Source organism: Puma concolor, chromosome B1 (genome assembly GCF_028749965.1).
Source record: "Puma concolor isolate L17-30 chromosome B1, mPumCon1.1.hap2, whole genome shotgun sequence".
NCBI lineage: Eukaryota > Metazoa > Chordata > Mammalia > Carnivora > Felidae > Puma > Puma concolor.
Window position 1 is genome coordinate 187,359,199 of NC_141670.1, and position 71,790 is coordinate 187,430,988.

Genomic DNA, 71,790 nt, shown 5'->3' on the forward strand with positions numbered 1-71,790 from the left:
GAGGCCACTGGAAGACAAGGACAGGAAGGATTTACTAGGAAATGAGTCTAGTTTCTTGTTGCCTAAGTTTGTCAAATTGCTCACGAGCTTTGGTCAAAGAATGTTTAAGTGAAATAAATTTTGAACCAGAATTTCTTTGGGAGGCTTCTGCACACGAGTTAAAAACTGCAGTCCATTGACCTGAGAAATCTTAATTCCCCTTCTTTCCTAGGTTGCCTGTCAACACCAAATTTATCCAAGTCAAATGTCCCACAGCGTGGCCACGGAAGGCCCAGATCCTCATTGCTGAAGTTATGCCACTAAGAGAGACAGCCACCAGAAGTAGGATTGTAATGACACCACATATAAGAAGCAGCAGTTTTTCCTGGCGGGGAAGTGGATTTAGGCTTAGACAAACCCAGGAGAGCTGGCAATGGTTGGTTGAAAGTGATGCTTATGCTCTTTGTGTCTCAGGCCTCCCACCTGAGGGTTGGCCGCTCCAAACACAGACCTGACAATCTGTGCCCCCCCCCAGCAGGTAGAAAATTAGAGTTAGCCCCCTCTCTAAATTAAAGGCAAATTCTCAAGACCAAAAATCAAGATGGAAGGAGTGCCTCACTCAGTTTTATTGGTGACCCACAGTGATGTTTGTTCAAATGGATGGCCATCTGGTGAGAACTTCAAACTCACTGGTCTCTGAGGCTGGTTTGAACAACAGGCTTCTAGGGCCTATCGCTGTGTTCTACCCTATGATTCTCCTTTTTATGACAAACAGCATTTTCAGGTAGCACAATACAAAATAAAAATATAAAAGACAGCCAAAAAAGAATGAAAAGGAATGGCCTGATTCCACCAAGGATAGAATAAGTACAATAAATAGCTGAGGAACTCCATGCAAAGATAGCAGAGTTCAGACCCAGCACTGACTTACGACGATGGCACAGACTTGACAGGCCACAAGCAGCAAGGCACAAGGGTCGTCTGCGTGTACCACATCTGGTCAAAGGCTGGGGGCCACAGTGATGGACAGTGCAGACCGTGTCTCAGTGGAGTCTCCAGAAAAACTGTGGCAAGGAACAAAGACCACCCAAATAATAAACAGAGACTATTCATTCAGAGCTTCCTATAGCAAGGGAATTAGTCACCATCACTCACATTTGGAGACTCAATGGCAGGCAGAAGGGTGGAAAAGCTTTATGGTGAAAAAAATGGGAAGGGTTCAGGTATGCTCTGATTGGGAGTTGTTAGCAAGGGGAAGATGGAGGTAGGCTAATTAGAAAAGGGCATCTTATGTCATTGGTTTAGGGAGCATACTTGGCTTTCTCTGGTTAGTCCTGCGTTGGAAGCAAGTGAAAAAATTGGGAAGCTGGAAGTCATTGACTGAGTCCTAACTGTTCTGGCGAGATTGCTGCAGGGGTTTTGGTTTGGCTTCCTGGGCTACTTACTGCAGAGATTATGGGTTGGGGTTCTTAGGACATCAGACAAGGTCTAGTCCTTGTCCATTTGTACAACCAGTCCATCAAGGCAAAGATGGCATTGAGAGATTACATCTCATTTAATCAAGACAATGGTCTCCTCCATGTTCCTATTTTACAAATGGGGAAAGTAAAGCTCAGGGAGTACGAGTAATGTGCCCGAAGTCAAACAACTAGTGACACAAGCAAAATTCAGATTATGAATGTTGGATCTATTTTTAACTATGTTACATCTTGTAAAGACAACTAAATTATTCTGATGTTGTGCTATTAAAAATATTAGATGCCTGGGCACCTGGGTGGCTCAGTCAGTTGAGCATCCAACTCTTGATTTCAGCTCAGGTCATGATCTCAGGGTTGTGGGATCGGGGCCCACGTTTGGCTCTGCACCGAGTATGGAGCCTGCTTGGGATTCTCTCTCTCTCCCTCTCTCCCCCACTTGCACAGGCGCTTTCTCTCTAAAGAAAAAAAAAAAAGAAAGAAAGAAAGAAAGAAAAAATTTAAAAAATGTTAGATGTTCAATACTCATTGGGTGTGTGAATGGATGAAGATAATATTGGAATACCTCTCTTGAAATTGCTTCCACAGCCTGCAGTTTTTGAATAATTTCTATGAAGGCATACCTTGATGATGGATTTAGTTTCTGGAAACAAACATTTTTCCAAATTAAGACTGGTAAGTAAGGTGAGAGAAACTGCTGGCTCAAAAACCTAGAGTGTCCACTCAATAATGAGATGGGTCTTGCACTTATATGTGATTGACAAGATAGCTCTGAAGGCTTTTCCAAAGAAGTTGCAAAAATAGTTGTATTTTGGGAATAAGAACTGAACTCTTCAAAAGTTTGAAGGCTGATGTTTACTTTAAAAAATGAGCTAAATTCTCATTATTTTTGTGGCTTATATTTCTGTGTAATTTTACAAAGTTTTTAAACCGCCTATCATTCAGATAAATTTGAATTTGTGGCCCATCTATTTTGTGTTTAGTTCTGTGCTTTGAACACAGATATCCCATATAGCTTTCGTCAAACCGGAGTTCACAATCTAGTTGAGGAAAACATAAAATTAACAATGGAAATGCAGCTTGACAAGTACCAGGCTGACAAATGGTAGGATGCCCTGGGAACATGTAGTAGGAACAGTGGTGAGTTGGTACATACTAAACAATTAATTCCTGGACAGCAGCAGGGAGGTCAGGGCCTGATGTGTAGAAGTTGTTGATTTCCATGGTGATTTCCACTCTACCATGGCCAATTCCAAACTCCCATTATGATGCCCCTCAACAAGGAGTTGGAAAGAGATGTGCGGTGGTACACCATTATGTTGTGATTCCACCACACGGATATAATAGAGGTAAATAATCTCAGAAGAGCACTTTAAACAATAGAATGTAGTAAAAATAAGTAGGAAGTGATAAAGTTTGTGTATTCATCACTTTTGCTTTTAATATAATTTAAAGTGGCTGTATTTAAAAACCAGCTCACAAAATTACGGCACAGTTAACAATCAGCTTTTGCAAGCGAGTATGAACCAACTCAAGTGGACTCGAGGGATGTCAGGAATTACTGTAGGCTCACCTAAGGAGAAGAGTGCAAGGAAGTTGAAAGCGGGGATCCTATCTTTTCATTCCTATATATCCCATGCCTAGCCCTGGGTTGTTTAATGGTCAAAGCAACTCATTAAATCAACATGAAAATTTTTGTAGTCCCTACTATATATTCTGGGCACTGTTCTAGGCGCTTCGGGAGGTATGGCAGCGAAAACCAAGTCCCTAGACTTTAGGAAGTTTATATCCATAGGTATGTGGGCGTGGGTGTGGGGTATACAAAAAAAAAAAAAAAAAAAAGTAAAATCAGTTGGTGGGTGACAAGTATTGGGGCTTTCTGTAGTACAAAGGACAGAAGGAGCGGGACACGGTTATTTCGTAGCGGGCTGTCAAGGCAATAATAGGAAATGTTGGGACGTGCAAAAAGGATGAAAGGTTCTGCAATATGAGAAACACTGTGTAAGGCTGAAGCACAGACTGCGCAACTCTCACCATTCAACGGAGTTGGAACACATAAGACCCGAAAGTTTTTCTGCAGAGAAGTTCACATAGCTCCCCTGTACTTTCCTCGGCCCCTCTGCACAAGGGCAAACTCTTCCTTTAAGCCCGTCTCAGGAGCCAGCCACACGCGCAGACGTCTGCGCATGCTCAAGTCCACGCTTGCTAGTGTCCCATCTATGCGGATTGCGCATGTGCGAAAGCGAGACGCGCTTTTTGTCCCAAGGCCTTGCCGTACCGTCCAGGCGGCGAGTTGCGTCCCGGTTCAGTAGTGGGTGCAGGGTGTGTCGAGTGTTCTCTTGCTGCGGTAGCCACCGCCGAAATGAACCGCGAGAGCTTCGCGGCGGGCGAGCGGCTGGTGTCGCCGGCTTACGTGCGGCAGGGTTGTGAGGCCCGCCGCTCGCATGAGCACCTCGTACGGCTGCTTCTGGAGAAGGTACCGAGCTGTCGGGCCCCTCTCCAGCCGCAGCGCCCCCCTTCCCCCCCCCAGCCTCCGGTTCGGCCCAGCGCCCCGGTGGTGCTGCGTCCTGCCCACCCGCTCTTCTTTGCTGGTTGAGACCTGTCCGCGGCAGTCTGTCGCAGCTTGGCAAGCATTGTGCGGAGTTGCTGCGCTCAGCTCCTTCTCAGCCTCACCAGAGTCAGCAAAACCCAGAGAGTGTTGTGAAGGGAGCGTGCGGGAGTCGGGATTTTTGAGTCTGGTTGTTTTCTAACTTCGGGATGTGGAAGTCCCAGTTGCTACTGTTTTGTTGGCGAAAGGGGCAAGGTTCGCATCTTCCGTCTTCCACTACTCCCAAGGACTCACGGAACACTTTGTTTCTAAACCACGACATACTAACTCGAGCCAAGAGCTGCCCCCGAACTTCACAGGTCTCGTTCCTACCGGTATCCCGAATTTTAATTTCACCGACGTTTGACAATCCCTAGTTTCAGCAGCCTGGTTGGAACAGTCCTCGTTGAAGATAAGGTTTATTGGTTTTCAGTTACTTTAACTCATTGAAACATCAAACCTGAGTAAACCTCATCGTATTCATTTATTATCGCTTCTGGCAATCTGTAGAGAATTGTAATGCAGTGTAACGAATGTTTTGCCTATTTGAGGTTTCCTCATAGTGCGAAATTTATGTCTGAAGTTTAGAAAGCAAGGAGTATGGCAAAATACACATTACAAAGTTTAAAAAATGTATTGAAGTAAGGTCCTGGGGGATGGTTTTCTTCAATATACATGTTTTGTTTTGTTTTGTTTTGTTTTGTTTTGTTTAAAGGGCAAGTGTCCAGAGGATGGTTGGGATGAAAGTACACTTGAACTCTTTTTGCATGAACTTGCAATCATGGACAGCAACAACTTCCTGGGTAATTGTGGTGTTGGTGAAAGAGAAGGGAGAGTGGCATCTGCATTAGTTGCTCGGCGTCATTACAGGTATATTTTTAAAGTAGAAGACATTCCCCCCCCCTTTTTTTTTGTTAAAAACAATGGTGGTAATAGTAACATATTAAATTATACAATGTCCATTGGTAACCTACTTCTTCCCTATTCAAATGGACATAGAAACTAGATGCAACAGGGAGATGGAAACAATTTGAGTATGTGTTTTTCAGGACAGTAGGATGACAGTGGTGGCTATTCTATCAGGTTCTGGGTGGTGAACAATACTGCCTATACGTTCTGTTAATAACGTTTAATGTAATAAGCCTGTTTGGTTGTAAGAGTTTAAATATGTTAAGGTTGTTTATAGTTTGCTGGGTTTTTTTTTTTTTTAATTTCTTTAATGTTTATTTTTGAGAGAGAGAGAGACCATGAGCAGGGGAGGGGCAGAGAAAGAGGGAGACACAAAATCTGAAGCAGGCTCCAAGTTCCGAGCTGTCAGCAAGAGCCCAACACAGGGCTTGATCTCATGGACCGTGAGATCATGACCTGAGCTGAAGTCGGCTGCCCAACCGACTGAGCCATCCAGGTGCCCCAGTTTGCTGTTTCTTTTCTAACATTGCAAGTTGTTGTTTTTTTTTTAAGAGAATGATATGTAGGTAGAACTTTAAAATGTTGTTCATCTGTATCTAAAATGAGTTATTTTATAAATACCTTGTTTTGTTGCAGTAGATGCAGGAAAGATACCTTAAATTTGATTTTAGATTATTAAGTCACCTTTTTCTTTTGCAATATTTTAGAGAGCTTTTTATCAATTCTGTTAACCATTTAATTGGTAGTATTTCCAAATATGATCATTTCTCTGTTCTTCAAAGTTTCCATGAAATATAGGTAAACTAGTAAACACTCCTGTCTTGAAATTTGCAGTGATGAAACTCTTCTGCAGATAGTAGAATTTTATTTCAATCAAAACCATTGCAGTCGGAACTAATAATAATAATGAATCTATAACTTGGATGAAAAATTCATGGTTAAAATGGGCTGATAACATGATTTATAATATTTGTAAAAAAATGCTTTCTACATTAGGTTTCCGGGATAATGAAGTATAACACTAGTGTTCTGTGATAATCCCAGTGTGAAGGATTTCTGATCTAACTATAAAGTACAAACAGACTTTTGATTCTGAAGAATATTCAGAAGTGTCTCTCACGTGTATGACATCATCTAATCAAAATGAGTAGATTTGCGCACTATTTTAAGGAGTATACACAGTTGACCCTTGACCAATATAGGTTTGAAATGTGCAGGTCCACTCACATGTGGATTTGTTTTTGATGAATATAGTACAGTACTTGTAAATGCATTTGCTCTTCCTTATGATATTCTTAATAACATGATATTTTCTCTAATTTACCTTATTGGAAAACAGTATATAATACACATACAAGATATGTGTCAATTGACACATATGTTATTGGTAGGGCTTCCAGTCAACAGTAGGCTATTAGTAATTAAGTTTTGGGGGAGTCAAAGTTATTTGTGAATTTTTGACTGTGTGCCCCCCCCCCAAACTCCTGCCTTCAGGGGTCAGCTGTAGTATTTTTAAAATTAAGGTGATATTTGAAATAGCAGCTCATGCCCATGGGAACTTAGTCCACTGCTTTGGTTAAGGAAATGGAAAGAAAGAAGAGAATCTGATGTTACATATATTCTGGTTTTCTATTGCTGCTAACATACACCTCGAAACTTAGTGGCTGAAAACAATCATTTATTATTATTTCTCACAGTTCTGGGGGTTAACTGGGCTCAGCAGGATGATTATTGCTTTCTGTCTCTCATACAGTTGTAGTCGGATGTTGGCTGAGAGTTTAGTCATTAGGTTCAACTGGACAGTTTAAGTTGACTCACTTAGATGGCTGAGAGATCAGATGGCCTCTCCAGGTGGCATGGGCCTCTCCCAGCATGGCAGCTGGATTATGAGAGGGAATTCCCACAAAAGCAAGCCCTTCAAGAGGTCAGGTGAAGCTTTAAGGCTTCTTTGACCCAGATCAGAAATTCCAGACCATCACTTCTTGCTAGATTCTTCCTGGCCAACCAGTTCACTAAGGCCAGTGCAGATTCAATGCAGGGGAATTTGATTCTCTCTCTTGGTGTTGACAATAGTGTGTAGCATAGGGAGAAAAGGAATTGATGGTGGCCATCTTGGGAGACTAGCTACCACAGTATAAATGATGAATTTGTTTCAACTTAACTAGGATATTTTTACATTGTTAATAGTTTATGAAAAATATCTACAATAGTCAAGTGTTGCCTGTTGTTTTGATTATTCTGTCTATATACTTATACAGTGGATTACTTAGAACACTGAATATTTTTGTCCAGTTGTTGGCCCATTTTTTGCTTAGGTTCATTCATGGAATTGGACGATCGGGTGATATTTCTGCTGTGCAACCAAAAGCTGCAGGTTCTAGCCTTTTGAACAAAATTACCAATTCTTTGGTCCTGGACATCATAAAGTTGGCTGGTATGTACTATGTTAATCATAATACTTTTGGCTGACCAGCCATACACACTTTTGCCTAATATCTTTTATTAATGCCTCTTTCCAAATAGGTTATAAATGGCTTTTGAAAAGATACATATATATATTTTAAAACCCTTTAGAAAAAGATGGAAAATCAGAACCATAAGCCAGGAGGATGAATTTGGCAGTGAGCCTCCTGAGACCAAGGACAGAAGAAGCACTAAGTCTATAACTCTTACTATTTAATTGAAGAAGTATATCATTTCTTCAAGAAGGGTGCTGGTTTTTCAGTGGAATAACTAATTTCTCTTTTACTTCTTATTTTTAGGTGTCCATACAGTGACCAACTGCTTTGTAGTTCCTATGGCAACTGGTATGAGTCTAACCTTGTGTTTCTTAACATTACGACACAGAAGACCAACGGCAAAATATATTATATGGCCGAGAATAGACCAGAAGTCCTGCTTTAAATCCATGATCACTGCAGGTAAAGGAAGAGGAGTGGCATATATAATGCAGAAGATTCAGACTGTTTATATAGAAATAGATGAATGAAAAAGAAACTAAGCATGTTCCTATTCCTTCCTTTTATTGTCATAAAATACACATAACAAGATTTACCATTTTAATCATTTTTAAAGGTATAGTTCTCTGACATTAAATACATTCACATTGTTGTGCAACCATTGCGTAACACCAGCTCCAGAACTTTTTCATCCTCTTAAACTGAGTCTCTACCCATTAAACAATAACTGCTCCCTCCACACTACCCCCAGTTCCTAACAATCACCTTTCTACGTTCTGTCTCTATGAATCTGACTACTCTGGGTCCTTCATATAAGTGGAATCAGAGTATTCGTCCTTTTGAGACTGGCTTGTTTCACATAGCATAGTATCTTTAAAGTTCATCCATGTTGTAGCACGTATCAGAATTTCTTTCCTTTTTTAAGGCTAATATTCCACTGTGTATATATACATATATATATATATATATATATATATATATATATATATATATACACATATATATATATATGCATAGATATATGTATATATATTTCACATTTCGTTTGTTCATTCATTCATTCATTCATTGATGGACACTTGGGTTGCTTTCACTTTTTGTTTCTTGTGAATAATGCTGCTATGAATATGGGTGCTTAAGTACCTGTTTGAGTCTCTGCTTTGAATTCTTTGGGGTGTATACTCAGAAGTGGAATTGCTGTATCATATGTCCCCATTTTAAAGAATATGATTACCCGTCTCACAAGATTGTTTTGAGTATTAAATAGGATGGCATATGAAATGCCCAACAGCAATCCTTGGAGCATAGACCGTGCTTCAGGAATGGTTGTTGCATATACATAAGTGGAATACACATAAATTATTAGCATGAATCAAAGTGTAAGGATACAGGGGTACCTGGGTGGCTCAGTTGGTTGAATGTCTGACTCTTGATTTTGGCTCAGGTCATGATCTCATGGTTCAGTTCATGGGATTGAGCGTCAGACTCCACACAGCCTGCTTGGGATTCTCTCTCCCCCTTACTCTCTGCCCCTTCCCTGCTTGCACTCACATGCACACGTGCACACACTTTCTTTCTTTCTGTCTCTAAGTTAAGGAAGAAAGAAAGAAAGAAAAAGTGTAAGGATATAGACATTATTAAGTATAAATGAGGCAGAAACTCTACTTTGGTATTTTAGTATTTGGCTTGATTAATTCAAGTCGAATTTGAGAATTTGAGGTTAATTTTGAATGGCCTCAGTGTGTTGTATGAAATGAACTGTATTAGGCTATAATTAAACTGTATAAGTAATCCTAAAGAAACTCATGTAAAGGGATTCATAGTAAGGACATATAGCAGAAACTGATAGACTTTTAAAAAATATACTGATTTATTTTAAGTGGTGTCAAGTTGTTAAGTCTGTTTATTTATATCATGTTAACCAAAGAACTAATAACCAAACTTCTGGGAAAGATTGCCATGTTGAAAAACTGGAAACTTTTCCAAAAGATGTTAGGATTTGTACTACAATTTATAGTTTATCCTTTCTTAGGATAGCCTAATTCTTAGTAAATAAGATAGTTGTATCCTCAAAAAAAATTTGCATTTTAAAAAGTTTTAAAAGCAAAAATAAGATTGTGTCTAGAGAATTTGAGAAATAATAGAAAATCAGCTGTAATTAGGAAGCTACTTATTTAAGTAAAGTTTTGTGTGTTTGTTTTGATAGCTGTGAAAATACAGGTAGAAAACCTGGACATCTCTGTACCAACATAATTGAATTGATTTTATAGTGGCCAGGTTTTTATATTTCTGTAGATAGAATGCAGACAACTTGATATGGATTTTAGAACACAAAACTACTTGCTCATAACTGTGCTTTAATTTGTTGTGTGGTCTTGTGAAAGCCACTCAATTTTCCTAAACTTCAGCACCCTTATCTTTGACACGAGTGAGGTCAGCTAAATGGTTTCTAAATCTCTTACAGCCCCTAAATCCATGAATCTAGTCTGCTGTGGATTTGCTATTTGGGAAGACTCAAGATGTAACTGCATAATAACTTTATGTGTAAAATTTCCCAAGTTTAGTTTCTATCCAGTTTGTAAGATTTAAGCACTTAGATTTTACTTTTACCCTAAGTACTTACTAATATTACAAAATAATTTAGTTATCTAAATGCTTTACATGTTGGGATGAGCACTGGGTGTTGTATGGAAACCAATTTGACAATAAATTTCATATGAAAAAAATAAATGCTACGTACATTATTCAGTGTATGTATTGCACATACAACTCTTAATGTTCATGGATCTCTAAATATTCACCGTACAAGATTACATAGTTATTATTTGGGTAGACCTTTGAGCATATGCTAGTTAAGTGTACTAATTCAATTGACAATTGGGAAAGTTTTTGTATCTAAGTTATAGAAGACCCTTGTAAACTATGAGATGGGTCAGTGATCATTAGGCTACTAAAATGCATTACTTTTTCCTTAGTAAAATACTAAGTTGATTGTGATTTGTTTTGGTACTTGAATTGTATTATTTTTTTGTTCATTCCTGACATAAGGTGAACTTAGAATGAAATGTTGCCAGAGAATGAGTAGATTTACTTTTCTGTGGTCTGAAATTGTACGTACTAAGTGATCCTTTTATCAATGACTGTGTAATTACTTTTATAGGTGTCTGTTTGACATTTGTTTTCCTTCTCAGAAATAGGCATATCTTTCTGGGCATATCTGAATGTTAAATAGTTTTGTGGTCCTAATTGTGGTCTAGGGGTCCTTCACATTATTTTGACCTGCCTTTGACTCATACCAGTATTGAGCCAGGTCTTTATCACTAGGGGAGGGTTCACTGACCAAATCAAATATTTAGAGTTCTTATACAGAATGGCACTGTTTCCTAGAGTTCCAGGATTTTTCTTACTTTCGCTTACCTAACACTTTGATTTCGGATTGGCTTGGTTAGGTTTTGAACCTGTGGTGATAGAGAACGTGTTAGAAGGTGACGAGCTGCGCACAGACCTGGAAGCAGTGGAGGCTAAAGTCCGGGAACTTGGGCCTGATCACATTCTGTGCGTTCATTCTACTACGTCCTGTTTTGCTCCAAGGGTGCCTGATAGGTAAATAATTTGTAAATACTGTCCTGTAGATGTTGATTGGTCTTTTAAGTGAAATGCAGACATACTAATTGTCAAACATGCTTAAGTAACACGTGGCAGTAAATAGGTGAATGGACCGGTGGAGAAACGACAGTGGTTTGGGAAAATGAAAATTTGGATAGAGAAGTTGGGAAGACAACTAGTAGCAAGTGGACCTGAGCAGACAAAAAACATCTCTGTTTTCTTGTTTGTTCCTGTTTCTAATCTCTGTGTATCTTTTCCTCATTGTTTTGTAGAAGTTTCTAAGCATAATGTTGGATTTACTTGTTTTCATTGCTATCTCCATTTCTTTGATCTTACAGCAAGTTTGCCTATGTAAGAACTATCCATAGTAACAGATTTTTAAATAGAAAATTTTAGGATTATTTATTGCCCTTTGAATTCTTTTAATTGGAAGATTAACTCACATGTACACTCAAGTGTTCACAGTGGATGTCTTTGCATTTTGGGAAAAATGCATACATTTAAGAAAAGCAAGGACACTTAGGTCACTCTGTTGTTAAGCATCTGGCTTCCGCTCAGGTCATGATCTCACAGTTTGTGATTTCGAGTCCCACATCCCCACATCGGCTGAGCTGGAGCCTCGCTTCAGGAGAGCATTGCTGCTCTCTTTCTCTCTTCTCTCCCCCTCCCTCTCCCTCTCCCCCTTGCTCACTTGCACCTTTCTTCTCTCAAGAGAAAAGGGAAGAAAAGAATAAAGAAAAGCAGAAAGGGAAAAAGCAAATGTTTACTCTTTAAAGGGTGTCCACACATTTTTATTCTGGAAATGTAATAGGCCTGAGTATAGTAATACAGATTCCTAGTTTTGACAGCAACTGTTTCATTTGAACATTTTGAACTGATGTGCTAATAATTTGTGAAAACTGTATTGACTTGGACTGTTTTTTTTAGGTTGAGTTGTATATACTTTAGTTTTAATTCATGGAATCACATACTTCGGCAGTAATGAATGTATGTTAATTTTTATCATTTTACTATTATTATTACTACTTATTATAGGCATGTTTTAAGAGACAATTTTAAGAGCATGCTTTTGAAAATTTACCTTGTTATGTTACTCTGTGGATTCTATTTTAAGATTATGTTACATATGCTTTTGTTGTTTATTCATTACTTACCAATCAGATTTTAAATCTGTATTGAAATATTAAATAAACATCCCTATTGTTCTTCATTGATGATATTGCTATCTAGAAGAATTTTAATGTGATAGAAATAAATCCCACTTCTAAAAACAGCACATGGATATTTGTGATAGATTTTTTTAATGTTTATTTTTGAGAGAGAGAGAGACAGAGTGCGAGCAGGGGAGGGCAGAGAGAGAGAGGGAGACACAGAATCCAAAGCAGGCTCCAGGCTCTGAGCTGTTAGCACAGAGCCCAACGGCGGGGCTTGAACTCACGAACTGTGAGATCATGCCCTGAGCCGAAGTCAGATGCTGAACCAACTGAGCCACCTAGGGGCCCCTATGTTAGATTATTTATGCTTGAGGATAGTTTTGTTTCATTTTGACTTTTTTTTGATGTTTACAGTATGCTTGGTGTAGGGTTAAGTATTTTACATGTATTATCTCTTTTGGAAACAAATCACAAAAGTTTTTTATCAGTGAGCAAAATTCTCATGTGCCATTTTTTTTAGTTGTGTTATATAATGACTGTTTCTGGTATGGGTGAACTTTAGGAAAATGGTAATACACAGTTGTAGTAATATGTTTGAACTTCTGATTTTATTAAATTTAAAATATGATTTTATTTCATTGCATTAAGCTTAATTCCTTTATAGTCTTAATTTGAATAGTTGAATATATATGTTGTCTTTATTAATTAATTTGACAGAGTATTGTGGGGCAAAATCAGTCAAAGGAAATGTAATAAAAAAGGATATCATTTTTTCTATTTGACAAGCTGATCTTCAGTTGGCTGCTAAGTTAGAATACAATTTGATTCACATGTAAGATTTTTTGTCTCTCCTTGCCTTTCATTAAATACCTTTATATACGCTCTAAACATGAGCAAACTTCCTCAATTCTGGGTATTTAAAACTACTCACAAGTGATTCTTTTTTCTTTTTAAAATAGTACTTTATGTTGTTATAGTATCTTACTGTCAAGGAACTTTGTTATTAAGGAATGCTTTCATTAGAACACAAACACATCAAAGTGCATTTTATGAAGAAAATACTTGGGTGTATCCCAGAAGGTCTAGTTTGTTAAAAACGACATCTGATTAATTTAAGTAGTAGAAAGGTTCCTGTGTCAATTTGTGAGCTTTATGAAAATGAATGGTAAAATGACTCTTTAATTCATAATACTTTAAGGAAGTAAACTGAAAACTTCGGACGAATGAACAGAATAATGTCAGTCCTATCTGTACTTTAAAAACATTTTAGCGCGTATCTACTAAAAAAGAAAACGTATTTGGCAAAAGTAAGTAATAAAACTATGTAATAGATATTTGAAATACATCCGTGTGGGAAAGAACTTTTACTGAATAAAAGTGCTTTGCTTCTAGATTCTTTATATTGTAGAAAGAACATTTTTTAAAAATTTAACTTTATTAAATCATAGGATTTAGTCTTAGCTTCACAGCACGTGAAGACATTTCTATTAAGAGATCACCTCCGTCACAAGTAGTAGTTAGTTTCTCAGAGGAACATCATTTATTACATTCTAATTGAAATTTATTACTTTACATAGAGTTAGACTCTCAAATTGTTTTAATATAAGGAGTGTCAAATGAAAAAGTAAGAGTGAATTTAAAACTGGCAGCTATTTAAAAGATTCTTTAGTTTCCAAGTTGTTGGAAAATGTTATTTTGGTACTGAAACGTTTTAATGTTCTGTATTTTTTAATACATTAAAGTCTACTTGAAAATGTATTTTTTACTTTATGAGATGTTAAATGTGAGATTTCTTAAGATTTCGAGATATGCTAATTATTTTGCAGATATTAGCTTTAGTATAATAAGCAACCAAAAGCATTTAAAAATGAGCATACCACCTTGTAAGGGGTCATTATCATCTGCTTCTTGCTTTATATATATATAGGAAATTTTAAAGCGATTTAAAAGCTACCATCTATGTAAGTTTTTATAAATACCCGTTTTCTCATTTATTGGTAACATTATTTTAAAAGCTTTTTTAGATTTATCCTAAAGTGCCTGCTGCTGAATTTTATGCTAAAATTCTGATATAGAAATTTCAATTTTCCCTTTTTTTCCTAGTGTACATTAAGAATAACTATTAAATTAGAAAAGTTTTCACACTGTAATTTATAAAAGCACAGTAAAAATATGTCTTTCTGTTGAATATTTATGTCTGTAGATTAGAAGAACTGGCTGTGATTTGTGCTGATTACGGCATTCCGCACGTAGTCAACAATGCGTACGGGGTGCAGTCTTCCAAATGTATGCACCTCATCCAGCAGGTAAGAGAGTTTAGAAAGATGCGTCAAGAAACAATGATTTTAACGTATTACAGGATTATTACTTTGTTTTTCTTACAGCTTAATGTAGTAAAGTCAACTCTGTAGCATCTTCAACTTCATGGCGGGTTAGAAATTAGCATTTTATAGCCACACAGTAAAAATCGTTCTTCTTTAATGGTAATTGGACTACTAGCTTTGGTCAAGACCAACACAGAAATACTTCAGTAGCTTATTTTTTGTAACTTTCTGAGAACGTTTCATTACCAGTATTCTCATTTTTCTAATCTACTGGATTATTGTCTTTTTTAAGCTATATTGATGATTGATTCCATATTTAACATTTAAGGAACCACTGTACCTCATTCTCCTAGGCTGGAAATGGCCTCACTTATAAACATTTTAGTGTATGGCTATGGAATTGGCAGGGTTTAAAACACGTGATGATTTTGTTTTTACAAGCATCAACTAGATCCTGGTCATCTGTTTTAGATTCATGTTTTGAAAATGTGTCTGGGCATCCCATCCCGCTCAGAATAAGAATCTCGCCATGACCTGCAAGGCTTTGTGTCTTCAGGCCTCTGCACCTTCTCCAGTTTCATTTACTTGTGCTCTCCCTCCCATCCGCTGTCTCTGGGCCTAATTGCCTTTTTTTCTGTGCCTCCCGTGTGCCACACATGTGTGCACTGCCCTGTTTTTACTCTTGCTCCTTCCTCTCACTGGATTCCTCTTCCAGAGAGTTACTTGGTGTCTTACCTCTCTTGAAGTCAGTGAGACTCTAGACTCTCTCTCTAAAATAACAGGGTCCTGTGTCTTGCCTGCATTTTCTGTCTCCTTTTTTGTATTTTTACCAGAAACGTTGATTTTAAGGTACACATTTTTCCACATTATAACATCCCTGAAATTGGGGTGTCTTAGAACCAGTGGTGTCTGATTAACATCGTAATGTTAATTGGTAATGTTTTTTCTTACCTAGTAGCGTGGAAAATTTGGATGCTTCTTAAAATTGATGACCTCTTGCTCTGTTTTTCATAGCACTTCTCACCATTTGCTAAGATATTTATTTTTTTATTGTCTAGTTATTGGTAGTAACTAGAATTAAGGTTCTGTTAGGGAAGAGATTTTGTGACTTTGTTTTGTTCGCTGTTATGTCTTCAGTATTTAAGACGGTCTCTGGTACATAGTTGATACTCAATAACTGGTTACTGAAAAAATTGGATGAGTAAATGAAGTATTATATCTACTACAACGATTATTTATACTGTATGAGGATGTGGATAGGCGTTATCCATGTATGGTGTAAGTTACATAATTTGTATGCATAATGTTGTGAATCACATACTCAGTTTTGGCACATGTGGTTTGTGTTACGTGGGCAAGACTTTAACTCACAAATTACCTGTGGTCTTCTCCAGTGTGGTGGTGAATGCTTCTTAGCCAAGTAGATCCTATCTGGAAAAAAAATTTTTCTTGGAGCATGCTAGTATCATCTCTCATATAAATGTGGTTTATATGATGGTATTAGCTGATCTGCTTACTTTTTTTTTTAATTTTTAATGTTTATTTATTTTTGAGAGATACAGTCCGAGTGCAAGGGGGATGGGGGTAGGGCAGAGAGAGGGAGACACAGAATCCAAAGCAGGCTCCAGGCTCCGAGCTGTCAGCACACAGCCTGATATGGGGCTTGAACTCACAAACCAGGAGATCGTGACCTGAGCCGAAGTCGGATGCCACTGACTGAGCCAGCCAGGCGCCCCTGCTTAATTTTTTTACTCAAAGGTTGTACCAGTTAGGATGCAGTTGGCTGCAGGTAAAAGAAACCCAACTCAAATTAGCCTAACCAGTGAGGAAATCCAGAAGTTTACATAACGTCAGAAGTCCAGAGCTGGAGTGGGTGGTAGGCACGTTATGTCAAGGAAGACCATTCACCATTTCTTCCATATCTTTTTGCATTATTCCTGAACTTTTAAAGAACATTTTCATCACAATTCTAAGCTAGATTATCTCCAATGTGAATGGTAGCGGAGAAAAGCTGTATAATTCTCTACACTGGAAATCTTGAAAAACATTTTATTTCAGTGATTTGTTTTTATGTCTCCTCTCCCTTTCCCCATTTCCTCTTTGAGTTTTATCAGCCTCAATTCTTTTGAAAGGTAAGCACATCAGCATTACTAAAAGTTCAGAAGAGTGAGGAAGGAGTAGACTATCACTCATAAACCTGTACACTAACAAATACCCTTAATAGTTTGTGGTCCACTTTCTTCTCATTTTTATATGTATATTCCTTTTTTACAATAGTGACAGTCGTTGTGTACATTTAGTGTTAACTTTTTTAAACTTGGTGCAAAAAATATTTAATTTTTATAGATCACATTTCTGTATTCTCCACATGCCTGTGAAATCTTCATGAAGACCATTTCAGTGATTCCAAAACATTCACTCAGATATTATATATTTAACCCAGAAGTGCTTAGTGTTGTGGGGCCCATGGTATAATTTTGACTACTGGAAAATTTGGCAGCATAACTGGAGAGATTAAGACAAAGACAGTGCGTTCCAGGATGTGATGTAGAAGGTGCCAGTGGAAGTGTGCCTCATGAATGCCTGCCTTTGTCGTCCCCTCTCTTCATCGGTGAGGTGAAAATCTTAACCAGAAAATAACACTTTAAGATGGGTGGGTGAGTGGTTTTTAAACACAGCTGCTGTATTGTCGCAGATACTGTATTACCTTCTAAAATTAGCATTTCTTAAAAAAAAACAAACAGTACTTAAACATTTGAATTTTCCCAAATTGGCCCTCACAAAGAGAGGTGTTGGTACTGTTGCTTTAAACTAAATAAATATTTGGGTCTTTTTGAGTGCCACTGCTGTTTCATGATGTTCTAGAAAATTAAAGTTAGCTTTCATTCATCTCAGTAGTTCTTAGTGATATATATACCATTTACTGAGTACCCACCATGCGTCAGGCATGCTCCTGGACTTTTAAAGTTTATTAGCTCAAGCCTAACAACTTAAGGTGTACTTATTATTTCTGTTCTATAAATGAAGAAGCAAACTTAGAAGGATTAAGTGACTTGCCCAAGGTCCAGTAGCTACAAAATGGCCCATGTAGTTCAGTGAGGCTTCAAAGCCCCATGTTTTCCTTTAAAAAACAGCGTGCTGAAACTGTAAACACTTCCTTGAGAAGACAGCAGTGTAGTAATCAAACCGTCAGTGAAGAAAGAGCTATAGCTACAGCGTGTCAGCTTATTTATTTATTTTTATTTTAAAGATGCTGCCCCAGGGTGACTTAATCCTCAGTACAGAAAGCATTCTGGCATGCACGTGTCATTGAAGTCAGCTCTGAACAACCTGTGCTTCTGTTTCTGTGCTAAACTGACTCATTTAGAAGACTGATGGAATATGGATAGTAGGACGGATTAATGGAGAAGGATGTGGTGGAGTCACAAAAATACATAGGATTAATCTTTTTAGAGTCAGAATGGATTGTAAGGCTCCCGAAGCGTGGGAAGCAGTGGCTTCGCTTATTAAGAATTTGAGAAACGCCTTGGATCCTCTGTCTCCTTCTCTCTCTGCCCTTTTGCCCTGCTTTCAACAATAAGTAAACATTAAAAAACAAAAGAACTTGGGAAAAGTAGGTATTATACTACTTATTCACAGACCTAATTCTCAGTTCATTCAACAAGCATTTACAGGGTTTCCCTCTGTGTGCCAGGCATCAGGTTAGGCACTGGGGATACAGGGGCGAATACAGCAAAATCCTTATCTTCACGGAGCAGAAGCAGACAGTAAACAGTAAGTACGACAGGCCTTGATAAATGCTCTGGATCGGGAAGGGGGTATCAGATTAGATGGAGCGATCCAGAAAGTCCTCCCCAGGAAGTGACGTGAGCAGAGCCCCGAGTGATAGGAAGGAGTAGGCCACGCAGCTCTTTAGGGTCCAGACAGGAGATAACAGCAAGTGCCAGGACTCTGAGGCAGGAGTGTGCTTGGGGTATGCAAAGAACAAGGAGGCCAGTATGGCTGGACCAGGGCAAATGAGGGCGGCAGTGGTAGTAAAGAGAAGGGAGGTGTGTCAGCATTTGGGATTTTATCCTTGGTATGGTCGTCAGCCATGGGAGGGTTTTGAGCAGGAGAGTGACGTGTGATTTATGTTTTTTGACCATCGTTGTGGCTACTCACATTGTGGCTACTGTGTGAGTAATAGACTGTAGGAAGGCAAGAGTGGAGGGCTGTTGCAGAGCTCACAGAGCTTGAAATAAGTTGGTGGCTCAGGCCAGGAGAGTAGCCATTAAGGTGTTAAGAAATGGTTAGATTCACATGTATTTTGAGAGTGGCTCTTACAGGGTGTACTGATGAATCAGATGTGAGGTGTGAGGAAATGAGAATTCAGAGCCCAAGGCTTTAGCTTGGGCAGTTGGAAGAATGGAAATGCCATGGGAATAAGAGTTTATTTTATAAACCTGGGCTCTTCCTCCAGATTACCTAGGTTTTAGTCCCTGTTGTATCTTGGATTACCTTGGTGACTTCTAGTGAGGTGCTTTAACTGCCTGGATTTGAATCCCAGCTGTGCTGTTAATATTAAGTACACTCCTGACCTTGGGCAGGTCGCTTTAGTTTTATTGTCCCTTAATTTTCTCGTCTGTAAAATAGCAATTATAATAGCATCTACCTCATATGGTTATTACAAGGGTTAAGTATGTGAAGTGCTTAGAACAGTACCTGATGCACAGTAGGTTCTCAATAAATACTGGCAGAAATTATTATATGAACAAGTATCTGTTTTATTTGCTATCGTTGTCCCTAGAACCTTGGACAATGTTTGGCAGCTGATATTTCTTTTGTGAATAAACAAGGAAATGAATGAGCTGGTAATTGACAACCCTTTCCTTCATAGAACATGCTCGTATGATTCCTGTTTTATTTAAAAACCCTTTCAGCCTTCTGGTATTTTTTTCCTCCTCATTGATATCCTCTGACTTCAGTGAGTGGGTCTAGCTTGCTTTTTTATCTTTTTTGCTAAGCAATTTATCAAACCATACTTGATGGATATTAACTAAACTTACTATGGTAATCACTTCATAATGTATGCATATATCAAATCATCGTGTCGTATACCTCAAACTTCTACATGCTGTGTCAATTATATCTCACTAAAGCTGGCATTTTTTCACTTAAAAATTTGAAAAAAAAACATACTTCACTTCCACATTTTTTTGCAAAGTTTCATCTTTTAAAAATACTTAGATATACACTGAATATTTAGATATTCTGTTTCTTTGATAAAACCATTTGTTTTTTGGGAGCCTGTTTGTCTTCTTGCCATGGAGTGTGGTAGTGCCTTTTATGCTGCCTGGGTTTTAGCGGCGAGGGGATTCTAGCAAAGTCCAATGCAGTGGTGGTTCTCTTACACTCCTGTACCTGATTTAGGCTCACGTTTCTCTCAGGAAGCCTTGGACAGTACTGAAGTGTTAATAAAAGACAACTCTTAACTGTTCCTCTTTATTTTCACCTTCTACTGCTTTGTGTGCTGTTCAGTTATTCTATTAGTCTTTATATGCTTCTCTCTGTTTTCCTGTGATACAGTGAGATTTTCTTTGATCACAGTTTATGAGGAAATTAGAAGAGTAGTAGGGAAAGTTTGAGATTGAAACAGTCATGCAGTAGCTTCCGAAGTAGTCTGCTTCCCTTTCCTGCTTTTGTGTTTCTACTGATTGCCTGGATCTGGTCTCTTAGATTAGGCCAGCTATCTGCTCCTTCTATTCTCCCTGAGATATGGATGTGGAGGGAAAGTGTGAAGATGAAGGTCAAATGTGGTTATATTAATAAGAATGTAGATTGTGAATACAGATTGAAAATCTGTCACTACAGATAAAGAAAAAAAACTATCTTAGTTGAAATTTAGATAGTATCTCTATTTTTAAGAGGAGAAAATTGAAGCACATTAGATAGAAGGTCACAGACTATGTTGGATGGGGACTAGAACTTAGTTTTTACATTTCTAGTAGGTAAGTATTCATTTTTTTCACTAGAATATTAGATTTTCACTTGAAGTTCATTTGCAGTGGAATAAGATCACCTAAGATTATGACATTAGGAAACACGAGTTCTTTAGAAACATTGCCAAGAATATACAAAAAGATTCCATTAGTTGATATTAAAAATAAATTTTCTCTCCTGTTGTCTGAATGGTGGTAGGAGCACAGATTGTCGCTTAAAGTGGTCATGCAGGTAGTAGATTATCCAAGCATCAAAGAGAAGTACAGTACTTAAATGTATAGCTAATTGATTGGCAACATGGGTGGCTAACGTCTATTAGATTACGGTGGCCACTCTTGTTTAAAGTTAGTTAATAGTTGCAGGACCCACTGTTGGCATTTATTGTCAAATGGAAGATCACAGATGAGAGACAAGGGAAGAATCGACCGTCTTATCCAACATTAAGGTGAAAAGCTGAGTTCTCACCTGAACTGCTACGGAAATGCTGCCTTCCTCCCCAGGGTGTTGTGAGGATTTAATGATTTGTTTGTATGAAAGCAGGTTGTAAACTATAAAGTGCTCTTTCACATAAAAGGAGCAGCATTTAAAAACTCATTTAATACTTAAAAATCCTTTATTGGCACTGTTACAAAGAAAATTAGAATATTTGATCTGATATTTCATGCATTGTTTAATGGTGTTTACTTGTTAATAGCAGTTGTCGTCTCTTTTTCTAGAAGCCAATCTGTAATACTACATGTTACTTCATTCTAGGGGGCTCGAGTTGGTAGAATAGATGCTTTCGTACAGAGCTTGGACAAAAATTTCATGGTTCCAGTAGGTGGCGCTATAATTGCTGGCTTTAATGATTCCTTCATTCAGGAAATCAGCAAGATGTATCCAGGTAAATAAATCAGTTGCTCTTCAGAAAAAGTAACTAACAAACAAAAATTCCATTTGTACCTAGGCCACTATAATAAATTTTAATTTCCCTGCCCTGAATGTGACTTGTTCATCTTATTTCAGGAAGAGCTTCTGCTTCACCTTCTTTAGATGTCCTTATTACTTTATTATCACTTGGATCAAATGGCTATAAGAAGCTATTAAAAGAAAGAAAGGTAAGTTTTCCGTTTCGGTACACAATCATACCCTTGACTAAAATCCATCCATATTACTGGTGTTTTTGCCTTTTGGTCTGCCACTTGGAAGGCATAGCTAGCTAGTGTGGTCCTAGAGCATTTACTTTGATCTGGAATCACCCCAGGGGGTTTTCAGTGAATCGTTCTCTCCTGTCTGTCCAGATATGGTGAGAGATCTTGGACAAGTGAGTTTGCTTTTGTGTTTTTTGAGAAACTCCTACATCAGAGATTCTTATTAGTTCAGTAAAAATCAGTTCATTTATCACTTAAAGATAGAGGCCCTTGAAAAACAAACATACAGGTTTGTTTCCTCTTAGTTTCTGGAAGTCTGAAGACTTGTATAGGTGTGAGATGTCAGTCACAGGAGAAAGAACCAGGTCAGAAGTTAGCTAGCTTCTCATTCTAAAATAATAAATTCATCCCTTGTCATGACTGCAATGCTGAACTCATTGGTTATGTTGGCTGTGAAAAGAAAAGTGACATTTGTGCTTGAAAACTAGACTTTGTCTCCAACACTAAAAACTAGCTTTAATTAATTCAGGACAACTCCAGAACTGTAGACAGAGACAGTGTTGGCAGGGCGGGTCAGACTAAAATGTTTTATTCATCTCCCATCTGGGAGAGCTAGCGGCCCCTGGGACAGTTTTTGTATCTGTGTAACTTCCCAACCATCAGTAGCAGTTGTAGTCCCTTAGATTATTAATAGCACTTCACGTATTTTAAGAGACTTTATGTATGTTTTGTGGTAGATCCTCTCAACAGCCTTATGAATATGCAACAGAAGTTGAAAAATTTTGTTCCCTGTTTTACTCTAGTCCTCGCACCGCCCCCCCACCCCCCAAAAAAACAGTCCATAGGAAAGTAATTGTTTATATTGTGAGGACCTCTCTTAATACTTACGTGATATGGAAAAAGATGCTCAACATCACACGTATGAAAACCACGGTGAGGTACCACTGCACACCTCGCAGAAGGAAGCTGGCAGTACTAGATGCTGGCAAACCTCTCAAGCAAGTAGATCGCTCAGACATTGCTGATAGGAACACAAATGGTACAGCAACTTTGGAAAACACTTTCGCAGTTTTTTATAAAGTTAAACATATGCTACCATATAAACTAGCCAGCCCACTCCTAGTTCTTTACTCAAGGGAAATGAAAATTTATGTCTGTACAAAAACCTATACGTGAATGTCTGTAGTGATTCTATTCAGTATTGCCAGACCCTGGAAACAACCCAAATGTCTGTCATCTGGTGTATAAACAAACTGTGGTATATAATACTCAGCAATAAAAAGGAACAAATTACTGATATGTGCAACAAAATAATGGCTCTCAAAATAATGGCCTTATATTAAATGAGATAAGCCATGCTCAAAAGATACATATTAAATGGTTTCATTTGTATGCCATCCTGGAAAAGGCAAAAAACATATCAGGACGGAGAAGAGATCAGTGGTTGTCAGAGTCTTGGGTTGAGCGAGGGGACTCATGGGGTAGTAAACTGTTCTGTATCTTGAGAGTGGGAGTGTTTTCATAACTGTATATGTTTGTCCAAACTCATAGACGTGAACCCCTGAAAACTGGGCCTCCTCCGAAACTTTATATAAATGATGCCTCAATAAACCTAACAAACATTTCCAAATGATTTGACTAAAACTCCAGTTTGATCAACTCCCCGAAGTGATCATCACAGTAATAGATTGTTGTAGTTAAGAGAAGACCTCAACAAATCTTCCAAGGAGCCTTTTCCATATGACAGATGAGACCTGTTTATAGATGAGCAAAACTATCACCTGTTTGTATTGTTCATATGAGAGTTTAGTTGTATTAAGTGCCTGTGAGTCTTAGCTCTCCTACAACTGGTTGTTTTACTATGGAAAAGGCATTTGAACTTGCAGATTTTTTGTGAGGTGTTTCTGTCATCCTCATTTTTATGGGAGATGGAAGGATAAATAATGTGTCTGAGGTAAATTGTGGGCCATGGGTTTAACGCTAGGCAATTGGGCCTCTGATCCTCTATCTTAACCTCTAAACTCTGCTGCTTTTTTCCTATATGGATAAATAATCTAATCTAAATAAATAAATCTAAATAAATAAATCTAAATTTATAGATAAATCTAATAATTTATCTATATGGATAAATAAATAAGATAGCTACCAGCTGTGTAGTTATCTTACATAGCTATAAATCTGAAGACTTATGTCTACCAATACGCAAAGGAGGCAAAGGCAATGAATGAATTTAGCAACCCTGGCCAAAAAAGCTCAGTTGTATTTTAGAAAGAATATGAGGTATTTGTTTGTACAGAATCGCTGTTGATGGGGAGCTGCCCCTCCCTGACTCCAGGTGATCCCAGTGGGACGGTCAGTTACAGTGTTCTTTCCTCCTTTTGTCGGAGCGGTGGGCATATGACCCGGCTAGCTTGGTTCACAGGTGGGCATGTGGAGGTCGATTCCTTCCAGCAGACTTGATAGAGTCTTGAGAGAGAGGGGGTTTGCTGCTTTGCAGATAGTAAACTGTAAGCATATGATCTTATTACTCACCTGCCATACTTCTCGCCTCACCAAGAAAGCCTTCTTGGGACTAGAAAATCTAAGAGGGAAAACAGAACTAAGAATCATCTGAGTTTCTGGATCCAGCCATGCCTCCTTGTAGACTTGGCTGTAGATGAACCAACAAATTCCCTTTTTTGTTTTAAACTGCATTTCTGACACTGATACTTGTGATTCCTCTTATGCCCTTGAGTCCTTCCTAATGTTTCCCAACATTCATTTCCTCCTTTTCCCTTCCACTGCTACCGCTCCCTAGCTCAGGCCCTTACCATATCACCCCTGGATGGCTACAGGAATTTACTAATTCTCCTTCTAATCTGTAGCCTACTCTCATTTGCTGTGTTGTAAATGAGTGTGCCAGGTCAATACTTTAAAGTTTTTCAAGTTATTCTGCTTTGAGTTCTGGTTGCCTGCAAGACAAAGCTTACCCTGCCATCATGATCCTTTATAGTCTCCCCCCACATTATGTTGGCAGTATTGGACCTTGCTTGTTCATTTATTCAGGCAAAGAAATGTTTATGCTTAGGCCCTAAGGTTAAATTCACCAGTGAGACTCACGTAGTCTCTACCCTCATGGAAGTTATAGTCGGGGGAAATCTAGATGTTAAATAAATAATTACAAATCTGTTTGGCTTTATGTAAGGACAAGCAGAAGATATGAGAGCATGTTTCACCCAACCCAGCTGGGGCACCTAACCCAGTTTTGAGAGGGTTGGGGAAAGCCTCCCTGACGAAGTGGCATCCGTTCTATGAAGGTACAACTTGTGCATTTATTAGACTCTTGTGGTGTCATCATAAACTAGACTGGATGGCTAAAATACCTGTACAACTCTTACAGGGTATTTTTTTTTAAGTTTTTATTTACTTATTTTGAGAGAGAGAGTGCAAGCAGGGAAGAGACAGAAAGAAGGGGAGAGAGAGAGAGATAGGGAGGGAGGGAGAGAGAGAGAGAAAGAGAGAGAGAGAGAGAGAGAGAGAGAGAGAGAGAGAGAATCCCAAGCAGGCTTCACACTGTCAGCGCCTGATGTGGGACTTGATCTCAGGGACCTGTGAGATCATGACCTGAGCCAAAAATCAAGAGTCAGGCACTCAACCAACTGAGCCACCTAAGTGCCCTACTTAACAGGATATTCTAGACTGAGTCTGGAAAGCAAAGTCCTATGCAGTTCCAAGAGAGTTTGTTCTAGATCACTTCATAAAATTAACTTTCCTTTATGATAAATTCAGATTCAGTAAGTCTGGAGTGGGGCTAAGACAACTGCATTTTTACACTTGATCTTAGCCAAAAGGCCAAGAAGCGATAGGACAACTGCATTTTTAAGAAACTTCCCTGATAAATCTGATGCGCATCCTAGTTTGAAACACATTATTTTGGAGGCACACAGGTCACTTGTATCTGTAACAGAAACTTGGAGAAGAAACATAACTTTTTAGCATTTTAGTACATAGGTAGATAATATTTTACAGAGTTTGAGATGGACTATATAAATATCCCAAAATACCAAAGGTTTAAAAATATAACTTGTTAGTTATCTGTTTCTGATCTCTTTAGTTGTCCTAGTTATAGTCCTTTCTTGTATTGTTGTTACTCTTTGCCTTCTAATGGTCCCTCTGCAGATTTGGCTAAAAATTCATTTTTGGAAATATAAGATCTCTGAGACTATTACATCAAGTTTTAAGTTAGACATTTAAAGATTATTGTTTATCATATAGATAGAAACTTTTAAAAAATTTTTTAAAATTTATGTTTATTTATTTTTGAGAGAGAGAGAGAGAGAGAGAGTGGGAGAGGGGCAGAAAGAGAGAGGGAGGCACAGAATCTGAAGCAGGCTCCAAGCTCTGAGCTGTCAGCACAGAGCCCGACACAGGGCTTGAACCCATGAACCATGAGATCAGGACCTGAGCTGAAGTCAGATGCTTAACCAACTGAGCCAGCCAGACGCCCTGAAACCTTAAAAATTTTTATATGCTGTTATAGTATCAAATAAGTGTACTGTTCAGCATTTCCTATTTCTGTTCTTCAATTGAAACTATATATGATAATAGCTAATAAAATTATGTATTTGCTGTAATAAACTAATATCAGTCTTGAGTGATTTTGTAGTTAAGTTTATTTAGCTAGCATATTAAACTGATTATCTGAGTGCATACCCCCCAGAAATCACCATCAGGGGTGTGAAATGAGACTTGGTCCTTCTGGACGGGGAGTCTGGGAGACTAGTGTCCAGCCTGGAGCTTGCATTCATCCCTCTGGGCTTAGCATCCTTTGCTAGGCGCTAGATGCTCTTCAGATGTTGGTTGAATGAACTAATGGGAGGTATTAGGGAACACCTAGGTTTACTTTGGCGTGGTCATCTCTTGTTTTACGCAGAATAAGTATCTTCCAGTTAGAGAGCAAATAATTTTTGATACTGACGTTATGAACTAGATGTTCTCATAGGAATATTTCTCAGTATTTCTCAATACTCACCGTAACTTGTGAAAAGGAACGAGTTAAAATGGTGATAACCTGTTGTGTGTAACAGGTGCTATATCAGGCTACTCCTCTTCCAAATTTATTTCCTTACCGTAGGATTTTGGAATTGTTGATCTTACAGGGGCTCTGTCATCTTTTTGGAATCTAAGAATTTCTGTGATGCCATGGTTCTTCTGACTTCTGACATTTAGGGTTTGACTTTAAATTTTTCACTTACATTTAGATGATTCCAAACACCCATGCGTGTGTACAGTTTGCTCAGCATAGAAAATCCACCTGCCTTGAGAGTGACCTGTAGGAATATGTAGCTTAGCAAGTGAATAGATCCAGCAGGTAGCCCCGCTCTGCTTCTCATTGGGACTTTGTTCTTTGTTAATCATCGAACAGCTATTTTATGAGACTAATTTTATGTCTAGTGATATTTACAAGTTGGATGGCTCCATCTCAGATGTCAAGAAGTACTTGTCTTTGTAACATCCAGAACTTTTTTCTTTTCCTTTTATCTGGATGGAATAGAGTGGAATGCACAGGACGACAAGAATAGGATTATAGCTATGGGGTGTTGGCAATGTGTCTGTGAGAGTCCTGCCAGCTAATGTTAGTTATTTTAACCAGAAAACTCTTTTAGGAGGGAAAAGTAGGTGGGTGGAAAGTTGGCATTTTTATGAATGTTTGCTGTATGTCAGGAGCTCTGCTAGGTTTATTATATTCATTATTTCATGTACGACTTAAAGCAAGTTTATGAGGTAGGTATTATCCCCATCTTACAGATAAAGTTGAGGCTCAAAGAAGTTAGGTACTTATCCAGAGAGCACAAGAAATGCCAAAACTGCCACTGAAACCCAGGTCTGTGTGATTCTAACGCCTCTGCGTTTTATGTCTTAACCACTCTCTTCCCACTGCTTCCAGTCGCTCGTCCAGCACTGGGGGCATGGTTTCCTGCTCTGTGCTAGGCATCAGAGCCATAAAAATGATGATCTCGCGACCCTCTCTTCTTCGCTACTGGAGGTATGTAAAAACCTCAAAGACTAATGTTTAAAATTCTTTGTGTAGAATTTCTTAGAGACTACCTGTAGTAGTAATCTTCAAAGTATTAAAGTACTCCTTTGAGAACCCTGTCATTGTGAGTGAATAAAAGTTTACTCTTTAACAACTTCATTCAACAGGCAGGGCTCTTCACTGAAAAATCTGGATGTCCTCCATGAGCCCTAATTGCATGTATGTGGCATAAATATTGTTTTTTTATTGGATTTGTTGCAGAAGTAAGGGCCTCTTTTATTTAAATGGACTTGCTTTTGAACTGTGAAAATTTAATCGTGATAGTTTATCGGTTCGGCTCTGGAGAAGCTGAGGCAAAGTTATTTTGCTTCAGCCGGAGCTATTTATATACCATCACTGAGAGCTCCTTTTTATATTATCGGTGTTATTGCGTACTAAAAAAGGAGTGTTAAAAGAAAACTTAGGATTTTTTTTTTCATTCTGTGCCCTTCTTCACCACAATGATATTTTTAGAGGTTATTTCATCTAGTATATCTCTTCAGAAAGCGCTTTATCTTTTCACAGTAGAGGCAGACAAGAACTCAGCTTGAAGCCATTCCTTGTCAAGCCTTCTTTTTTGAAGTGTGAAAGGATCAGAGAGAGTGGCACTCGGGCGGCGTGTGAATTGAACCTGTGCCCTTAGCCCCTTCCTGATCAACATTCTGCTTCACTGAGGGGAGAGATGGCCATGAATTTAACTGAAGAACCCTTTGAGAAAGGGGTTAAAATTTAAGGCACCATTCCTATGGGTTTCTCTCTGCAAAAAGAAGGATCAGTCTTAGAAGTTTCTCCTGACTTCTCTTTGCTTCCAGAGAAGGCCAGCATTCTGCTTAGCTTTCCTTCTAGAAGAGTGCTTTGCTGAACAGGGCACGTGCATAATCATTCGTCGTTGCAAGTATGTGCTGAGTGGGCCACGGGTGAATGAGGAGTGACAGCGGAAGGGCCGCTCCAGTGGCCAGCGCTTGCTAGCTGGGCTTGGAAGACCAGCTAAGTTCTGAAAGAACATCAGACATACAGCTTCAGATGCTGTTCTCTAACAGAGCTAAGCTTGGAAACCTGAGTAGATTTGCAGCCCTAGAAGTGGAGTAGTTGAGTACCAGAGCGTACCAGATCTGTAGTGGAGTACCGGAGCGTCAGATCTCAGGCCTGGTTATGGAGCCTCCACAGAGGAGTTTGAAAGCAGGGCGTTAGCCTGAGATGTAGGGCCTGCTGAGGGCACCCAGGTCCTTGCCGCTGGCCACGGCCAGAGCAGCATGTTGCATTCCGTGCTGGCATGTGCACACGGGGACCTCCGTGTGCATGGGTCTGTACGTGCGGTCTGTTGTCGCCTATCCTTTCAGGGTACCATGGATGTGTTAGACCACTTGTTACGTTTCCCTTTCGATCTATTACCTACTTTGTAAGACATATTATAATAATTTCTGAAGCTCTGTTTTCATCTTACCTTGTAACAAGAAACGGTATGTTTTGAAAACATTACATAAGACATTTTCCCTTAAAATTTAGTGAATTATGCACATTTGAGGGTTATGGGGAGGGATAGGCTAAACGTTGGGCTTTACAGCTACAAATCAATTTACAAAAAGCCATGTGAAAGATAATGCTTAATATAATTCAGCTTCCCTTCCATTAACATCTTGAACTATGGTGTAAAGTTTTGTATTTTTATTCTAGAAATATAGCTGACATTAGCATTCAGGTATGCAGTTCAGTTTATCTCTAGTGAAGAGTCTTTTAAAATTAAGTTAAATACAGCACAAAAGACATAGAAAATCAATAATATTTCATTTCTTTTAAGTAAGATCTTTCTATATACATTTGCTTTGGGTACTTATAAATTTCTCCCTTTACAGAAGTATTTTATAATAAATGTCAGTTATAGATTTAACTGTGGCAAAAAAATAGTGCAGGTTTTGTAGTACCTTTAATATATCAGGAAAAAACTGCTTAGCTAAGTAGTAGTGTAGGAAATAGTGGTACAGTCTTCCAAATGATATTTTTTAAATGTAGTGATATTAATGGGAGAACATTGAGGACCTTAACCTGTCAGATATTGTAGGACTCAGTATATTGCACGTTAAGATATTTAAGCTTCTTTGCTTATTGGCTTACCTATCATAACCCTTTACACAAAATATTTGCAGATGGATGTGAACTTGACTCACAGATGTTTTCTTTTTTGTGTAATTACTCCCATACTCGTTATATGTAAGATTTAGTTACCTTAGCATTATGTTTGTAGTCTAAAGATGTACCTTAGCATTATGTTTGTAGTCTAAAGTTTTAGGTAAAACTGATTTCTAGTGATATTAGCAATCAGTAGAACTGGTTAAAAGTGATTTGTTAAAGTATTAGAAATTGAGTATTAGGAGAATCTCAGTTTTTTAATAGCCATGTATGCATCAGTAAGTTTAAAAGCACCCTCTAGGGGTGTTACTAGGGAAACATTTCCTCTTTTTTTTGGAAATAGCTAAGTACAAATAAATACATATTAATTACTCATCAGGCTTCTTAGTTTACGAGTGTGTTCACATTGGTGATTCTTGTGGTAGCCATACTGGATAGAATAATATTTTACATTTGTCCTCACCACTGAAGTAAGTATTTTGCTGTTACTCTTAGGGTGGAAAATGTAGGAGGCTAATAAAAGGCATTTCCTAGCTATCAGATTTGTTTCTGCTTACGAGAAGTTGAATTTGAGACTAAGAGAGTTAGACAGCCAGTTGCAAATTAAGACTTCGGTGTATAATATAGATGATGAAAAATCAGCAGTTAACATCTAAATTAAAATGTGACTGCTTTTTTCTTTTTTAAGCAATACAGAGCATTTGGATTAGTGACCTAGTTACTTTATAGTAAGATGAAAATATATAAATGAAATCCAGAAATTCTACTGTTCATTAATACTGGTATAGTACTAAAAGATTAGGAATTGTTCCAGTTGTCAGAAAAACTCTTGATCTTTGGATTCCATTTGATTCTCTTACTGTTTCACCTTCTGAAATGAATATCAGAACAGTAGTTTAAGAAGGAGGGGCCAAGAAATCTTTATATATCTAAGAAAAGTTGCCTAAACAGCTCTTTACAGTTTGCAAGTGGTGATGACATTTGCCTCCTTAATTACTTCTCTACATTATTTTTTTTGTTGTTTATTTTTGAGAGACAGAGAGAGAGACAGAGAGAGAGCACAAGTGGGTGAGGGACAAAGAGAGAGGAAGACGCAGAATCCAAAGCAGGCTCCAGGCTCTGAGCTGTCAGCACAGAGCCTGACGTGGGGCCCAAACTCATGAACTGCTAGATCATGACCTGAGCTGAAGTTGGACACTTAACCGACTGAGCCACCCAGGCGTCCCTACTCTATTTTTTAATGAAAGAGAAAGGTTTATTACATCTAACAGTAACATTTCCTCATAACTTCATTAGATATGACCAATATGGATGTTAAGTTTTCTAATATAAAAAAGCCAGTTTATTTTAGTGATCTAAGATTTCACAATTCTGACATGCTGAGACAGTTGATCTTCTATAATAGCCTAAAAATTTAAGAATGACTACTAGTTTAAAATTTTTTTTCAGGTCAGAGCACAAAATATACTGTGTAAAAAAAATGTTTGTGGTCTTAAGTAGACTCATTAATAATTAACAAACTTGGTAGGACTTTTCTTCTTCTTAATCTTAACAGAAGATGGATTGAGTAGAATCAGACTATCCAACCCTTACCTTAGAGAAAACTGAAGCACTTTTTGCAGCCTTCGAAGTAGGAGAAGTATCATTTCCTGCTGTCTACACCTGGTACTTTGTTGGCCCTTGGCCCTTTAGTGTATCCGTAGAGTTTATGTGTTTTGACTGTGACTGGAGGAGGTCAGGGCAAATGGGCTTCTTCAGGAAAGACTTATTTGGTCAGATTTTTATTTCAACACTTTATAAAGGGCTTACTAGAAGAAAGTATAATTTTAGGTCAAACAGTTGCCAATTTAAGATTTATTTATTTTATTAGACTTTATTAAACTGCTTACATACATGTGCACACGGAACTATACTTACAAAATATTTTTATTTTATTTTCTACTCTTAGGTGTGCGTTATTTTCCAGAGTAGGACCAAGAACACAATTTTTTTTTGTTTTGAGTTGGTATGTCCTTTTGAGTTGAGGGAGTTGTTAATATTGAGTTTGTGCAACTTGAAGGAAATACATTTTAAACTACTTTTTCCTATGTTACGTACATACTAAAAGTACGGCACGTTTTTCTTGGTGTTTGGAAAACAGTAGTGAAGAACACAAAGTCCCTGCTTTCAAGTTTTCCCATTCGAGTAGGTACTCACAGGAAGTATTCATTTAAGCTAATAAATAAGGTAATTTCAGATTGTGATAAGTATAGTGAAGAAACCAAAATAGGTAGTGGTTGTAGGAGGGAGACCGGGAGGACTTTAATAGGCAAATAATAAAGGGAGGGCTTATCGAACGTTCTGGGAGAAGCACTGTCTTGTGTCTAGAGGAAGCAGGCGCAAAGGTTCTTATACCAGAATGAGCTTGCTGTGTTTGGTGGTTGCAAAGAAGGCTGATGTGGCTGTCGCTGTACTAAATGGGGGAATGACAGTTGCTGAGTTGGGCACATTGGCTGGGCTAGATCATTTGGGGCCTTAATAGGTGAAGAGTTTGGGTTTTCAGTACTTACAGACGGGAATCATTGAGAAGGACATGATCTGATTTATGCTTTTCAGACTGCTCTGGCCTCTGCATGTAGAACAGATTGTAGAGGGGCAGGAAAGTCGACAGAGAAATCATTTGGAATCTACTGCTGTGGTCCAGGGGAGAGGGTGATGGCAGCTTGGACCAGAGTGGTAGCCCTGGAGGTTCGGAAGAGAGGACGGATTTGTGATAGCTCCATAATATCCCCAAAGCAGGAAATATGCCGGTCCTTTGCCTTCTTCACCTAAATCCTGTGGTTTCTGATAATTGTGGCGGCTTTGAATCTCACTATATTGTATCAAAGGAAAGAATTGGCTCCCAGGGCACAGAAATGAGTTAATTTACAGCACAGATACCACACCAAACAGATTTTGTTTTATTAAATCTGGCAAGTTTCAGTAAGCATTCATTTGATTTTCTTTAAATGTAACATTTTGGGGACACCTGGCTGGCTCAGTCAATAGAATGTGCAACTCTTGATCTTGAGGTTGTGAGTTTGAGCCCCATGTTGGGTGTGGAGATTGCTTAAAAATCTTTAAAAAAAAAAAAATAAATGTAACATTTTGTTGTTGCAGGAAATGTTTTCATATTTGTCCAGCCAACTAAAGAAGCTGTCAGAAACCTACAATGAAAGACTGTTGCATACACCTCACAATCCCATATCTTTAGGTAATATATTTTTCTTAAGAAAAAAAAAATCAGTGCTTCATAACCATCCCCAGCAGGGACCTGGTATTTCTAGAAAGAGTATGAATTCTTTCTGGTTACAATGATATTTCTAAATTCATTACATTATTAATTTGTAAATTGAAAAGGTTTAGTTAGCCTTTAGAAATGCTTTAATGTATTCCTGAGATGAAAAACCATACACTGGAAAGAATCCAAATCAATATTAGAATATACAGAAAAAGATACTTTGACTCCTGCTTCTAACCAAAATAATTTAGTCACTAGTAAGAACTCTATAAAAATTTTCACCATTTAACAAAACACCATAATATTAAAAATTAAATCTATATTGTTTTTAATGCTGTGATTGTTTTCCTGATTGTCTTTATGTTAGAGAACTCCATATTTATGATAATTTCCTTTGTAAAAGGACTATATATTTTTGTTATGTAGTACAAAGGCTACTAACAGGTTAATATGAACGTTGACTTTTATGCATTTAGCTTTTAAGCTTCATAATTCTCCCTTTTGCAAATATATATATAGTGGAACGTTTCATATTTCATGCATATCTGAGGAAAGTTAGGAAACAATCATTTGTAACTGAAGCCTTTTGCAGGAGTTGGCTTCCATGGAAAATATATAATATATATTAAATATTTAAAAATATATTAAATATATATATTAATATATAACAGATTATATATGCCACCAATATGTAATAAAACCCATCCCATTTAGTCCTTTGCTGGTTTATATTACAGAAGATGATATGGTATGATTTTGAATCACAACTCTGCTATGTACTAACCTGTCACCTCCTTTCCCCTATCTATGTAAAATAGAGACAGTGATCCCTCACATGCAAAATTGGTAAAGAATGGTTGAGATCGTAAAGTATCTAGTGTGGGAAGTCAAGTCCTCAGGAAATGGTAGCTAGTAGTGGTGGTGAGAACATAGTTTACTCATGTAACCTCAGAAAGATTATTCTCATTTATATATGCAGAAGTTGATCTTACATAACCTTATGTATGTGCTGAAAATATCCCACATTCCCATTTTATAAGTTCTTAAAACATGGTTGAATTTGAATAAACTGCCATATTGATCATGTCATCGTTCCATCTATTTAGTTGGAATGTTCACTCTTCAGAAGGGTGATCCGGAAATTCTGTTCTGATTCTGAGTATGTTCGTTTATATTAACAAATTTTTGTCTGCATTTGTTAAGATTTATTAAGTGCATTAAAGTGAAATCATGCCCCTTGACAATGAATAAAAAGTAATATCTCCATGCCAGTTACAAAAAGACGAAGAATGTAGGATTCCTTTTGTATGAGGTACTTAGAGTAGTCAGAGTCCTAGAGACAGAAAATGGAATGGTGGTTGCTGGGGGTCTGGAGGGGAGGGGAGAATGGAGGTACAGTGTGCCAGTCTCACAAGATGGAAGGAGTGACGAGGATGGGTGGTGGGGATGGTCGCATGACAGTGTGGGTGTGTTTAACACCGCGGAGCTGAACACTCAAAAATGGTTAAGATGTTAACATTTTGTGTTATGTGTCCTTTAACACACACACGCACACACACCTAAGTCAGGTCTCCCTCATTAAGTACTTTTTTTCTGAGTGATTTTGTGCTGGTGAACCAAAGTACATTGGGATCCTTTATCCTCTTTCAGCCATGACACTTAAGACACTAGGTGAAGACGAAGACAAAGCTGTCACTCAGCTTGGCTCAATGCTGTTTACCAGACAGGTGTCTGGAGCCAGGTGAGTGTGTCTGAAAGAGGCCTGGATTTATTTGGCTTTTCCAAGCTCCCTGTAATAAAGTACCTTTCCTTAACAATAGTCCCCCATGTATATGCTGAGCTGCATCTGAGGATTCGTCATGAGTGAAAGAATGAAGAGATGGAAAACGTGTGGTGCTATGAAAGCTCGCCTGTGGAAGGCCCACGCCGGAAACAGCCTCAGGGAGATCGGGATCTTGTCTGTTTCGTAGAGCTACAGAAACAAAGTTACATCGCCTGTCTCTATACATTTTTATCTTTATTTTCCTTTGTTAGATAATCTTCAGTGGTGTCACGTCAGGGTATTAGAAATAAGTCATCTTCATTACTAAATTTAGATGAAAACATTTTTAAGGAGAAGCCCATTTCCTGAACTAAAAAGGTTATGCAATTCTTGTCTAAGTGCTACCTTTGAAAAGTGTACTTTTTTCTCTTATAGATACACGGCTTAAAAATGAATTTCATTTTTCATTTTATATTTGATGAGGTCAGAGAAAAATGACTTGAAAAGAAATATCTTGCCCTAAGTACTCTTCTTTACATGCTTCTATGAAAGCATTTCTCTCTTGACTACCAGAGATTAGAGATTTCACATCAAAGGACAACTTTTTAAAAGAAAAAAATCTTAGATTAATTCAGCTTTTACCTTGATGAACTCTGTCTATACACAGCATAGTTTTGACACTTCTAAAGTGGTTTTCTTAGCCTTGCTTTTAGTGTCGCCAGTATTTGTCTTTTTGTTTAGATTGACCTTAATTGACTTATTTTTTTGAAAGAAATACTGGTAGAAATCTGCTTATATCAAGTTTGCTAATGAAATCTAGCTTAAGAAATGCACATGCCATTGCGGAATATACTGATTGCTGACCACCATCCACTGTGAGCAGGTGCATAGTTTTTTCTGGATCTTTGCTTTACAGCTCTCCATTGCACAGCACAGATCAGATGGGTGTGATTTTAGTTTGTTGATTTTTTGAGGCAATACACAATTAACCAAAGTGGTTTGACTTACAAATTTCAGTATTTCATTAAGGTAGGTATATGTGAAGTCAGATTCCATAGTTGGTACCAAAACAGAAATCATTTTCTTTTTTCTCTTTGAAGAAGGTACAAAGGTATTTGCAATTCCTAGAGGTTATGGCTCTTTAATAGAAGATAAGTGAGCAGTACTCTCCAGGCAGTACTTTTCTATGTAAAATAGCAACGTATTGCATAATTTTATTTTAAGGCTGCCGCAGTGTATTTTCATGATTTATAAATCAGGTCATGATTTATGACTGTTTTTAAACTTCTCAATAAGTAGATACAAGGCTTAGTAACACAGATATCTTTTGTTTATGAGTGATATTCTGTTAGCATCACCAGACATTAAATTGCTAAATCTTTTCTCTTTCAGGGTTGTGCCTCTTGGGTCTGTGCAAACCGTGAGTGGCTACACTTTCCAAGGCTTTATGTCACATACAAATAATTACCCTTGTGCTTACCTAAATGCTGCCGCAGCCATTGGAATGAAGACGCAGGATGTGGACTTGTTCATAAAGAGACTTGACAAGTGTTTAAAGGCAGTAAGGAAAGAACAAAATAAAGAGAGTCATGTGTCTGGAGTTGACAATTATGACAGAACTGAAAATGTGGATATTGAAGAAATGGCTTTAAAACTAGATAATGTGCTTCTTGACACATACCAGAATTCTTCATGACATGTGAAAGGTTTCTCTTTGATAATTTGAAAGAAGTGACGAGGCTGCAGTACAAATAAGCGGTTTAAAGACAAGACCTTAGGTTTTTGAATTGAGAATTTCGTGGAGAATGTTTGGTGGAGAACTAGAATGTGATCGGAGCTAGTCGCTGATGACTGTTAGGTTTTTTACTCTTAGACCGCCTCAGTCATTATGATCCTTAACAGATAATACACAATTAACATTTTCCTAATTGTTATCCTATTTGTCAGTTACGTATTATGATTCCGATGATTCTTACAGGACAGTAAAATTACTTCTTGATTGCTTTCGAAATGTGTAGACTACTTCCTTCTAACCATTCTCTACCATTCACACACAGATTACTTATGTTTCTGGTCACAGAGAAGGTAGAAAGATGTGATGCTACTATTTACAAGACGTTGATGTGTCTAAGTCACAGTATGCCTGCAAAATGGACATTGCCCAGGGAAGCAGAGTCAAGCTTTAGTTTGCACTCGGTAGCAATGTCTCTCCACTGGGGATGATTTGCTTATATCTAAGCAACATCTGGGGACATTTTTGGTTGTCACAACTTGTGGAGTGCCGTCGACATCCAGGGGTTCAGGCCAGGGGTGTACCATCAACACCATACAATGGACAAGACAGCGTCTCCAGACAGAGAATTATCCAGCCCCGAATCTCAGTGGTACTGAGGTCTAGAAATCCTACTCTAAAGTAAACGAACTCCTCAAGTAAAGAAGTTTGCCATAGCAACTTTAATTATTCAGTAGTGCTTCAAAGAAGAAAGCTCTATAAATGTTATCAAATTATACAGTGTTAGACTCTTTTTTTAAAGCGTATTTATTTATTTTGAGAGAGAGAGAGAAAGCATGAGTGTAGGACGGGCAGAGAGAGAGAGGCAGAGAGAGAGAATCCCAAGTAGGCTCCAAGCTGTCAGTGCAAAGCCCAACAGGGGCTTGAAGCCACAAACTGTGAGATCGTGACCTGAGCTGAGGTCAAGAGCCAGATGCTTAGCTGACTGAGCCACCCAGGCACCTGTACAGTGTCAGACTCGTAAGCAATAACCAGGGTTACCGGTTGTAAACATGAGATTATATGGCACTTGTTCATTTCCCCATTTGGGCAAGTGAAACTTTATTCCACTGTTTTTGCTTTAAGCGGCCTTTGTATGTTGTTTATTTCGTTCAGGTGTTGTGCACAGCCATTATCAGGAGTGGTTAACCTGGGAATCTGGGGACGTATTTTTGCTGGGGAGATGAAAATGTTGTAGGATAAACAGGTGTGTTCTCCCCTCCCTGCCCACACGCTCAATTTCTGAGTCTGCTATTCCAGACTTGCCGGCTATCACAGTTATTTGTGTTGTTTATTTTTAAGAACTAGACTATGGTCTCAAAGCCCGAGGGATTAGTGAAGTCTCCGAACACCAAAATGCCGAAGCCATGTTTCTCAAGACCTGCCCTGTGGAGCCGTGTTCCTAGGAGGTGCTCACGGGGATAAATGTTCAGAGGCAGATAATCTAGGGCCCTTGCAAACCTGCCTATCGGCACATGAAAGGCTCTAAGAACTGGTTGGAAACCAGCTTGAGTGTGTCCTTATCCGAAGATGAAACCCCTATTTTCAGTTAGACGCCTACTGACATCCCACTGAACATGCTTTTGAGAACACTGCAGTCGAGAATGCTGCCTTTGTTTCCGGGTTGTCTTTTTCCCTGTTGATTTGGTAGAGTGTAAACTGTGGTAAACACGAGCTCAGAGGGATGCCACTCCCATCAACGTGGAAGTTAAAGTACTTTGACACTAGCTTGACAACCTTGGAAGTCAAGGCTGTGGAGATAAAGTACTCAATTATAAATATTGTAAAGGTTACTTTTAAATTATTGTATCCTTGGGGTTCAAATATTTTAGCTATAGCTCCAATAATACATTTCAGAGGAGTAAATCCTGGATTAAAAGGTTGTGTGAGGCTTTTTTTTATGTGAATTTGGGACCGAGTTGTAGAACCAATAAAGCTGAAGAGCCCCAGCGGACCCTCTGGGGTCCACGAGAGGGGATGAAGAGATGTTGCAAATGTACGTGCTGGCGGCACGGCTTAACTGGACGCGTGAGCCAAGGTTGTTTTATAGAACGAGTGATCTGTATTGTGTGCTCATCATTTAGCTGGAGAAGGCCAGAGCCGAGAGACCAGCAAATGTTTTCTCATCTGCAGTGTATCAGCACTTCTTGGGCTTCAGCTGCTGAATAGATAATAATTCTAATTGAAGATAAATTACATGAACCCACATGTGAATGATAGATGTGTTGTAACATTTCATTCCTGGTGCATAAAATCAGCTGCAGTTTTTATTATTAGTTCTTTCTTTTCAGAGGTTTTGGAATAACAGCCCTATTCCTGCTGGTTTAAATCTGACCTTGAGGTCCTGGAATTCACGAGAGTTTTTGAAGGGGTGTCGTAGGTTTCCTTTGCTCCCAGCCGAGCATCATTTTCACTCACTCTTGCCCATTTTCACGTGTAAGTGTAAAAAAGTATACACGTACAATTATTTATTTTAAATTATTGGTACCATTGGGTAAGCCTCATAATTGGCCTAGTTACCCTTGAACTGTGGCAGAGGGGCATCGGCTGATAGATTTTCCAATCATGACCCAGCTGCCCTTATTAAGGCTCTCAGGTAGAGTTTTTGGAGTTTGGTTCTTAAAGTCACTGGACTGTGGTAGTCTTCCCAGAAAAGAAAATTGAGTAACACAGAATATTCTTTAGGTCACTACACAATGTGTTACTTGTACGCACAGCAGGGAAAGGTATTTTAAAATCCAGCTCTCAATTTGGCTCCTATGTCCTCTGTTGATGAATTCTTGCTCTATCAGGGAATGATATGTGATACCATCCTTAGGAACTCGGTGTTCAACTATAAATCTTTCTATTTAGCTTTTTGTATTAGTTGAATGAAGTTATAGAGTGTGAATTATTGACTACAGTTCTGTTCAGCCAGTAGGCACTTGATATACACAATGGTAAATTTAAATATAAATTAAGTTTTTTCTGGTACTTCTCCCCAGCACCCCAAAACACTGTCATTGAGGCCTAAGCTCTTGGATGTGTTTTTATTTCTAGACTATATACCTATGATAGGTGTAAAATTTAAATTAAATAAAGGCAATTTTTTTTAACCAGTGATATTGCTTTATTCTTGAATTAGCTCGTCACGAGAATCAAATTCTTGTGTTCTTTCATAGAGGAAAATAGCCAACATTTGACAATAACAACAGCAAACTCTGATGAGTATCGTTCAGATTACCCTTGAGTTTTCTCTTCCCATTTACTAATTTCTCCCAAGCCCTTCAATGGTTTTGTTACGTTTTTGCATTCGTGAGGCCGACTTCATTTTGCAACTAAAAATTAATCCAATGTGTGTACACAGAAGTTTGGTCATTGCAGAAGTTTGATACCCTCTGAATAATTTGATAAAAACCATGAATATGCTGTTAGCAGTTAAAAAATTCCTGTAAATAACTTCCTTGTCTGTCACATTGTGTTGATTATATGTCTCTTATGGCCATTCTTGATGTACAGGTCTGAGACTTCCCCACTGTGTCCTTTTGTGCCTTTCTTGTTTTCCTGCTCCTTGTAGCCATATGGTGTGTGTATACACGTAAGATGATGAGTTCAAGGCTGCCGACTATATCTTTGTAATATTCCACCTAATATTCAGTTCGATCTAAGGCCTTAGGCAAAAATCCGGAAATGTTTATGTTATGCTGTCTTCTTTTTATCAAGTGGTGTCAACTTGAACTTTTAGAGACATGTGAGGAAAAGCTATGTTTGACTGTATAATTGCAAGGGGATTTTACCTACTAGAAGTGAAGTGATGTCAGCCTGCTACCCTGTACATTTTACCAAAAGAAAAAGATGTTTCAAAAAATATTTTTGGTGTAGACTGTTTAAAAATAAAAATGAATTCTATAATTTATTACATGAAATAAATTTTTAATAAGTCATTGACAGTGCATTATTTTCCCTAATCATTGCTATAGATACAATCTGCAAGTGCAGATAACTGATACCAAATTACTGGCTCGTTTTTTTGATTCAGTCATCAGTATCAATCAGCAAGAAATGTCATGCTTACAATGAGAATCATGAGTCATGGGGGTGGGGGCTAGGTTTTTGGTTTTTTTTTAAAAGAGGAAGGCGATGACATTCCAACCTTTTGCAGAGGATTTATTGCCCATAGAAAGCTGGATGCATACAAGTACAGAATCTTTTCTAAACGAAGCACTTTTATTTGAAAAGAAATAAAACAGTATTACTTCCTTCTTCAGATTTCATTTTTAAATTGTGATGTTTGAATTCTGCAGGTACTTCTAATTTGATTTGGAGCTGGATCTCTGCACGGGTACTGATTAGCCATGTGAGCTCACATTTAACTTCTGAATATCAGTCCTGTCATATGTGAAATGGGTACAATCTTACAGGATTGAGGGTTAAGTAAGATGGTAATATATGTAAAGATTTAATAATCTGAAATAGCACTTTCTGTTAATAACTGCTATGATGCTCAGCATAAAATTAGTTTGTACTAGATTTAAATTATATTCATTTTCTAGTGAATGTATTAGACTTTTTTTGAGGGGGAGTCATCAATGAATTTTGCCCATTCTCCAGTGGAAATTAAAAAGTATGTAGTTGATTTTTACATGATCTTCTTTTAAAAAAAAATTTTTTTTTTACATTTATTTATTTTTGAGAGACAGAGAGAGAATGAGACACAGGATCCAAAGCAGGCTCCAGGCTCTGAGCTGTCAGTACAGGGCTGACCCAGGCCTGACCCAGCACGCAGGACTCAAACCCATAAACCGTGAGATCATGACCTGAGTCGAAGTCAGGTGCTTAACTGACTGAGCCACCCAGGCGCCCCTGACCATCTCTTTTTTTTTTTTTTTTTCTTCAGAGTGTTTCTATTTTGGTTTTTAGGAATTTCCTTTTGTTTTGCATTTACACTTAGGAATTATTTTTAAGAACCATATTTAAGATGCTTGTACTATTTTATGCACCTGAACTCAGATCACAGCTCAGGAGAGATGTTAAGAGTAACAGTTCATGCCACAGGGACTTCCACATCAGTTGCATTATCTGACTAAAGTGTTTGGAATAGCCAGCAGCTCATTATATTTAGCCCTATTCTTAGATGACTGCACATTCAGTAGAATGACTGACGAAGGCTCCCAAATTTACATCTTTAGTAGACCTCTTTCCTCAGCTCCACACTCCTATGAAACTGCCTAATCATCTCTTGGATATCTGTTAGACATTCGTCTTCCTCATGCCAAGGTGATTCCCTTGATCTTTTCCCCCCAAACCCTGTTCCACTCACAGCCTTCTCCTCCTCAGTTGAATACACTTCTGTTCTTTGAATTACTCAGGCCAAAAAACCTCTTCCTCACATCCTACATCTCATCCCTCAAGAAATCATTTTGGATCTACCTTCTAAAGTTATCCACAATCGAACCCCCTGCTCACCTCCTCCCCCGCTACTAGCCGCATCTGAACCATCAGCGTTTCTTGTCGGGATTCTCGCAGTATTTCCCCCTGCTCCCCGCCCTCCTCAAAAGCCTCCCCGCTTTCTCTCCATGCCCCTTTGCAGTCCGTTGTGAATACCACATCCAAGGTGATCCTTTTAAGGCCTGTATCCTATCAGCTATCTGCTCAGACTCCGATCCCATGTGACCGAGTACAAGCCAAAGTCCCTGCTGTCCCCAAAGGTTCAACGGCATGTGGCCATCCTACCCTCCCTCCTTTATCTGACTCGTTTCGTCCTGTTCTTCACCTTGGCCTCCTCCGCTCCAGCCGAACTGGCCATCTTGCTCTTCCTCAAGCACCGCAGGCACCCTCTGCCTTAGGGCCTTGGCTCCCTCTATTCCCCCTGCCTGGGAACCCCGCAGCCCAGATGCCCGGCTAAAGGCCTCACCTCCTTCATTTTTTTTAATCAAAATTTTCCTTTCCAGTGATGTCTACTCAGACTATCCTTTTTAACACTATAGTTCTCTCCCCCGCGTTATCTAACAGTGTCTCAAGATTGTCTTAAAATTGAGAGTGAAGCCTCAACTGTGCTGTGCTTATGAGCATCTCCTGGGGTTCTCGTTAAAATGCAGATTTGAAATGAGTAGGTCTGGAGTAAGGCCAGCATTTCTAGCAAATTCCTAGGTGATACTGTTGGCACATGGACCACACATGAGCAAGAGTCCAGCACGCTAAGTAGTTGAGGTATTTATTGTGCCCTATTGTTTGTCTCTCTCCCTCTGGTTAGAACATCAGCTCCACCAGAGCACGATCTTTGTTTTGCCCACTCATGTATCCCAAGCATCTAAAAAGTACCTGGAACGTGACAGACACTCAAATATTTGTCGTAGGAACGATTCAATAGACACTGGTGAATATTTACATAACCATATGTGCAGTCTCATCATGTCTGATTGGAACTATTCTGTGGTTTTCCACTATCAGGACGGGGCTCGACACCAAGGTACTGCTGCTCAGACCTCCTTCAAGAAAAGACTTCCTACCCAGCTTGCCAGGAAGTGTGCTGAGCCTCCCTGCTGTGAGCTCCTTCAAGGTTTAGCTCAAAGCTCAGTTGTGGAGCCAAAGTCACACCCTTTGGGCAAATTCTGAGCAAGGCAGTGGTACAAGGGCCCGGACTTTGTCTAACGTAGGATTCCTCTAAGGGGCTGTCTTTGCTTCAGCGTCTCCCACAGGGCTGGCTGGACTTCATGGGGCCTGCATCGCAGCCTGATGGCTCCCCCGGCTCCCGCCTCCTTCTCCCCCTTGTCTCCGACAGGCATTATTACTTCCCATAAACCTTCTGTACTCTTAAGTACGAAAGGTAGGTGCTTGTCTCAGCCCGTGCTTCCCAGAGACTCCGATCTCAGACACCTGTGGCCTACAGGGTGGGCTATACTCCCCTGCCCACCATTCCAGTCGGCTTCATCACCCACCCCTCTTGTCCCTTGCTCTAAACAGGCCAAACCCCGAGGGCACCCGCTTACTACCCGTTTAAGTAATACCAATCCACGGTATGATTCCTCATTAGTTTAATTGATCTTTCGCGTGTTGGCCATCACAGATTCTTATTTTAACGTGGCATCATTTGTTAGCTGTTTCATAGTTTAAAATACTAATTAATGTTTTTGAGTATGCGGCAAGGCTTAATAATTTAGCTCAACTTTGAGAAGTGGTCCATACTCTGTGAGAGAAGGAAGTCATCCAATGACCAACCTCCAGGAAGAGTTTTTGTTCAAGGCGCAAAGGGACCGTGGAGTCATTAAGATGCAGACCTCACCTGGGCTGAGGGGCCTTGCACAAGCCACTTTTGACTCATCTGTAAAATAGGGGCAACAATATCTAAAAGGGTTAATAAAGATCCTCTTAATCACGTGTGTGAAGTACCTAGCAGAGAGTCTGATATATGGCAAGGGCTCAGATAGTCGCTATTTTCACATGGCGGTTAGCAAGAACTGGGCGGTATCTGCAGTAAGGTAACACCAGAAAGAATCTTTTTAATATGCAGCCGTGGGGCGCCTGGGTGACGCAGTCGGTTAAGCGTCCGACTTCAGCCAGGTCACGATCTCGCGGTCCGTGAGTTCGAGCCCCGCGTCAGGCTCTGGGCTGATGGCTCAGAGCCTGGAGCCTGTTTCCGATTCTGTGTCTCCCTCTCTCTCTGCCCCTCCCCCGTTCATGCTCTGTCTCTCTCTGTCCCAAAAATAAATAAACGTTTAAAAATAATAATAATAATAATAATATGCAGCCGTGTTCATCAGCCTGATCTTTATTAAATCCTATTAGGTCAGATGAAAAAAAGAACACAGAGACTGGAACCGTATTCAGAGTTCTTGGTTCAAGCGGCCTTTCTCCTCATGGCCCAGCTGCCTCCCCTCTGTTCTCTGACCCTTCCTGACTTGCCACTGTTGGATTCATTGCTCTGCCATAAGTCTATTTCCTCCTGGTAAAATGCAGATACACCGAGAAATCAGATAACTATATTTATACTTATCAGCTAGTGACATCTTAGTGTAGATGAGTTTATCACATTTCCCTAGGAGTGGGTTATTTAAAACAAAAAACAAAAACACTTTTTATTATAGAAAATTCCAAGCGTATACAAAAGCAGAGAGAGCCGTGTAATGAAGCCTCGTATCCATCATGCACTTCGACACTTACAAACTCAAGTGCAGTTTGTGTCCCCTACACCACCCTATTCTAAACTAAATCTCAGGCATCGTTTCACAGATAGCTCATTTCAATATGTTTCTCTAAAGTAAAGGACTCATTTTTTTTTAACTCACAATACCATTATCACACTTTTAAAAAATTAATATGAATACCTTGATATCAAATACACTGTCAGTGTCCATTTTTCTAATTACCTTTTTTTTTTTTTCTTTTTTTACAGTTGAGTCAGGATCCAAATAAGATTTCCTAGGGGTAGATTTTAGTGGAAATGGGGAAAAGGTGAGAAGTAACACAAGGAACAGTGAAAATGTGACCAGCACAGAGAGAGGAGAGTCAAAACATGTGAAGTGGTGTTTTTCTAACAACTTTTCCACCGACTAATGATACTGGATTCGTGGAGGATATTCGTGCTCTGCATGGGATCCTACAGATGTCCCAGGACACTGGAGAAGTCACAATTTTACCTGCTGGTTGACCTAAGAAATGGACTTCATTCCGAACTCGTGTACTCAATGCCCACTTCCTTCATATAACGCTGTGAATTAGAACCCCAAAGTGCATTAGGCCTACAAGGCAGTGGGGGTAATTGTTCTAGCTATAGAGAGGGAACCCTTATTCTAAATGAATGTATCGAAGGCTCATCGAGCCATTATGTTGGTTCCAGTCAGCCAGGCTTAATGAGCAATGGAAACTAGATTGCCATCTCAAAGCCAGTGTTCAGAGGGAAAGGGAGGCAGAGAGGGCCCCCTGGGGCTGATCAGAGCAGTCAGTGTGATCCTCCTGTGACAGGAGTCAGCCTGATGTGTCTCCTGGATCACATCAGAAAGACGAAGGAACTCTTAGGAAGTATTTGGAGTTTTTGACCAGATAAAAAGCTGAGAGAGCTATTCTGCACTCCCCGCTCCAAAAAAATTTGGTGAAGGCAATAGATGGGTCCTTTACACCATAAATGCAGGAAGTACTTGCACTAAGAAAGCTGTCAGGGGGCAAAACAAACAAACAAGCAGTCAAAACAAAACCAAGCAAAGCCAAACAAAGCCAAAACCTCTCTTGGAGAAGTTAAGGGGGAAATGGGTGATCCAAAGGTTCAGGAACGCCCTGGCCTAATGGAACACCACCACCCCAACCCCCTTCAGCTTTCCCCAGTAAGAAAACAGGTTCTGAGAATGAGGACCCAAAGTCACACAGCTAATTAAGGTCAGAACTGAGTCTGAAGCCTCCAGTGGACCCATGACAGGGCAGGGGCAGATCTGAAGGAGGTGAAGAAGCCCTTTGCAAGATAAAAAGTTGATCCAGAGACCATTTTCACAGCTTTGGGGTAAATTTTCTCTTGCCTGTAAAATGCATCAAGTTCTCTCTGTTCCTTCAATTTCCCACACCTGCTGTTCCCATGTCCAATTTATGACCTACTTGCCATTGCCTGGTGACTCAATTTTCCGGGGTGATTGTGGGAGGTTTTGATGGCCGAGAGAGAGGAGCCTTTTGCACAGTGACCCCTGTAACTTTTCTGGAAGGCCAGTAAAAAAAAAATATTCTTTAGTTTTAATCTACTAATTGGAAGCAAATGGACCTTTTGACATTAGGAAATACAGCATTTTTGGTTTGCATTTATGATCACTGTCTCTGTCGCATTGATTCCTATCTATCTGCAATAAGAGTATTTGGGGTTGGTTTATAACTTGGTGTATGCTGTTCCTCGGGAAAAAAAGGAAAAAAAGAAAAACTCACAACCAACCAAGCTGCTTCTATCGCCATCCCCACGGAGCCCAGCGCTTCCTAGGCATGAAATTGACTGACGCACACAAAGGCAGCAGGTGTGGGGCCACATGCCACTTGCCGCCTTTTTTTCAGTGTGTGTTTATAATCAGTAAATGGCTGTGGATGTTTAAATGGTTCCCTAATACTGGTGGAGAGCGGATGCCATTATAACTTGAACTTGTATTGCCACGCAGATGGTGGAAATAAACATCCAATTCCGCACACAGTTTTGTTTGTCTCTCACTTTTAAAAGATCGGCTGAGTGTCAGGCGTGCACCGTGCCAGCAGGGGGATCCAGGCGGGGGGCATAGGAGAGCAGGGCTGCCGTTGGGTTCCAGCCTGGCTTTCGTGCTCAGAGCCAACAGGACAGCAGGTTTTCTGTTAGTGGGAGGGGGCTCACTGCAGCCGCGGATCCCACCCCCACCCCGCCGGAGTTACCAGGCGGCAGATCCAACTATCCCTTCGGACTCAAGACCTGGCCTCATGCCTATATTACAAAACTTTTCGAACCTAACCATACCTCCTGAGAATCCTGCTGCCCTTTCTTCTCCACCTTTCATTTTCCTAGACACCTTGAAAAATGGGGTCGATTCAGCACAGTGGTGATGGCACCAGATTCGATTTCGCCCTCCTCGCCTCCCCTGCCTGGAACCTCGGATTGCCTCCTTTCTGGGGGAAGCATTGATCTACTTCCCGAATTTTCCTCCTTTTGCTCCGCACATGGGAGGACCTTGGTAAATATTTGTTGAACAAATGATCAACTAACTTGCTAAACACTATGGACATAACCGATAGGGTTGAAGGGTAGCCTATTCTAGAAATACTTGTTTTAACAACTTTGGAATAAAGATAGAAGTGAAGTTCTTGCAATTTTGCAAACAAGAAAACAGAAGAGCAGGGCATGTTTGGGGGCAAGGGTGTCTTCCTAGCACCTTAAGAGCCGCTGAGGAGGAAGCGCACTCCTTGGGAAGAAGGGCGGACCTGGAAGCCCCCCACCCCCACCCCCTGCGGCAGCCCAAGCCGTTTCAGGGCCGAGGCACTGGCCTCAAATATGAATGCTTGAGGGTGGATTCCACTGTGCAAGGCCAAAGAAACCACCACATGAGCCAGGGGGCTAGGGCTTATGCCAAAGGCCATTTCTAGCAGGTTTGGTCTGTTTTATTAATGAATCATGCCAAAGCAAAGTAGAATTCCCCTCCACCCCCTTCCTCTGCACTCACTGGCTTCGTTCCCTCATACCAACCTCCTTTTCCTGAACCAAATAATGCAGTAATCCCTCCCATTTCTATAGAGTGCTTTCCAGATTACAAAATGCTTTCATATACATTATCATGTTTTCATCCACTGACAGCCTTCGGAGCCAGGCAGGGTGTGGTGATGATCCTTATTCTGCGGTGAAACCCAAGAGGCGTTTGATGACTTAGATGTCTTGTCTGGCCTCACTCCGAGGGGTAGGGCTTTAGAAACCCTAGCGCTCGGGCTGTGACTCAGGCCTTCGGAGGTTTCGTGGAAACTTTGGAACAAGGGTTTCAAACAGGATCCTGCTTTAGAACAGGGACAGGCAAACTTTTCTTGTCAAGAACCGGGTAGTAAATATTTTAGGCTTTGCAGGCCATACGGCCTCTGCCGCAATTACTCGAAAGCAGCCACAGACAATATGTAAATGATGGGCATGGCTGCGTTCCAGTAACACTTTATTTATGGACACTGAAATTTGAATTTCAGATAATTTTCATGAGTTGTGAAATATTCGCCTTCTTTTGATTTTTTTCTCCCCCAGTCATTTAAAAGTGTAAAACCTATTCTTAGCTCGTGAGCTGTACAAAAATAAGGAGGCTGGTTGGGTTTTGCTCTGGGCCATGGTGTGCGATTCACGTTTAGAGCTGGTCCTGCCGTTTATTAAGTGGGGCCGATGATCCAGATAAGCCTCAGTGTCCTCAACTACAAGATGGAAAAGGTGATGATTTCTCCCTGCAGGAACTGGAGGGTGAAACGTAACGGCTGTGAAGCACTCAGCATAATGTGTGTCGTAAGTTTGCCCTCGGTACATGCGAGGTGCCACGACCCGATGCTACGTCGGGAATGGTTTGTCCTCCCAAAATATACGTGTCTCTTTCAAACAACCCCAGCCTTTTCCGCACCTGGCGCTAATGAAAAATTGTGCATTGAAGAGAAATCCAGACATGCCCACAGGGCAGAAATCCTTTTTTTTTTTTTTTTAAAACCAAAGATACGCTCTTAAAAATCATCTCATCGGTGATAAGAAAGGCCCAAGCTAAACAAGCACAGGCTGCATGTTAGGTCTCCTGACCCGAAATCAGGATAAGGAATTTGTGTTTCCTGGCCTTAGTGTCCTTATCTCTAAAATGGGGGTAATAACAATAGGCTCTACCCCATAGGATTGGGGATAACGCTTGTCAAGTGCATACCCTGGGGCTGTGCATGGGGTCAGCACTCTTCCAGAGCCGATGAACTCCCCGTTATGTACCTCATCGGCGCCCACCTCCAAGCTCAGGTTCTGAACCTGACCTGAGTGTTGGTGTTGGTGGTGGGGGGAGGGGGGTAATTGTCTATCAGCCAAATATGCTCCTCTAATTCCTGAGGACTAAGAGGGTATGAACTTTGGAAAGAGCGTTCCAATCCTATCACCCCAAGAATTCAGACCCAGGCCAGGAGTCATGGTCTACGGGCCTCTGGCATCACCAGGGAAGACTGGGATGGAGGCCAGAAGAAGACGCCTGGGAGCACAGAAAGCTGCTGAAGAGCTGAATCCAGGAAAAAGTCCTGAGTCTGTCTGCTCAGCATGTGGGTGGCTGGCCTAGATTTGCCCAAATCTGGCTCCCTGCTCTCCCCTTTCAGAAGCAGATGCTTGTGGCTTGGCACATGTTTCTGGGATCCTCTAGAGACCCACCTCAGATGATTCTACACTCTGGAGGTAGGAAGGGGGTGGCTCCAGAGGTGAGAGCAGGGCTCTCAGGACCCAGGATACCCTGAAGTTCCCCTTTGTCAGCCGGAAGGTCCGCGCCTGCCCAGGTGACCCCTGACGCTCCCACTGACCATGAGTAAGGTGACACTTTGCATAGAACCCTCGGGAACCAAGCAGATGAGGTCCTGGGGTGAAGTGCAAGTGAAGGAGGTCAGCTCTCGGCCGTGCCCACTCCATCCGACAGCCTCATTGTTGGTCAGTCGCCTCTTCTGTGCCCAGGGCTTGCTCTGGCCGTGACTTGGGGACCTTAATTATGGGAAGGAGCGGGTATGCTACAGAGCAAAGAGTGACTGCTTCTGCCTTGAGCATTCCTCTCTCCTGAGCCTGCCTCCTACCTTCTGACTCTGACTCAGACAGCAGTCATAGCCTGGTGTATGCAAATTACAGGTCAACTGGCCTTCAGTTCCATGGGATTCCCCAGGGCAATCCCCTTGGAAAGGACTACACCATTTATCTATCTGTCAAACTAAGATTTACTGAGCACTGGCTAGAGACCGCTAGCTTCTTTTCAGTATTTCCACCTCTCCCCTAGAACCCCAACTCTAACCGGGAGTAATGGCACCCTTCCAATGAATTCTATTTCCCAGCGTGCTTTGGAGTTAGGTGTAGAAACGTAGAAAGGTCAGGTTGATGAGAGGTAGGCTGAGTTACTGTATGTGACTTTTGGAAAGTTTCCTTAAAAGGCTACCTTTAAAAATTACTATTGTCCTGGGGCTCCTGGGTGGCTCAGTCCGTTAAGTGCCCTATTTTGGCTCAGGTCATCATCTGGCTTGTGAGCTGAAGCCCCACGTCGGGCTCTGTGCTGACAGCTCGGAGCCCGGAGCCTGCTTCGGATTCGGTGTCTCCCTCTCTCTCGGCCCCTCCACTCTTTGTTCTCTCTCTCTCTCTCTCAAAAATAAGTAAACATTAAAAATTTCTAAAAATAATAAAACTACTGTTGTCATGAATCCATTTGGTACACACAGCCAAACCTGCTCTAAGCTGATACTAGTCCCCCCCATATGTCACACATTCTTCCAGGTGGTGGTGACCCAGCAGTGAGATCTGTACTCACATCCGAGTGGAGAAAGAGCTATAAATGAGGAAACACACTAATGCCAGGGAATAACCGTTGCCATGAAGTAAAGAGAACAAGGCAATATTGAGCGTGACAAGGTTCTCAGTCTGTCACAGGTAGTAACCAATTTAATTTTCACGTCAATTCTGTGAAGTAGGGACGATTATTATCCCCATCTTACAGATGGGGAAAACAGAGGCACAGAAAGATCAAGTTGTCTGTGAAAGGCACACGGCCAGGGAGTGGATGAAGCAGCACGCGAATCCTGACCCCCAGTCTCTCGGGTCCACACTCTAGCGGTGTGCCCTGCTGTCCCCTCACAGGCTAGAGGGAGAAAGTGCTGTTCCGGAACTGCCACTTGGCTGGTACTGGACCCTCTGATTCCCATCCAGTGGTCTCAATACCAGTGTTGTCCCTCCTTGGGCATGGCCTTTTCAGCATGGTGGCTCTGGGGCCTGAGACTTCCTAAGGGATGACCCCCACCCCCACCCTCACCCGCCCAGAGCCAGCAGCCAGAAAGTACCAGGTGGAATCTGCATGACCTTTCTGATTTCCAGTTAGCAGTCTCTCTTCCATTGCATTTTACTGGTTACAAGTGAGTCACAAATGCTGGCCCACATTCAGGGGGAGGGGACATACACCTGCATCTTTCTCTGTAGGAGGGTCAGAGAATTTGTGGACATGTTTTAAAGAGGCACCCATATCAATAAGGCATGCACTTAGTAACAGTCACAATGGGGGCCTCTGGGAAGCACGCAGAATGCAGATGTGATGGCTGGAACTCAAGCAATCAGCTTGGACCATGGAGGCTCCACAGAGAGACACCAGGAGCAAAGAGCACAGTACAGACAATAGGGACCATAGGTAGTCAGTCTTTCCAGACCTAAGCTAACATGGATAGGAAGCAGAAGGGGCCTTTGTGCTGTCCTGGGCATCGATTCCAGTGTTCAGAGCTGGCTGGGTCCCATCCCTGACCCTGATGGACCTGGGAGCTGCCAACCATTGCACAAGCAGACTTGGTAAGAGCTGAAGGGCTGTGCCTTGTGCCGATGTGCCCAGGCTCACGGGGTGTCCACAGCAGAGTGGCTGTAGAGGTCTACTGCCCCCAGATAGGCAAGACCACTCACAGATGAGCTGGTGGGAGCATCAGCGACTGCTTCCAAACACTGACATCTTGGAAGAAGCAGTTTGAGATCAACCTACTTTTACAGGAACTAGCCCCACACCCAGGATGGCCTTCTAAAGAGAGTCCCTGGAGGGTCCCCAAAGCTGTAAAATTGCCTAAGGTTTGGGGAGTAGGAACCAGTGCAGGAGAAGTTGGGGACCTGCTCCAAACATCTTCCAAGCCCTCCACTCCCCCTCACCCCACCTCCCACATACCACCTAGGCAACTATGGGCTACTGGCTCCAAGAATATCACTGGCTGGTTCATGGAACAGCAAAGGTAGGAATAGTTGCTATTTACTAAGGGCCTAGGCTTACTTTTTGTGACCCCCACCTCCACACCATTCCCCTGGCCTTCTCTTCTTCCAGGGAGCTGCCCCCAGCCCCCCTCTCTTGTAGACCACTGTTGGGGCCTTGGGGAAGGCTTCCTGAGACCGGGGGCATCTAAGTGGAGAGTCAGAGGATTTCATTAACTGGGATGTCCTTCGTCCCTCTTTACTGTTTCACATTCAGTGTATCAGTTAGGGTTGCCGTAACAAAGTGCCACCAAGTAGGCTTGAACAACGGAAATGTATTGTCTCACAGTTCTGGAAGCTGGAAGTCCAAGATCAAGATGTCAGCTCGGTTGGTACCTTCGGAGGCTGTGAGGGAGAATCTGTTCCGTGCCTCTCTCCCAGATTCTGGTGGTTTGCTGGCAACCTTTGGTCTTTCTTGGCTTCTGATACATCATCCTGATCTCTGTCTTTGTCTTTATGCCTCCTCATGGCATTTTCCCTACGTGTGTCTGTGTCCAAATTTCCTTTTTATAAGCACACCAGTCATATCGGATATGGCCTCATCTTAACTAATTACTTCTGCGATGACCCTGGTTCCAAATAAGGTCAGTCAGCTTCTGACATCCTGGGGATTAGGACTTCAACATGTGAATTTTAGAGGGACACATTTCAACACACAACATTAAGTCTTTCCTTATGGCTGATGCTTCCACAGAAGTGATTTCTGTTCCTGCCACCATCTTAGACGGGGCCTGTGGCTCCTGAAAAGACCGATGGGGAGTGAAGCAGGAGGCAGGAAAGGAGCCTGATTCGCTAGGCTTCCATAAAGGCAGGACCTATCAGTGATACTGGAGTCACCTAAACAGGCTTTATAAACTACTAATCGGATAAAAACATTTTAGCAGAAAATTGAAAAATCATCTCCCGTAATCCTGTCATATCATAAAGAGCTTTTAAAACTGAGTTCAGAAAAAGTGGCAAAGAATGGACAGGTCAGTATAGCATACTGGATAAGGACATGGGTTTGAATACCAGCTCTGCCATTGTGCTGTGTGACCTTGGAGAAATGACTCACCTTCTCTATGCTTCAGTTTCCTCATCTGCATGACAAGGTTAATAGCTGTACCTTCTTCACTGAGTTTTTTGAAAGAATCACGTCCAACACGTTGTAGGTTCTTTAGCAGACGCAGCTGTTATTCTAGAGAATGTGAGCATGTGTGGAAGCCCAGAACAGACCACGATCACACTTAGTTTGCTTCTAGCTTCGTTGGAGAGCCTTGCCTTTAAACAATTGTTCAGGGAATAAGCGAACTGATTCTTAAGAGCAGGAAGATAGTGAAAGCATATGGAGCCACTTTAGTGCCATTCCCAAGGCTCAGCTAAATTGTACTCCAGGACATTGAAAAACTTGTGGACGTGGCCATAGAGCTGCTGTCAGAGTCCTATGAGGAATCAAAAGAGGAGAGTCGTGAGAGAGAGCCAGAGATGGAAAGGGTTTTTCTAGTTCTTTTTGTAAGGAGAAAAGGATATATTGTAGAAACCCCAGACTGTGTGATAATAATACCTTATAAAAATATCCGACAGTTTGGACATACCTGGATTAGAAGAAAGAAGTGATCACTAGGTACTCTCATGGGTTCACTACAAACAAGTCATGCCAAACCCCTTTAAACTCTTTTGGGGATGGGGTTAATATGGGTCTGGGAAATGCTGAAGACTTGGTAGACCTTGATCTTGTGAGATCTTTATCAGAGACACTAACAACAGCCTTTTGGACAAGATGAAGAAATGTGGTCTGGCTATGTAGCACAGATAGATTGATTCATCTTTGGTTGTAGCCAAAGAATGTTGAATAATGACCAGTGTGAGAGAAAGGTCTTAAGAGCTGAGTCTTGGGCCCAAATATATCTCTATTGCATTTTAGAAATAGATACCATGCTCTCCAACACTATTCCTATTATTCTGGGGCTTTTTTCCCCCCCTCTGAGCATTATTTTAAAGTTTGTTTATTTATTTATAGAATCATGTTAAAACAGTAACAACAAGGAGGATAATTTTGCTTTTGTGTTTTGTTTTGTTTTTTTACTTAAAGTTTTCCCCCATGGTGAAATGTTTCATTAAAATTCAGTTTGGCAATAATTTCACGTTTCATGTAATACTGACATCCTTGCAGCAACTTGCTACTGAAGAAAAAAGCTAGTTGGTCAGTAAGGATTCTCTTCTGCTCTTGTTCTTTGGGAAAAAAAAAAAATTGCTGAATACCAACTATGTGCCAGGCACGGTGTTGGGCACAAGAGAATCACAGGACCAGAAAATTGGAAGGAACCTGGAGTTTCTAGAGTAAGTGCAAAAGGCCTTCTCCTGGTAACATAGGAGTTACTGAAGCGTTTTAATGAAAACTCATGCTATACAGCCATCCTCAAAAAGGTTTGCAAGCTTCCTTACCCTTTGTGCTGGGGTTTTACTTTTGAAATAAAAGCTGATCTCATGGGAAAGGCCATAAAACCAAAATTGCAGTCCAGGCATTTTTTTCTTTTTTTTAAAGCAAGAAGAATGTTCAGAAAAGAAGTTCTGATTACATTTGGCCAACTCTCCAAAACAAGCAAACAACCCCGACCTCTCTCCCTCCTCATCGCCCCTCCCCCCACTCCCATCCCCACCGCCCAACAATTAAAAATCCAAATGGCCCCCAGACTTGGAGTCAGGCTCCTGCCCTGCCTCAGACAGCCTCTTTCCTGGCCCCGGCTGTGGTATGCTGTGGTGGGACCAGCTGTGCACACTGTTCCCTGAATATCACAGGGACATTTGTGCCTGTAAGTGGAGTGGAACAGAACGTGGATCATAGCTGTGACAAGCCAGGAGCCCACGTCCCTGAGTTTCTCACTGCAGCTGCTTTTCCTCACTTCATGGACTATGCAGCCTGTTTTCTAAAAATGACAGGCCAAATTTAAAAAGAGAAGGAGGGGGTCTCCTGTTTTGGCCTAGCCCACCCCCCCCCCCCCCCCACGCCTCCCTTGCACCCTCTAGAAGACTTGGCAGTTCTCGCAATCAGGGCTGAACTGGAATCGCGTGATCCAAATGGCGGTGTGGCGTCAAAGTCAGGGTTGCCCTGGGCTGCTGGGAGTTTGCGGGGTCGGGGTCACACGCTTTTGTGCACGTGGCTTGGAGGACTTTCCAGCAATAGGAACTGCCTCCCACACAATCTGGTGCAGTGGCTACCCTTTAGGGGTGCCCGGGCAACCCCTCCAGACCAAGTGACCCACATTTCTCCACTCTCTCAGAATCTTCCCAGGGGTTTCTGAACCACTGAGGTGGAGAGAGCTTGGGGTTCACCATTGGGGAGACCCGGGTTTGCAACTTGATTTTCCTGCTACCTTTTGATAGGGGTCCTTGAGGAAGTTCCTTAAGTTCTTGCAACTGGTTTCTCGGCGATAAAATGGGGGATGACAGTAACTACCTTTCAAGGCTGGGAGGCCCCAAGGACAGACTACGTTAGTGTTTGACTCACAGTAAGAGTTCAATAAACAGTTGCTGCTCATCCCTATCAGGGTTTTTAATCATTGCCAGACGCTTAAGGATGTCGAGCTCACAGAAGCCTCCTCCGTGTTCTGTGGGCTGTGTTTGGAGGTACAGGAACGCATCTTCTCTCTCTTGTCGGCTCTGCCCCGCAGCGTGTGGGCTTCAGGCTCAGCCTCCGCTGGAGCATCTCTGCTCACTCCCCATTCATACTCTCACTCATATTCAGGGCGAGAGGAAGCGCGAAAACCCGCTCGCAGCGCGTAATTGGCCACGGTGCCGTCACGTGTCCATTCTTGACCAATCACTCTAGCAGTGCGAGTGTGGGGCTCTGATTGGTTCAGGACTGGGTCAGATGTTCCGTCGCAGAGCCAATGGCGGAGCGTGAACTGAAGAGCAGGGCCGGAGCCTGGGGAAGAGTGTCCCCCAGAGTGGAGTGCTGGGTGCGATTCCGTGGACGCTGGGGCAAACACAGGGGTTGCTTGCCTCCTGCAGCCTGCCTTACTCGTAGTTAACTATAACTGAACAAAGAAAGAAGTCAGACCACAGGGAACAGGAAGGTGGAAAGGGACAAGAAAGCACGCTTTCAATGCCTTTGTCTGCTGTTGATTGCAACATTGCTTGTTAATTCTTTACACACCTGTATTCCATTCCTGGCTGCTCAGTGAACAGATTCGAATCTCTTTCTTTGTTCATGCTCTTCCATCTACCTAGTGCCATATCCCTCCCTCTACGTGCAGGCTTCTAAAGTCTACCCATCCTTCAAGAGCCTGCTCAAATCCTCCTACTCCGGAAAGCCTTCTGGGAACCCCTTGCTCCTTTACCTTCTACCCATGGCCAAACAAAGTTTGGATTTCTGGCACTATTACCTGTGCCTCTTTTATAGCATGTATCACTTCCTATCTTGTGCTACCATTCTAGTACATACGACTGCTTCTACTATTAGTCTATGATCTTCTTGAGGACTGAGTTTTTCAGCTTAGTGCCTTCATTACTATAATAATGTTATTTGTCAACTTGGTTGGGCCATGGTGCCTAGACATTTGGTCAAACGTTATTTCGGATGCTTCTGTGAGATGTTTTCGGATGATATTAACATTTAAATCAGGTGACAGTGAGTAAAGTGGATTGTCCTCCATAAAGTGGGTGAGCCTCATCCAATCAGTTGAAGGCCTGAATAGAATAAGACCCACCTCCACTGAGCAAGAGGGAGTTCTTCCAGCAGATGGTCTTTGGACTTGAATGGCAACATTAGCTCTTCCTAGGTGTCCAGCCTGCTAGTCCACCCTGTAGATTTTGGACTTGCCAGCCTCCGTAATTGTAAGTAGATTCCTTAAAATAAAGCCCTCTCTTTATTTATTTATTTATTTATTTATTTATTTATTTATTAACGTTTATTTATTTTTGAGACAGAGAGAGACAGAGCATGAACGGGGGAGGGGCAGAGAGAGAGGGAGACACAGAATCGGAAGCAGGCTCCAGGCTCTGAGCCATCAGCCCAGAGCCCAACGTGGGGCTCGAACTCACGGACCGCAAGATCGTGACCTGAGCTGAAGTCGGCCGCTTAACCGACTGAGCCACCCAGGCGCCCCTCTTTATTTTTTTTTTAAGTTCATTTGTTTTGACACAGAGACAGCATAAGTTGAGGAGGGGGGACAGAGAGAGAGAATCCCAAGCAGGCTCCACACTGTTAGCGCAGAGCAACACGGGGCTTGAACTCACGAAACCATGAGATCGTGACATAAGCCAAAACGAAGAGTTGGATGCTTAACTGACTGAGCCACCCAGGCGCCCCTAAAACTCTCTCTTTATATACAAATATCATATCAGCTCTGTTCCTGTGGCATACCCTGGATTTGGCAATTACCTAGCAGAGTGCCTGGGAAAAAGGAGGAGCTTGGTAAGTGTTTTCCAATAAGTGAGTGAATGAATGAATGAATGGATGGATGAATCATGCATGGTCATCGGGTGCTATGCATCTAAGGGAAAATCTGTCTTTGCAACCAAAGCTAATGGGACTATATATGGGCACATGCTTTGTGGAAGGCCAAGCCCTGCACAAATATTTGTCATGATAATTGTTACTTCTCCCACCGCTGTCACCACCACCACTCTGGCTACTGGTTCTGGGGCTTATGCCATTGCTGGCCTTACTGTGGTCTGCAGCTCTTGTCCTCATGGGCCTCCAGACACCTCCTTCTTAAGAACCACCCCTCTCCTGTTTCCCCAACTGCCTAGTACTGAGTTCATCAGTGGTGTTTAATATCCAGCCTCCCTCTTGCATCTGGGCCATGTTGTTTGAAGTTCTGCCTCAATTTGATGAAAGGAAGCTGTGAGAAGGGGGCATTCACCGTTCCCTTGTCTTTCTCATGAACAAATCATGCAGGCATGGAAGAACCAAGCTATATTAGCAGATTGGGGGGGGGGCGTCTTTTTGGCCAATATATGTGGTGATAGGAGAAAGCCAGTTTTCCAAACCCATGTTGTTGCCAAGATGTGTTACTGTCTTTACTGAAAAGCCTTTGCTGAAACTGTGGAGACAATAAAAAGATCAGTAGTTGCCAGGGGTGGAGGTGTGGAGGGGAGGGATGAACAGGCAGAGCACAGAGGATTTTTAGGGCAGTGAAGATATCCTATATGATAGTATAATGATGGATACATGTCATTATACATTTGTCTAAACCCACTGAATATCCAACACCAGGAGTGAACCCTCAGGTAAACTGTGGACTCTGGGTGATTATGATGTGTCACTGTAGGTTTGTCCTTAATAAAAAAAAAAAAATGTACCATTCTGATAAGTGATGTTGATAAGTGGGGAGGCTACGCATGTGGAGGGGGAGGGGGATATATGGGAGATCTCTGCACCTTCCTCCCAATTTTATTGTAAACCTAAAACTGCGCTAAAAAATAAAATCTTAAAACACACACACACACACACACACACACACACACACACAGCCTTTGTTGAATGAGAACGATTTCTGAAACCAGTGAAAGGCCCCGGATGAAAAATCGCCCCGATTTATTGCAAGGCCAAACAGCTTGGATCAGACGAGGGGGTCTGGCAGCTCCTCTGGAGAACAGCTGGGAGATCAATTTGGGTATGGGTTTATTAGCCATGCGTCGGGCTTGGAAGGGTTTCTTTGGGGAAAAGGGGTCTTGGGCAGGGGACCGAAGCCGCTGTGAATAATCCTGACCGCATATGCGTTGCTGGGGGAGCTTTAACTGCCTCAGCTGTGCCTTGTCACTCAGCCAGCTCAACGGAGCCTCGGCAGATAAGAAACAGCAACCCGGGGCCAGCCGGCGGACTCCAGCCCGATGAGGCCTGGATGGGGTTCTCTTGTCGGAGTCTCAGCCTCTCCGAGCCTCCCTGGTGGAAGAGGCCCGGGAAAGCCATGGGGTCCAACAGTTGTCAGACGAGAGGAGACCCGTGAGGCTTTCTGGGGTGAGGATGTGCCACCCAAGGACATAGAACGGCAGCCTCCACACAGTTGCACACCTACCATTTGCCGGCCCTGGTGCCTACCCCCCAGGAGCTAGAGTCCTCCCAGGGCCGAGGGCGAGGGCTCACCAGGGCTTCCATGAAAAGCCATTTGGCCCTCCCAAGCAGTTAGCTCTTTGCTTGAGCTTTGATGCTATTTTGCTTTTTCCCTCGTTCGTTGGTTCACTCGTTCACTCCTTCGCTCGTTCATTCCGTTTACAAAGACGGTATTTGCATCCCGAGAGCCTGCTCTTATAAAAAATCTAGATACAGAAGGGTAGAAAGAGGAATACAGAACACCCCATGAACCGGAAACAAACCCTTTGAACATTCTGACATGGGACAGTGAAGTTTTCGACACCTTTCTCTATGTACACAGTCACGTGGACATCTGGGTGTCACTTGACGTAATGAGACATTTTCTGGTTTTGCATGTTATTTTATTCAACAATGTCACGGAGAGCCTCCAACAACGACTGCAAATACACAGCAACATTTTAAATGGATGCTTAGGGTCCTCAGTATTCTGTTCTATCAAAACGCTGCGTGGGCCACCCACGGATGGCCTTGTAGGTTGCTGCTGGGCTTTTGCTCTGATAACCATCCCCCTCCCCACACGCACCTACACCATCCACACTCTCACCTCATCCTGCCTGTTTGAGTCACACTCTGGCTGCCCAGTGCCTCGCTCCACACCCAGGTATAAGAGGTTCTCAGCAGATGTTTGAGGAACAACTCAGGTGAAGAGCTTTGTGTCTTCGTTCAGTTATCTCCTTAGAAAAAGTGTCCTAGAACTAGAATTTTAGGATCGAAGGGAATAGACATTTTTATTCTGGTCATGTATTGCCAGATTGCTCTCCAGAACGGCCCTGCCCATTTGCAGTCCTACACACCCCGTCAGAACTTCTCCCCACCTCTGCCAAAGCTGGGTGTTTTCCTTTTTTTCAACCTGTGCCAATCCAGTAGATTGGCTGCTTCATCCTTTATCCTCAGCGCTATTTATCAATTTCGGTTAAAATTATTTCTCTATCTTCATTCTTCTCATTAGCAGCTAGCTTAGGGCCTGAAGCAAAGTTAGGACTTAATACATATGCAACACAGTAGCTCGAAAATATTTACAAAGTCCGTCATGCTAGGCGTCGTTTCTGCTGCTGCCCCCATGGACACCCAGCATGTGACAAGGAGTCGGGGGAGGCACCTGCCTTTGGGGAGAAATAAGCGGGAGGGAGAACGCAGGAAAGCAAGGGTCATCCCGAGCAGTGAATTGCAGAGACTGTATCCCATGTCTAAGGGATAGAAACGAGGAAGCATCGGGGCGCCTGGGTGGCTTCGTCAGGTAAGCGTCTGACTCTTGGTTTCTCAGCTCCGGTCCGTGACCTCAAGGTTCGTGAGTTTGAGCCCCCCACTGTCAGTGTGGAGAGTGTTTGGGACTCTCTCTCCCTCTCTCTCAGCCCCTCCCCCACTCACGCTCCCTCCCTCTCTCTCTCTTAAAATAAATAAATCAATTTTTAAAAAGTTAAAAAAAAAAAGAAAAGAAGCAGCACAGAACATCTGTAACACCCCCCACCCCCACACTCCCACCCGTGGGCACCGTTGCCCTAACCCTCAAGGAGAGATTCCACGCGGTAGGAAGGGACTATAGGTAGCAACCCCACTTCCTAAACTACAGCTGAGAAGCACCTACAAGAGAACCCTGCATGGTACTTGTTTAACTCGTATTTTCCTGGGTCCACTCAAAGCGACTCAGTGAGAACCCCTGCAGCTTGGACCGGTCCTGCCACAGCCACCAGGAAATTCCTTTATACACCGCAACCGAGGAACCGTCACTCGTGGCCCACCTGATAGGTGCTGGAGTGAAACACTCAGTCAGAGAAAGGGGAATTCGGGTTTAGATGGAAACAAATAACCAGGTTGTCTGGAACCCTCGCTTCACTCACGCACCCTCACGTTAGCCCGTGGGTCCGGTGTCCAGCAGACCGCGAGGAAAATCTCTCTTCCCGGTTCCTGTGTTACCTTGCCGTGGACAAACATTCTTTCGTCTGAGGGATTTAGAGAACTAAGCCAAGTGTGGATGCGGATGTGCCTTTCCCGTAGCCACACTCGCCATGACACCCCGGGGAGCCTCTGTGTGGCCAAATTGTCCACGAAATGGGAAATTCTCTTGGGCTTTCTCGGGATAATCGGGGGAGGGCCTCCATACACCTGTTCAGGGGCCACAGAGAAGAGCACAGTCCTACCTCCGCCTCTGTCCTTGGAGCCACGTTTCCCTTTCCGGGTGGGGACAGTTCCTCTCAGAGGAGTTGGCGAGGGCAGAGCGTGGGGGACAGTTGCAGCTGCTGGAACCTTCCCAGGTAGCTGCCCCTAGAGCTGAGGAATGGGCCTCCCAAATGTGGGCAGACTGTGGAAAATTCAATTTCTGCTTGTTGCCTCCTGCGGCTTTCAACTGGCCGGCCGCGGAGGTGAAGCCGGGAAGAGCTATGGAAATGTCAGAAAGCAGGTGACGCGGCTAAATCATCACACAGGCGTCCATACGTCCTGATCTTGCTTTACCGATAGTCTTGGCTCGGGGACCCCACTCCTGATGGAGGACGGGGCGGGAGGTGCAGGGGAAGCTGTGATTTCAGAGAGACTGCCAGATGGCCGTGAGAGGCCCAGTGCACACATGTCACGCAGACTGACAGCATCGGGAATTATGCAGATGGCGATGGAACCCTTTAGCTACGGCGGATGGCGTTTCTGCAATTCACTGAATACCTATGTGGGAAGTAATGCACCTTGGTAACTGACCGTAAACTCTTACTAAAGGTCTGATACGCCAAGACAGGGCGCCTTTTCCAGCAGCGAAGATGGCCGGTAAGTCAGCATATCCGGATAATGTTTGTTGGAACCATCTTTCCCTGGAACCAAATAAAGCAGTTGCTCTTTCGAGTTCGCTGACTTAAGGCCAGATGAGGGAGGAATAGAAAAAGGGCGACTGGCTTTGCCGTGGGCCTCCTACTCTGTCTTGTTCTTCTCTGCCTCCACCCACCTAGAAAACATTCTTCCTCTCCCTTAAACAACCATGCAATCTACCCCTGCCTTCAAGAAGCCTTCCCGGATTTAGCATGCCCCAAAGACCAACACCCTTTTCTTGGAATGTGCTTTTAAATATTTTTTTTTTTAACATTTATTTATTATTGAGACACAGAGCATGAGCGGGGAAGGGGCGGAGAGAGAGGGAGACATAGAATCTGGAGCGGCTCCAGGCTCCCAGCTGTCAGCCCCAGAGCCCGACGCGGGCCTCGAACTCGCAAACCGTGAGATCGTGACCTGAGCCGAAGTCGGACGCTTAACCGACTGAGCCACCCAGGCGCCCCTAGAATATGCTTTTAAAACCAAGCACCCTCCAGTGCTGTATTCCCAGCTTTCTTTCCTACTCTCTCCTATTGACTGTGCGGCCCTCAGGGCTGCTGGAAGGAGGGAATGAGTTAATAATGTGCTAAGAACGTAGAGGAAGACTCATTATATATAACTAGTATATGTAACACACATAACATATATATACATCTACAACACACAATATACATCTGTTATAGGTAAATATAATATTACATCCATATTATAAACAATAAAATGATCATTAGTAGTCGTTCAACGAATATTCACCCAGTATGTGCCAAGCATGGCGATGGCCCCTGGAAATGGGGGTAAGAGGGAGGGGGAATAAATATAAAGCAAAATAAAATGTCTCCCATTGTCTTCAATGAGTAACAAACACCCAGAATGGGGGTAGGGTGCGTGTGCAACGCGATCAAACACAAAGTTAAAAAAAAAAAAAAAAAAAGTCCTTTCTAAGCGGAGGGGGTGGGGATGAGTCTCAGGGAGAGATCAGAGAAAGAAAGAAGAAACTCTTGAGTCATTCTAATTGCTGCAGAGGATAGGACAGCTTCCTGGAAAATGTGAACGTGTGCAGGACGGTGACGGATAAGCAGGATTTGCCAGGAAGAGGCAGGGTGGGGGTGGGGGGGGTGGGGGAGGATGGGCCGGACGTCCCAGGAGCAGGGTGAGGGAGGGGGGACCAGAGGCGCTCAGCCTTCCAGAGTACAACTCGGTGAGCACCCACTGTGTGCCAGGCACTGTTCTAGGCCCTGGGAAGAGAGCAGTGACCAACATGGGTCACAAGAGCTGAGCTGGAGTTAAGAAGAAGGAGGATATAACACAAAGGAGGTGGAAATCCCTTTCCCACCTTTCTGACCCCAAGAGGTCATGGAGAAAAATGGCACCAGACGGAGACTGAAAATGTCACGGACCTAGGTCGTTGCTCTTCTTTTCCCTGCTGGCCGCTGGCAGAGTGAGTAGCTTTAGAAATATCCCCATAAGCGTGGGTGTGCTAGATTTGCACGGGGCGCTCAGGCCGAGGGGAGGCAGCAGGCCTCCGGGGAACCCCAGCCCCCAGTCTGTCCATACAGTGACGCAGCGATGGGTGATGGTGGAGAGGCAGGGGTGGGGAGCCACGCCATCCCGAGGAGGTGTCCCCTGGGTTCCTGGGCTGGGATCTTGCCTGCGCTAGTAAGAGAACAGTCTCCTGAAGCCAGGAGCTGTTGAGAGGACAGACGTTTTCCTAAATTCCTTTATTTCTCTCTTGAACACAGGCAGGCCCACGAATGAGCAGCAGCAGGGAGAATGGGGAGTCAGGGCCCTGGTGGGACTGTGCATTTTTTTTTAAGGTCTGAGCCTGTCTTCCGAAGGGGGTCTGAGGGAGTATGTGGAAACACAGAGCTTGGAGGGAGAGATGTGTCTCCTTAGGTGGCCAGAAAGAGGGCCCTTAACCAAGAGTGTGGAAGTCAAGGCAGAGAGAGAGGCCAGGGAGCCGGAGCACGGGACCCCAGGCTTGTCTGGCCACCTGCGTGTCTGCAGCGGGAGGGCCGGAGCTGGCTTCCTGTGTTACAGGGGTGGCCCCTGAGGTCGCAGCAAGCCCTGGGTCAGGAGACTTGGAGGGGAGCCCAGCTGAGTGCCTGTGGATCTGCCGGGGGCAAGGAAGGCAGGCCAGGCAAGGAGCCGGATGGGGACTGCTTTCTCCGCAGTGTTCCCCATTTTCGCTGCTCCCCTTCCACATCCTACTGAGAAGAGGCCCCTGATTTTTTTTCAGGTAGTACACGGAGCCCTGGGTAGGAAATGACGGTTGACCTCAGCTCTTCATGGTAATCTCATCCTTCTTTGCTAGACATTACATTAACCAGCCTCCATGCGGCTAGAGGTATTGTCCTAGTCTGGGTATATGAAATGTGGGGGGAAAGTCTGTTGAGCAAATTTTAAGAGAGAGAGACAGAGAGAGAGAAGGAAGAAGTTCTTTCTCATCGCCCCTCATAGCCATCTCTCTGCTTTCTGCCTTTGATGTAGCCATGATGTCTGGAGCTGCAGCAGCCATCTTGCTACCGTGAGGTGACAGGCATGAAGATGAAAAGACAACACTCACAGGTGGCAGAGTAAGAAGACAGAATCTGGGTCCTTTGCGACCCTGTTGAAAAACTAAGCCAGCCTTCAGACTGTCAACCTCTAGACCCTTTCTTGAGGCCTGAAAGCTGTGGCTGATGTGGATGAAAACAGGAAGAAAACAGGAAGGAATGACTCTTCTCTCCACCTCCTGCCTTCCATTTCCCCTCCGCCAATAGAACATGGACAGAGCTGAGCAGCTGCCCCAGGCCATCTGCCAGCTGCGGGCACATGGGACCCCAGGTGAGACCAGCCGAGGAACCAGCCCACCCACAGAGTTGTGAGAACTAACCCTTGGGGTGTCTATGCAGCAGTCCCCAACTGAAACAATACACAGGGTGAGAATAGTCAACAAGGGTGGGGCCCTCAGCTTCGGGACTTGACGGGGTTGAGGCAGGCGGGAGGAATTCTGGGGAGGAGGAAGCCTCTGAGCGTCTGTTCTGACCTCTCATCAAGGAGTCAAGATGACAAGACCACAGCTGGCAGTTGGTTTCTTTGGGTTGGAAACTCATACTTAACCGTATTCTCTCCTTTGCTGTCACTTCCCTCCCTCCGCCATGTGGCTCCATCCAACACATACGCCGGCCCCTCCTTCCCACAGTGCTCTTTGCCGGGTCCTCTTCTAGCCATTGGCATCATCTGGGAACCGGTTAGGAATGTCAAGTTCTCAGACACCGTCTCACTCCTGACTGAATCAGAACCCGGGGGTGGGGCTCAGCACTCTGGGGTTCAGTGAGCTGTCCTGGCGATTTTGAGGACACGCTAAAGTTTGAGAACCACTGGTCTAGCCAGTGAGCAAACAGATGAGTGACAGGTCCTTGCCAGCCCCCTTCTCGGCTTGGTGTGCCAAATCAGGGTGTGGTGTCGGAGGGGACGCGGATGTGTGGAGGGGACGGTCTGAATGCACGAGGATCTTTGCCCAATGAGAGAGAGAGAGAGAGAGAGAGAGAGAGAGAGAGGGAGAGAGGGGGAAGGGGAGACCACCAGGCCCCCACCTAACAGATGAGAAACTGAACTTCAGCAGACTGGATAATTTCCCCAGATGCCAGCAGCTAGAATGTGCTAGGACCCCACCTTGGCCCCACCTCTGTCCGTCCCAGGATCTGCTCTGCCAACCAGTCAGCTCCACTGCCAGCCTCATCATTATTTGCAAACCCGTTTCCCACTTTTCTTAAGGAAGCAGCAGAGAGAGACCTACCCAGGGCAGGCCCGTGGGCTCTGCGGGCGGAGAGCGAGTCAGGGGGGCAGGCTCAGCGCTGGGCTCCCATGACCTGCTCCCGTGTCTCTTTCTGTCTCTGAGTCCTTTGCTCTCAGGGCTCAGGGTGAAGCGCGGGGAAGGGGTGGGGGGATAAACAGCACCCGGCAATGCATCTCCCCGAGTTTATTTACTAAAACAACATTTTTTATTACCAGGACAAGTTCGCAGCGAGAATATGACAGCCTACATTTTATGTGGCCATTGATCTTTAATCCGAGCCCGCCTCGAGGTTTCCTATAAAATCAGGGCTTCCTGGCCCCAAATGTGATTCCGGCACCGGAATGAATGACGGCCCGGGCTGCTCTTTTCTCATCTGAAAAGGCTGAAATTGCTTTGTGTAAATGGGTGGAAAATGCTGATATTTGGATTCTATAAATAGCTCGCCTCCGGAGCGAGCAGCGCGGGGTTTCATCTGCGCGGTCTCCTTGGAGGGTTTGGGGCCTTATCACTTTTATCCAGGGTGCTGCATACAAATGAACCCCGCCGCAGCGCCCCGCCAGCAGTGAGCGTTAGGGACAGTGGGGCACATCTGCGGGTCGCAAGTGAGGGGAGGGGGGGGACGCGGCTGAGGGAGGCAGGGCATTGCCCATGAGGGCGGCAGGGGGCTGGAGATGGGCACACACCTCCCTTTAGGGGAGAGGGAGACGCGCAGCTCCTGTTCCCCACTTCCATTTGCAGTCTGTGCCTGCCTGCGTGGGAGAAGGTTCTATCTATAGCGCGCTATTTTTAGCTCCATCATCTGAAGAACCTGACAGCCAGTTAATGACTGGGACCCATCGTGGCGTGTCTGCTGCGCTGAGGAGTGCGCACGCCAGGAGCAGATGTGCTGAGGCTCAAGGTTGTTGCATCTGAAAATGCCCTTCCTTCCCTGGGAGGCGGACTCTTCAAGGAGCCTCGCCGCTGCCCCCCTCCCCCACCCCCGCCCCCACTTTCTGAGAACCCTCATGTGGCAGGGAGGGGGGGCATCGTGTTCATTTCTGGTGCAGTAAATGACATCTTCCTACCCCAGGACCCCATTCCTAGACATTGTGAACACAGCCTGGAGGTAGGGAAGGGACAGGGGAGGCTCGGGTGGCAGCCTGGGGAGCTGAGAAAGGAAACCCATCTCACCTTGGGGAGATCAGAAGCCCTGGAAGAAGACCAAGGTACAGCCACCCTGGTTAGGAAGCTGTAATTTTTCCCAAGAAGGGAAAACTGTGCTGCAGAGATCTCACGCCCTTCAGAGGCGGTACTCCCTCTTCCCTCCAGCCCTTGATTCTATAGATCAGGGGCCACAAGCTCAGAGAGGCCCAGTGGCCTGCCCGGGACCACACAGCCTGCCTCTCCTGCCCCCACACTCTCTTGCAGCCACCACACCCAGGAGCGAGTTACATGGCAAAGGGCCTCCTTACACCCTGTGAATGAAAACAAGGATGTGAGCAGGGTTCATCCATTCATTCATTCCCTCACTCGCCCTACAGGCAGGGACCAGGGTGGGCCATCCAGCTGGGTACCAGGAGGACAGACTCAGAGCAAGGGGTGGGGTGGAAATGCCAGCGTCGGGGCCCCAGTCAGGAAGCTTAGGTGCGGTTCCCGGTGGTGTTGACGGGTAACATGGCACAGGTGGCCAGCGAGGGCCCCTCCAGGGGGGCTTCGGACCCCTGGCGCCCTCCTAGACAACATGGGCTGCAGATACGTATAGCAGACAGCAGGGGCCACGGCACCATTACACGAAGCAGCTTAGCGTTCTCATCGCGAGCCCAGGAGACGGCATTCCCAGTTTACACATGTAGAAAGAGGAGGTAAGGGACTTGTCTGGTCACCTACCCAGTAGGTGGGGGATCTGGGATCCGGACCTGGGCTGTGTGGCCCCGTGCTTCATGCCCTTAAGCACCTCTTCTCCACTGCTTCCAGGTCAAACCTCTCTGCCCTGCCCCACTTCAGTCAGGCCAGACTTAAGAAGCCTTGAAATGCTGAACAGGCTCTCACTCTTAGGTTCCTCCGGAACAGCACTACGTGCGGTGACGGGAATGTTCTATACCTGTGCTCTCCAATACTGTGGCCGCCGGCCCCGTGTGGTTGATGACTGTTTGCGATGCGGCCAGTGCAACTGAGAAAGTAAATTTTAAATTGTATCCAATTTTAATTCATCTCACTGTCAATGTCGATAGCCGCATGGGGCTCGTGGCTACCGTGTTGGCCAGAACAGCTCTGAGAAGCTGCCTACACGCATTTTAATCCACCGGGTAGTTTTTAAAGATAACAATGCCAGAATGCGTTCCCTGAGATTCTCATTTAAGTAGTCTAGGGTAAGGCCTGGCATCATTATTTTAAAAGATCTTCAGGTGATTCTAATGTACAACCAAGTGTTGAGGACCGCTGCGTTCCATAAGATCCTAAGTCATTCTAGTCTCTTCCAGCCTGTAGCCTCTACTCCTATGATAGCAGTCACCAGCAGGTGACTCATTCAACACCATTCCCAAATCTTTTATCCATTACTTTCCTCTACTATAGAGGTTAGAAGGTTAAATACTTGGTTTCTCTACCTGCCGTGCAGCGAAGAGTGCCTGCATGACACTTTTCCGGCAAAGAAACATAACCAGAATTCTGCTGGTATCGTTCCTTCACCCTTCTTCTTCCTGCCTAGCACGCAACAGGATGCCTGGAGCAGTGGCAGCCGTCTTACAGCCATGAGGGAAGGCCAGTAGAGTTACAGGCAACCATCTTGACATCATTGTGCTCCTGAATCAAATCCAGTAGCTTCCTATCTCTGGACTTCCCGTTTGGGGAAACAATCCAACCCATTTGCTTAAGGTACTCTAGTTACGTTTTCTGTCCCTTATAGCCCAAAGCATTCCTCATACAGGTATCTTTTTTATTTTCCTTAGCCTGGAGATCGCTCTAAAGACTAAACATGTTAGTGTGTGAGAAAGCACTTTGCACGCGGTAAAGAGCTCGGCAAATGGGCCGTGTTTGCTATTGGTTTGTAAACGCTGGCGATCTCTGCTTCAGGCAGGAAATCCAAACTCTAGGGCTTGAAATCCATGCTCTTCCAGGTCAAGCTGGGGAGAATTCCCAATGGTGGTTTGGTGAACGGAGGGCCAAAGTCCTGGGAATAAGGAGACTAACTTGCTCTGTCTCAGGCTTTCCCAGTTCTAGCATTGAAAGCCTGAGGGGTCCCAGAAAACCCCTCGGTCCCTGGCAAACCAGGAAAGGTGGTCGCCCTGCTTGGGATCATGGGGCACAGGGACCTCTCGTCCACCACAAAACCTATGCTTTTAGACCAGGTTGCTGACTGACCCCAAATGGCCTGGCCACTGCTTGCTGGAAAATCCTTCAGCCAACACACTCCAGGCCAGAACATTCTCCACTCAGCATTTCAGTGGTGGTTGCTGATGTATTAGTGGCTTGCACACTTCCCCCCAAACCTCCACTCCTTCTATCTCTAAGAAAAAAAGAATCTGCGACTCCAGGGGGAGCGGGGCTGGCCTGAGGACTGAATGTCCAGCACCTGGCCCAGTGCCCGGCCCAGAACCACCTTTCGAAACAGCGGCTCTTGAGTAAAGTGCCTCGGTCTAGTGTTCACTCTCTCCCCCACCCCCCCAGCCACTCTGTCCACATTTGGCCACCCCACCCCTCCCTGTCCTCAGTCCCACCCCAGCTGACTTTCCCAGTAACCACACTTGCCCCTCTCATCGGAACAGTGCATTTTGGCTTGCAAAGGAAGCTCCTGGGTATTATGTGTTCTGATTTTTCCCAGCAGTTCTGGTTATTCTTCACTTCGTCTCCATCATACAGACGAGAGAGCTGAGGCTCAGAAAATACACTAACTTGTCAATTTCCTTCCAATTTCTGTCTGTTCTTGCTGTGGTGTGAGAGGTGGTTCTGGATAGAGCTTTGGAATCTGACAGATTTGCGTTTGAATTCGGCCTCATCTTTACTGCATAAGGTTGGGCATTTCATCCTTTGAGCTTCACCTCTTGGTTGTCAGGAGATTGCATCAGATAGTGTATCTGCAGTCCCTGGGACGGAGCCTGGCACAGCCCAGGTCTGGATCCCAGATCCCCCACCTACTGGGTAAGTGACCAGACAAGAGGCTCAGTCAGCGATCTCCCCCCTCTCCCCCCACCCTCACCATCCATTCTACCACGTTTGAATTTTAATAAGCTTTTTAAAGGACTAGAAGTTCTTTAATAGTGATAACTGACAGCCCAGTGCCAGGCGCAGTTCCAAGCATTTGTTAATTCTCCTGGCCCTTGAAGTCCGTACTGTTTTCATTCTCATCCACACAAAAGGAAACAGCTGGAAGGAGGCTAAATAATTGGTCTAGTGTCTCACAGGCCATGAGCTCCAGAGGCACGTCCTAACCACCATGCGTCCTGCCTCTACTGATTTCCTAGGAGGTAATTCCAGGAGCCGACAGGACAAGGTAGTTGGAGGCCCCTTCTGGATCCTACATGCCTGTATCCTGTTCCCACCAAGTATAAATTCACTTAAAAAAGGCACGCTGACAACATCATGGTGCCCTGGCAGCCACTCGGGGGATGTATTAGTTTCCTGTTGCTGCCGTAACAAATTGCCCCAAACTTAGCTGAAAACAGCACTGACTTCTCATTTTATAGTTCGGCTGGCTCTAAGTCCTCAGTGAATCTAGCCAGGCTAAAATCAAGGTACTGGCAGAGCTGTGTTCCTTCTGGGGACTCCATGGGCGAATCTACCTCTTTGCCATTTCCAGCTTCTGGAGAGTTCTGCATTCTGTGGCTTGTGGCCCCTGCATCTTCCTATCTATGATTCTGGTTTCCTCTTTTTAAGGACCCACGTGAGAGAGCCCACCCAGAGGATCCAGCCTAATCTTCCCATCTTAGGATCCTTAACTTATTCACAGCTCTGAAGTCCCTTTGGTCATGCAAGGAAACATATTAACAGATCCTGGGGATTAGGGCAAGGTCATCTTTGGAAATGCATTTATTCTACTTCAGGGGTAGGACAGGGCTGAAATCCCAGCTCTGTTATCTGCAACCCTCTGTGCCTCAGTTTCCTCCTCTATGAAGTGGGATAATGATGAGGCTGGTGAAAACGCCTACCCCCGAGGATTGTAAAAGTTAAAGGGGATGATGTATGTTAAGGTGTTTTGTGAAGTTCTACAAACAGGTGGCTTCTTGCTATCAATAAAATAGTACTTGGGGAGAAAAACTAGTTCAAGCCAGTCCAGAGCTAGTTAGAAATATTTGTCTTCCTCAACCAAGAAAACCAACTCTAAGTAAGACGACCTACTATAACTTTTGCTTCTCTTACCAGTATTGAAATGTGGGGTAACCGTTTCTCAGCCATTTGGCTCAACGAGGCCCTTCTTTTTGACCATAATTAAAGTCATGTGTGAGCACCGACTCCCAATTCTGTGACAGATTTGACTTCATCTGGGGATATCTGCTCAACATGCTTTCCATGCCTTCCCTCTCCCAGTAGTCAGGTGTTCTCCCCGCAGAGTGAAGAGCAGCTTGGGAAGCAGGAGAACCGGAAACCCAGACCTCTGCCCTCAAGGAAGGCACTCCCAAGGGGGCCTCCAAGAATGCATCTACAACATCCAGGTAGTAGGTGTGCCATAAATAACCAAAAAGCTCCGTTCTTCATACCTTCCATAGAATAGCCCGTTTGATTCTCAGAATAACACTATGAGATAGGTATGGGCATACTCCCATTTTGCAGATAGTAAAACTAAGGCACCGAGAGGTTAAACTGCTTGCCTAAGGCCATGCAGCTAGTAAGTAGCAATGCAGATATCTGGAGACTGTCAGGACTATCCTTTCCTATTTCCCTGGCCTCATCTCCTTTTCTCACCACCTGGGATATATACATACATGTTAACAAGATCCTTAAACCATGGCAACTAAATAATAATGGTAGGGAAGAAGGGGATAATGATAGCAATAATAATAATAATGCATGAGGCCAAAGGGGAAGACCGTGGGAAAAAAAGAGGAAGACGTACAGGTGGAAGGACATTGAGAGGGGACTGAACTGGGTTTGGGGTGGATGAGCCTGAGCAGTGAGCCCATGTTGGAAGTTGAAGCCAGTCCTACTCATTCAACAAACATTCACTGAGCACCTCGTGTG

At 42.8% G+C, this 71,790-nt stretch overlaps 1 protein-coding gene and 1 long non-coding RNA gene across 4 annotated transcripts; one reads left to right on the top strand and one right to left on the bottom strand.

Moving 5' to 3' along the window:
* Window positions 1-1,515: 1,515 nt before the first annotated feature.
* On the bottom strand, window positions 1,516-3,748 carry LOC147582071 (uncharacterized). The gene is made up of 2 exons (XR_015250546.1): window positions 3,489-3,748; window positions 1,516-1,912 (listed from the first exon to the last, which is right to left on the bottom strand). It is a non-coding gene; the product is annotated as an uncharacterized LOC147582071 (long non-coding RNA).
* A 12-nt stretch (window positions 3,749-3,760) lies between these two features.
* On the top strand, window positions 3,761-40,499 carry SEPSECS (Sep (O-phosphoserine) tRNA:Sec (selenocysteine) tRNA synthase). 3 transcript variants are annotated; one of them, XM_025922027.2, is made up of 11 exons: window positions 3,761-3,930; window positions 4,757-4,911; window positions 7,266-7,384; window positions 7,713-7,871; window positions 10,859-11,012; window positions 14,373-14,475; window positions 21,226-21,355; window positions 21,478-21,569; window positions 32,923-33,016; window positions 34,694-34,784; window positions 36,198-40,499. In XM_025922027.2, exons 1-11 carry the CDS (start codon window positions 3,817-3,819, stop codon window positions 36,499-36,501), a joined length of 1,515 nt encoding a protein of 504 aa, XP_025777812.1. In that variant the 5' UTR covers window positions 3,761-3,816; the 3' UTR covers window positions 36,502-40,499. The 3 variants fall into 3 exon arrangements, with proteins under 3 accessions (XP_025777812.1, XP_086561437.1, XP_086561436.1); XM_086705311.1 differs by lacking the exon at window positions 36,198-40,499 and adding an exon at window positions 34,864-36,191 and having other exon boundaries at window positions 3,798-3,930; XM_086705310.1 differs by lacking the exon at window positions 3,761-3,930 and adding an exon at window positions 4,047-4,257.
* Window positions 40,500-71,790: the final 31,291 nt, after the last annotated feature.

What these genes read in the sequence shown, in the direction of transcription:
- SEPSECS (XM_025922027.2), top strand. Translation starts at nt 3,817, where the DNA reads ATGAACCGCGAGAGCTTCGCGGCGGGCGAGCGGCTGGTGTCGCCGGCT. An exon ending in AATCAGCAAGATGTATCCAG is followed by an intron (nt 21,356 to 21,477) that starts GTAAATAAATCA and finishes ATCTTATTTCAG; the next exon opens with GAAGAGCTTCTGCTTCACCT. An exon ending in AGCTATTAAAAGAAAGAAAG is followed by an intron (nt 21,570 to 32,922) that starts GTAAGTTTTCCG and finishes TTGTTGTTGCAG; the next exon opens with GAAATGTTTTCATATTTGTC.